We start from the raw sequence: 71,815 nt of genomic DNA, 5'->3' as shown, positions 1-71,815 counted from the left end.
TCCCCGTTCTATTCCTCTGCCATCTTAGGACCGCCCTGGAGATAATTTTTTATTTCTTCTGTTTAGCTTCCACATTGTTGTGGTTGTTCAGTCACTAAGTTGTGTCCAGCTCTTTGCAACCCCATGGACTGCAGCATGCCAGGCTTCCCTGTGTTCACTGTCTCTCAGAGTGCATTCATGCTCATGTCCATTGAGTCGGTCATGCCATCCAACCATCTCATCCTCTGTCGCCCCCTTCTCCTCCTGCCCTCAATCTTTCCCAGCATCAGGGTCTTTTCTAATGAATTGGCTGTTTGCATTGGGTAGTCAAAGTATTGGAGCTTCAGGTTCAGCATCAGTCCTTCTGGGAATATTCAGGGTTGGTTTCCTTTAGGATTGACTGATTTGATCTCCTTGCTGTCCAAGGGACTCTCAAGAGTCTTCTCCAGCACCACAACTCAAATGCATCAATTCTTCCGTGCTCAGCCTTATTTATGGTCCAACTCTCACATGCATACATGGCTACTGGGAAAACCATAGCGTTGACAATATGGACCTTTGTTTGAAAAATGATGTCTCTGCTTTTTTATGTGCTGCTGTCCAGGTTTGTCATAGCTTTTCTTCCAAAGAGCAAGTGGGTTTTTGTTTGTGTGTGTGTGTGTGTGTGTGTGTGTGTGTGTGTGTTTTGGTTACCATGAGGGTTATTTACAACACCATGAGGGTTAATTAAAGCATCTAGATAACACGGTACATATTATGCTGATAGCAATTTATCTTTATTCACCCACAAAGGCTCCATCCTTTTACTCCTATCTATTATGTATTGAATGTCAAATTTGCCTCTCTTTATGTTGTATATCTGTTATTTTATAGGAGCTAGATTTGTTAATGCTCTTTTTAAACTTTATACTATATAGTTCAGATATCATTCTAATATGCAATGATAATTTTCCAATTCTGTCTATATTTTACCAATTCTGTAAATTCTGTCTATATTTTACCAATTTTCCAATTCTGTCTATATTTTACTGTCTATATTAGAGTGTTGTGTGTTTTCATATGTTTTCGTGTCATTAACTAGCATCTTTCTATTTCAGCTCCAAGAATTTTCAGTATTTCTTGCATGGCAGATTGAAAAGTGAACTCCTTTAGTTATTGCTTCAGTTCAGTTCAGTTCAGTCACTCAGTCATGACTCTTTGTGACTCCATGAACTGAAGCACGCCAGGCTTCCCTGTCCATCACCAATTCCCAGAGCCTGCTCAAACTCATGTCCATTAGGTCGGTGATGGCATCCAACCATCTTGTTCTCTGTTGTCCCCTTACCTTCAATCTTTCCCATCAGGGTCTTTTCCAATGAGTCAGGTCTTTGCATCAGGTGGCCAAAATATTGGAGCTTCCTCTTCAGCATCAGTCCTTCCAATGAATATTCAGGGTTGATTTCCTTTAAGATTGACTGGTGTAATCTCTTTGCAGTCCAAGGGCTCTCAAGTGTCTTCTCCAACACCACAGTTCAAAAGTATCAATTCTTCAGCCTTCAGCCTTCTTTATGTTCCAACTCACATCCATACATGACTACTGGAAAAACCATAGCTTTGACTATATGGACCTTTGTTGGCAATGAGATGTCTCTGCTTTTTAACATGCTGTCTAGGTTGGTCATAGCTTTTATTCCAAGAAGCAAGTGTCTTTTAATCTCATGGCTGCAGTCACCATCTGCAGTGATTTTGGAGCCCAAGAAAATAAAGTCTGTTACTCTTTCCATTGATTCCCCATGTATTTGTCATGAAGTGATGGGACCAGCTGCCAGGAAAGCCTTTATTTTTCCATATATTGAGATAAATTTTCCAGATAAAGTATTCTTGGCTGAAAATGCTCATTTTCAGCATCCTGAATATGTCATTCCACTCTACCCTGGTCTGTAGAATTTCTGCTGAGAAATCCACTGATAGTCTAGTGGAGGTTCCTTTGTAGGTTACATTTTTTTTTTTTTTTCTGGCTACTGGTATGCAGGGGTAAGGCAGGTTTGACAGCTCCTTTGGGTCCACAGCCCTCTCTGAAGTCCTACTTATTTTTCAATGCACAGGTGTGCATTCAATTACACCCCAGGATCCTTTGGTGTAATATGAAGAGGTATTTTTGTTTGATATGGATGTTTAATATATTTTTTTCTTTTGCTATTGTTAAAAAAAAGGCAGACAGAAAGTGGAAATCATTTATGCCACTTGATGCTGACGTTAGTCCTTTGGAATGCCAATTTCTTTGGCCAGGCATTCGTTGGTTGTTAGCCCAGGGTAGGGGTTATTTCACAGGAAATAATGTTGCAGAGTGCACTTTGATTACGTTTCAGAACAGTCTTTCTTCATCAGGGTCATCTCGGTGGTGAGGCTGAGTTAGACAAAAGGGTAAAAGTATTATAAAGACTTCTCTTGATCTGTATTCAAATTCGGGGTGCAAGCCCATGCCTTCTGTTTATGCTATGCAGAAACATTCGAACTCTAATGGAATCTATTTTTACTTTATGGATACCCCTAATGTCATGCTGAATTGCACAGAGAGTCTGTATATGTATATTACAAAGGGTATCTAACAATGAACTAGATAATCATACCAACTACTAACAGACCATAGTGAAACATGGGAAGAAAAAACAGAAGCAAAAAGAAAGCCATCAGAAAGGAAGATGTAACAAGTTTAAATTTTTAATAAAATATAATATATGGGGCAGTCCTAAGATGGCAGGGGAATAGGATGGGGAGACCACTTTCTCCCCCACAAATTCACCAAAAGAACATTTCAACGCTGAGTAAAGTCCACAAAACAACTTCTGGAGGCTGGCAGAAGACATCAGGCACCGAGAAAAGCAGCCATTGTCTTTGAAAGGAGGTAGGAAAAAATATAAAAGATAAAAAGAAAGACAAAAGAGGTAGGGATGGAGATCCATCACAGGAAGGGAATCTTAAAAAAGAGATAAGTTTCCAAATACCAGGAAACTCTCTCACTGGTGAATCTGTGGCGAGCCTTGGAACCTCAGAGGGCAACGTAACTGGGAGGAAAAATAAATAAATAATTAAAACCCACAGATTTACCACAATGGTAAATCCCAGCGGAGAAGCAGTGCAGACGCCTGCATCTGCCACTAAAAAGCAAGGGCCAGACAGGGAGGCGCAGGCTGCATTTCTTAGAGTAAGGACCGGGCCTGAATGCCCCGAGGAAAATCTGAGGGAACTAACTTGAGATAGCAAACCAGACTGTAGGATAGCTATCCCAGGAAAACCCCTAACCTAAGACACCACCAGATCCGCTCACAGAACAAAGGACTGAGCAGAGCTAGCTGGTTGCGGACCAGCCCATCCCCCGCCTGAGACAGGCAGGTGAGGGAAGCCAGGGCTGGAAGAGGGCAATCACGGCCCCAGAGAGGCATCAACTACCAAACTTCTAGCTGACTTCATTGCTAACCAAGGCTTCTTGGGATTCTGGATGGTTGACATCCAACTGAGAAGGTGTGCCAGTTATACACCCAGAAAACTGAGTGGCGGGATGAGGAGGCGATAAGTCAGAGCTATCATGCTCGCCAAACACCTGGTCACCTGAGCTGCTCGGACCTGGGAAGGGTACAAAATGCAGGCCCAACCGTGTCTGCTCCTTTGTGGAATACCCCAGTACCTGAACCTGAGCGGTTTAGACCTGGAAAGTGCATACAACCCAGGGCCCGCCTCAGACAGTTCCGGGCAGAGCAACCTAAAGCCTAAGCAGTGTTGACAGGGAAAGCACACACGCTGTGAGCGGGGGCGAACCCAGTGTGGCCGAGACACTGCGAGCACTCCCCACAGAGGCCAGTAATATTTGTTTGCAGCCTTCCTCCATCCCCACAGCCAACTGAACAAGGGAGCCTAAAAAAGTGTCCACCACCGCCCCCTTGTGTCAGGGTGGAAAATAGACACCGAAGAAACCAGCAAACAGAAGAAGCGAAAACAGAGGGAACCGCCTTGAAAGTGACAGCTGCAATATTTTAAAACCCTGTAGTTAGTACCGACTACATAGGAAGGGGCCTATAGATCCTGAAAAGTATAAGCTGGATCAAGGAACTATCTGAAAGTGAAGTATAGATGGAGAAGTCTTGAGGCTACTGTAAGAATAAGACTAAAAACCAGAACCAGGAGGCATAAGTCCAAATCCTGAGAACACCAGAGAACTCCTGACTCCAGGGAACGTTAATTGATAGGAACTCGTCAAAAGACTCCATACCTGCACTGAAACGAAGCACCACCCAAAGGCCAACAAGTTCCAGAGCAAGGCATACCACGTAAATTCTCCAGCAACACAGGAACATAGCCCTGAGATTCAATATACAGGCTTCCCAAAGTCACTCCAAATCCATTGACATCTCAGAACTCACTACTGGACACTTTATTGCACTCCAGAGAGAAGAAATCCAGATCCACCCACCAGAACACAGACACAAGCTTCCCTAACCAGGAAACCTTGACAAGCCACCGTTCCAACCCCACCTACAGCAAAAAAACTCCACAATAAAGAGAAATCCACAACTGCCAGAATACAGAAAGGCCACCCCAAACACAGCAATATAAACAAGATGAAAAGGCAGAGAAATACCCTGCAGATAAAGGAATAGGATAAATGCCCAACAAACCAAACAAAAGAGGAAGAGATAGGAAATCTACCTGATAAAGAATTCCGAATAATGAGAGTGACAATGATCCAAAATCTTGAAAACAAAATGGAGTTACAGATAAATAGCCTGGAGACAAGGATTGAGAAGATGCAAGAAAGGTTTAACAAGGACCTAGAAGAAATTTAAAAAGGGTCAATATATAATGACTAATGCAATAATTGAGATCAAAAACACTCTGGAGGGAACCAACCATAGAATAATGGAGAGAGCAGATAGGATTAGTGAGGTAGAAGATAGAATGGTAGAAATAAATGAAACAGAGAGTAAAAATGAATTAAAAGAAATGAGGACAATCTCAGAGACTTCTGGGACAATGTTAATTGCCCCAACGTTTGAATCATAGGAGTCCCAGAAGAAGACAAAAAGAAACACCATGAGAAAATACTTGAGGAGATAATAGTTGAAAGCTTCCCTAGAATGAGGAAGGAAATAGTCACCCAAGTCCAAGAAACCCAGAGAGTCCTAAAAGGATAAACCCAAGGTGAAACACCCCAAGACACATATTAATCAAATTAAAAAACCTCAAACACAAAGAACAAATATTAAAAGCAGCAAGGGAAAAACAACAAATATCACACAAGGGGATTCCCATATGGATAACAGCTGATCTTTCAATAGAAACTCTTCAGGCCAGGAGGGAATGGCAGGACATACTTAAAGTGATGAAAGAAAATAACCTACAACCCAGACTGCTGTACCCAGCAAGGATCTCATTCACATATGAAGGAGAAATCAAAAGCTTTACAGACAAGCAAAAGCTGAGAGAATTCAGCACCACCAAACCAGCTCTCCAACAAATGCTAGAGGATCTTCTCTAGACAGGAAACACAGAAAGGGTGTATAAACTCGAACCCAAAACAATAAAGTAAATGGCAATGGGATCACACTTATCAATAATTACCTTAAACGTAAATGAGTTGAATGCCTCAACCAAAAGACAAAGACTGGCTGAATGGATACAAAAACAAGACCCCTATATATGTTGTCTACAAGAGACCCACCTACAAGCAAGGGACACATACAGGCTGAAAGTGGAGGGCTGGAAAAAGATATTCCATGATAATAGAGATCAAAAGAAAGCAAGGAGTAGCAATACTCATATCAGATAAAATAGACTTTAAAACAAAGGCTGTGAAAAGAGACAAAGGACACTCCATAATAATTAAAGGATCAATCCAAGAAGAAGATATAACAATTATAAATATATATGCACCCAACATAGGAGCACCGCAATATGTAAGACAAACTCTAACAAATATGAAAGGGGAAATTAACAATAACACAATAACAGTGGGAGACTTTAATACCCCACTCACACCTATGGATAGATCAACTAAACAGAAAATTAACAAGGAAACACAAACTTTAAATGATACAATAGACCAGTTAGACCGAATTGATATCTATAGGACATTTCACCCCAAAACAATGAATTTCACCTTTTTCTCAAGCACACAGGGAACGTTCTCCAGTTTAGATCACATCCTGAGCCATAAATCTAGCCTTGGTAAATTCAAAAATAATTGAAATCATTCCAAGCATCTTTTCTGACCACAATGCAATAAGATTAGATGTCAATTACAGGAGAAAAACTATTAAAAATGCCAACATGTGGAGGCTGAACAACACGCTGTTGAATAAGCAACAAATCACAGGAGAAATCAAAAAAGAAACCAAAATATGCATAGAAATGAATGAAAATGAAAATACAACAACACAAAACCTGTGGGACACTGTACAAGCAGTGCTAAGGGGAAGGCTCAGCAATAAGGGCATACCTCAAGAAATAAGACAAAAGTCAAATAAATAACCTAACTCAACACCTAAAGCAACTAGAAAAGGAAGAAATGAAGAACCCCAGGGTTAGTAGGAGGAAAGAAATTTTAAAAATTAGGGCAGAAATAAATGCAAAAGAAACAAAAGAGACCATAGCAAAAATCAACAAAACCAAAAGCTAGTTCTTTATGAGGATAAATAAAATTGACAAACCACTAGCCAGACTCATCAAGAAACAAAGGGAGAAAAATCAAATCAATAAAATTAGAAATGAAAATGGAGAGATCACAACAGACAACACAGAAATACAAAGGATTATGACACTACTGTCAGCAACTATATGCCAAAAAAAGGACAACTTGGAAGAAATAGACAAATTCTTAGAAAAGTAAAACTTTCCAAAACTGAACCAGAAAGAAATAGAAAATCTTAACAGACCCATCACAAGCACGGAAATTGAAACTGTAATCAGAAATCTTCCAGCAAACAAAAGCCCAGGTCCAGACAGCTCCACAGCTGAATTCTACCAAAAATTTAGAGAAGAGCTAACGCCTATCATATGCAAACTTTTCCAGAAAATTTCAGAGGAAGGTAAACTTCCATACTTATTCTATGAGACCACCATCACCCTAATACAAAAACCTGACAAAGATGCCACAAAAAAAGGAAACTACAGGCCAATATCACTGATGAACATAGATGCAAAAATCGTTAACAAAATTCTCACAATCAGAATCCAACAACACATTAAAAAGATCATACATCATGACCAAGTGGGCTTTATCCCAGGGATGCAAAGATTCTTCAATATCCAGAAATCAATCAATGTAATACACCAATTTAACAAATTGAAAAATAAAAGCCATACGATTATCTCAATAGGTGCAGAGAAAGCCTTTGACAAAATTCAACATCCACTTATGATAAAAAAAAACCCTCCAGAATTCAGGAGTAGAAGGAACATACCACAACATAATAAAAGCTATACATGACAAACCCACAGCAAACATTATCCTCAATGGTGAAAAATTGAAAGCATTTCCCCTAAAGTCAGGAACAAGACAAGGGTGCCCACTCTCACCACTACTATTCAACATAGTTTTGGAAGTTTTGGTCAAAGCAATCAGAGCAGAAAAAGAAATAAAAGGAATCCAGATTGGAGAAGAAGAGGTAAAACTCTCACTGTTTTCTGATGACATGATCCTTTACATAGAAAACCCTAAAGACCACGAGAAAAATACTAGGGCTAATCAATGAATATAGCAAAGTTGCAGGATATAAAATCAACACACAGAACTCCCTTGCATTCCTATACACTAATAATGAGAAAATAGAAATAAAAATTAAGGAAACAATTCCATTCACCATTGCAACGAAAATAAAATACTTAGGAATGCTGGTTCTGCTAAGTCACGTCAGTCGTGTCCGACTCTGTGCGACCCCATAGAAGGTGGCCCACCAGGCTCCCCTCCCTGGGATTCTCCAGGCAAGCATACTGAAGTGGGTTGCCCTTTCCTTCTCCAGTGCATGAAAGTGATAAGTGAAAGTGAGGTTGCTCAGTCGTGTCCGACTCTTCGCGACCCCATAGACTGTACCCTACCAGGCTCCTCCATCCATGGGATTTGCCAGGCAAGAGTACTGGAGTGGGTTGCCATTGCCTTCTCCAAAATCCTTAGGAATATATCTACCTAAAGAAACAAAAGACCTATATATAGAAAACTATAAAACACTGGTGAAACAAAACAAAAAGGACACTGATAGATGGAGAAATATACCATGTTTATGGATCGGAAGAATCAATATAGTGAAAATGAGTATACTTCCCAAAGCAATCTATAGATTCAATGCAATCCCTATCAAGCTACCAACAATATTTTTCACAGAGCTAGAATAAATAATTTCACAATTTGTATGGAAATACAAAAAACCTTGAATAGCCAAAGCAATCTTGAGAAAGAAGAATGGAACTGGAGGAATCAACCTGCCTGACTTCAGGCTCTACTACAAAGCCACAGTCATCAGACAGCATGGTAGTGGCACAAAGACAGAAATATAGATCAATGGAACAAAATAAAAAGCCCAGAGATAAATCCACACACCTATGGACACCTTATCTTTGACAAAGGAGGCAAGAATATACAATGGAGAAAAGACAATCTCTTTAACAAGTGGTGCTGGGAAAACTAGTCAACCACTTGTAAAAGAATGAAACTAGAACACTTTCTAACACCATACACAAAAATAAACTCAAAATGGACTCAAGATCTAAATGTAAGGCCAGAAACCATAAAACTCCTAGAGGAGAACATAGGCAAAACACTCTCTGACATAAATCACAGCAGGATCCTCTATGACCCACCTCCCAGAATATTGGAAATAGAAGCAAAAATAAACAAATGGAACCTAATTAAAATTGAAAGCTTCTGCATAACAAAGGAAACTATAAGCAAGGTGAAAAGATAGCCTTCAGGATGGGAGAAAATAGTAGCAACTGACAAAGCAACTGACAAAGAATTAATCTCAAAAATATACAATTAACTCCTTCAGCTCAATTCCAGAAAAATAAAAGACCCAGTCAAAAAATGGGCCAAAGAACTAAATAGACATTTTTCCAAAGAAGACATACAGATGGCTAACAAACACATGAGAAGGTGCTCAATATCACTCATTATCAGAGAAATTCAAATCAAAACCACCATGAGGTACCATTTCACACCAGTCAGAATGGCTGCTATCCAAAGGTCTACAAGCAATAAATGCTGGAGAGGGTGTGGAGAAAAGGGAACCCTCTGACACTGTTGGTGGGAATGCAAACTAGTACAGCCACTATGGAGAACAGTGTGGAGATACCTTAAAAAACTGGAAATAGAACTGCCACATGACCCAGCAATCCCATTGCTGGGCATACACACCGAGGAAACCAGAATTGAAAGAGAAACATGTACCCCAGTGTTCATCACAGCACTGTTTATAATAGCCAGGACATGGAAGCAACCTAGACGTCCATCAGCAGATGAATGGATAAGAAAGCGGTGGTAGCTATACACAATGGAGTATTACTCAGCCATTAAAAAGAATACATTTGAATCAATTCTAATTAGGTGGATGAAACTGGAGCCTATTATACAGTGTGATGTAAGCCAGAAAGAAATAAAACAATACCGTATACTAACGAATATATATGGAATTTAGAAAGATGGTAATGATAACCTTGTACGTGAGATAGCAAAAGAGACACAGATGTATAGAACAGTATTTTGGACTCTGTGGGAGAGGAAGAGGGTGGGATGATTTGGGAGAATGGCATTGAAACATGTATATTATCATATATGAAACAAATCACAAGTCCAAGTTCAATGCATCATCCAGGATGCTCGGGACTGGTGCACTGGGATGACCCAAAGGGAGGGGATTGGGAGGGAAGTGGGAGGGGTATTCAGGATGGGGAACATATGTACACCCGTTGTGGATTCACATCAATATATGGCAAAACCAATACAATATTGTAAAGTAATTAGCCTCCCATTAAAATAAATAAATTTATTTAAGAAAATTATCTCCAAACAAAGGAAAATGGAAACAAACATTTGAATCCTAGGGGCTGTTGCAAAATCAATTCTGAAAGGGAAGTTTTGGCAATAAATGAAAATATTAAGAAATTAAAAGATCTCAAATAAACAACCTAACTTTACACCTCAAGGAATGAGAAAAAGACAAATTAAGCTCAAAGTTAGCAGAAGGAATGAAGTAATAAATATCAGAGCAGAAGTAAAGAAAATAAAGACAAGAACAATAATACAAAAGGTCAGTGAAACAAAGGCCTGGTTTTTCAAGTATTTTTAAAAATTGATAAATCTTTAGCTATAGGAAAAAAAAATAAATTAAATAAATGAAAGAGAAGACATCGCAACTTTATACTCTAGAAATATTTACGATCATAAGAGGATGTGAACAATTATATACCACAAAATTAGATAACCTATAAGAAGTGAATAAGACCCTAGAAACACAACAACCTAAAAACCTCAATCAGGAAGAAATATAAAATTTAGATAGATCAAGAACAAGTAAAGAAATTGAAACAGTAATTTTAAAAAGCCCAACACAGAAAACTCCAAAAGTGGATGGCTTCACTGGTGAATTCCACCAAACATTTAAAGTATTAATGCCAATTCTTCTTAAACACTTCTGAACAATTAAAGAGAAGAGAATACCTCCAAACTCATTGTACAAGGCCAGCATTACTCTGATGCCAAAGACAGATAAGGATAGTACAAGGAAAAACTATGGACCAATATCCCTGATGAATACAGATGCAAAGAATAATAGTAAGCCAAATTCAAGAGCACATTAAAAGGATTATACATAATGACAAATTGGATTCATCCCTAGAATGCAAAGATGGGACTCAGCAATCCCACTTTTTGACATACACACTGAGGAAACCAGAATCAAAAGAGACACATGTACCCTAATGTTCATCTCAGCTCTGTTTACAATAGTCAGGACATGGAAGCAACCTAGATGTCCATCAGCAGATGAATGGATAAGAAGGCAGTGGTACATATATACAATGGAGTATTGCTGCTAAGTCGCGTCAGTCATGTCCGACTCTGCGACCCTATAGATGGCAGCCCACCAGACTTCTCCGTCCCTGGGATTCTCCAAGCAAGAACACTGGAATGGGTTGCCATTTCCTTCTCCAATGCATGAAAGTGAAAAGTGAAAGTGAAGTCGCTCCGTTGTGTCCAACTCTTAGCGACCCCATGGACTGTAGCCTACCAAGCTCCTCCATCCATGGGATTCTCCAGGTGCGAGTACTGGAGTGGGGTGCCATTGCCTTCTCCAACAATGTAATATTACTCAGCCATTAAAAAGAATTCCAGTTCTAATGAGGTGGATGAAACTGGAGCCTATTATACAGAGTGATGTAAGCCAGAAAGAAAAACAATACAGTATAAAAATGTATATACATGGAACTGAGAAGGATGGTAACGATAACCCTGTATGCGAGACAGCAAAAGAGACACAGATGTACAGAACAGTCTTTTGGACTCTGTGGGAGAGGGAAAGGGTGGGATGATTTGGGAGAATGGCATTGAAACATGTATACTATCATATGTGAAACAAATCACCAGTCCAGGTTCGATGCATGATACAGGATGCTCGGGGCTGGTGAACTGGGATGGCCCAGAGGGATGGAATGGGGAGGGAGGTGGGAGTGGGTTTCAGGATGGGGAACACATAGACACCCGTGGTGGGTTCATGTCAATGTATGGGAAAACCAATACAATATTGTAAACTAATTAGCCTCCAATTAAAATAAATAAATTTATATTTAAAAAAAGAAAATATAACATATGGCTTATTGAAATTGGACTTATATTTTTACACTTTTTAAAATATTGATGGGCTTCCTGACAGCTCAGTTTGTAAAGAATCTGCCTGCAATGCAGGAGACTCCAGTTCAATTCCTGGGTTAGGAAGATCCGCTGGAGAAGGGATAGGCAACCCACTCCAGCATTCTTGGGCTTCCCTTGTGGCTCAGCTGGTAAAGAACCCACCTGCAGTGTGGGAGACCTGGATTTGACCCCTGGGTTGGGAAGACCCCCTGGAGAAGGGAAAGACTACCTACTCCAGGAATCTGGCCTGGAGAATTCCAAGGACTGTATAGTCCATGGGTCGCAAGGAGTCAGACATGACTGAGGGAGTTTCACTTTCACTTTAAAATGTTGATAACCATGTACAGTTCTCCGTGCCTAGAATACCAACTTTAAGACTTGGCATCCATGATTCCCACTAGTGAGAAAGCTAAACTTTTTTTTTTCTTCAAGACAGATTCATTTTTATTTAGATTCTTATCATGTAAATGAACTTTTAATTTATACAATTTAAAGTATTTAGTTCTATATATATTGCCATCTTTATTATATTTCAGTTGCATTATACACAAAATGTTTAACTTAATACTTTTCCTGTTTACAAGAAATTAAATAAAACAGATATTAGTAAACAGCAGTAATGGAAACCAAACAATATAGTGTGAAGTGTCAAATGAATTTGCTATTTTTTTCTCAGCATTTTCCAGCCCTAATTGTTGGCCCTAAATTTGTTTCCTTTCATCTGGTAATAATCTTTGCAAGTGCAAATGTAATTAACATACATGTATTTGTTTCTTTCAATATATGTAACACTTGCTTTTATTATTCAACATCCTGAATATGTTTCCATACCAGACCATATTTCGTGCATGCGTGCTCAGTCACTTATAGTTTCTGACTCTTTGAGATACCATGGACTCTAGACTCTGTCAATGGAATTGCCCAGGCAAGAATACTGAAGAGGGGTGCCATTTCCTACTCCTGGTGATCTTCCCAATCCAGGATCAAGCTTGTGTCTTCTGTGTCTCCTGCACTGGCAGGTGGATTCTTTACCACTGTGCCACCTGGGAAGCCAAAGTCCATATATATATATATCTTTTTTTTATTTATTATTTTTTTTATTTTATTTTTTAACTTTACAATATTGTATTGGTTTTACCATATATCAACATGACTCCACCACAGGTATACACGTGTTCCCCATTCTGAACCCTCCTCCCTCCTCCCTCCCCGTATCATCCTTCTGGGTCGTCCCAGTGCACCAGCCCCAAGCATCAAGTATTGTGCATCGAACCTGGACTGGTGATTTGTTTCATATATGATATTATACATGTTTCAATGCTATTCTCCCAAATCATCCCACCCTCTCCCTCTCCTACAGAGTCCAAAAGACTGTTCTATACATCAGTGACTCTTTTGCTGTCTCGTATACAGGGTTATTGTTACCATCTTTCTAATTCCATATATATGCGTTAGTATACTGTATTGGTGTTTTTCTTTCTGGCTTACTTCACTCTGTATAATAGGCTCCAGTTTCACCCACCTCATTAGAACTGATCCAAATGCATTCTTTTTAATGGCTGAGAAATACTCCATTGTGTATATGTACCACAGCTTTCTTATCCATTCATCTGCTGATGGACATCTAGGTTGCTTCCAAGTCCTGGCTATTATAAACAGTGCTGTGATGAACATTGGGGTACACATGTCTCTTTCAATCCTGGTTTCCTCAGTGTGTATGCCCAGCAGTGGGATTGCTGGATCATAAGGCAGTTCTATTTCCAGGTTTTTAAGGAATCTCCACACTGTTCTCCATAGTGGCTGTACTAGTTTGCATTCCCACCAACAGTGTAAGAGGGTTCCCTTTTCTCCACATCCTATCCAGCATTTATTGCTTGTAGATTTTTGGATTGCAGCCATTCTGACTGGCGTGAAATGGTTCCTCATAGTGGTTTTGATTTGCATTCTCTGATAATGAGTGATGTTGAGCATCTTTTCATCTGTTTGTTAGCCATATGTATGTCTTCTTTGGAGAAATGTCTATTTAGTTCTTTGGCCCATTTTTTGATTTGGGTCGTTTATTTTTCTGGAATTGAGCTGTAGGAGTTGCTTGTATATTTTTGAAATTAGTTGTTGGTCAGTTGCTTCATTTGCTATTGTTTTCTCCCATTCTGAAGGCTGTCTTTTCACCTTGCTTATAGTTTCCTTTGTTGTGCAGAAGCTTTTAAGTTTAATTAGGTCCCATTTGTTTATTTTTGCTTTTATTTCCAATATTCTGGGAGGTGGGTCAAAGAGGATCCTGCTGTGATGTATGTCGGAGAGTGTTTTGCCTACGTTCTCCTCTAGGAGTTTTATAGTTTCTGGTCTTACGTTTAGATCTTTAATCCATATTGAGTTTATTTTTGTATATGGTGTTAGAAAGCATTCTAGTTTCATTCTTTTACAAGTGGTTGACCAGTTTTCCCAGCACCACTTGTTAAAGAGATTGTCTTTTCTCCATTGTATATTCTTGCCTCCTTTGTCAAAGATAAGGTGTCCATAGGTGCGTGGGTTTATCTCTGGGCTTTCTATTTTGTTCCATTAATCTATATTTCTGTCTTTGTGCCAGTACCATACTGTCTTGATGACTGTGGGTTTGTAGTAGAGCCTAAAGTCAGGCAGGTTGATTCCTCCAGTTCCATTCATCTTTCTCAAGATAGCTTTGGCTATTTGAGGTTTTTTGTATTTCCATACAAATTGTGAAATTATTTGTTCTAGCTCTGTGAAGAATACCGTTGGTAGCTTATAGGGATTGCATTGAATCTATAGATTGCTTTGGGAAGTATACTCATTTTCACTATATTGATTCTTCTGATCCATGAACATGGTATATTTCTCCATCTATTAATGTCCTCTTTGATTTCTTTCACCAGTGTTTTATAGTTTTCTATATATAGGTCTTTTGTTTCTTTAGGTAGATATATCCCTAAGTATTTTATTCTTTTCATTGCAATGGTGAATGGAATTGTTTCCTTAATTTCACTTTCTATTTTCTCATTATTAGTGTATAGGAATGCAAGGGAGTTCTGTGTGTTGATTTTATATTCTGCAACTTTACTATATTCATTGATTAGTTCTAGTAATTTTCTGGTGGAGTCTTTAGTGTTTTCTATGTAAAGGATCATGTCATCTGCAAACAGTGAGAGTTTTATTTCTTCTTTTCCAATTTGGATTCCTTTTATTTCTTTCTCTGCTATAATTGCTGTGTCCAAAACTTTCAAAACCGTGTTGAATAGTATTCGTGAGAGTGGGCACCCTTGTCTTGTTCCTGAGTTTAGGGGAAATGCTTTCAATTTTTCACCACGGAGGATAATGTTTGCTGTGGGTTTGTCATATATAGCTTTTATTATGTTGAGGTATGTTCCTTCTATTCCTGCTTTCTGAAGAGTTTTTACCATAAATGGATGTTGAATTTTGTCAAAGGCTTTCTCTGCATCTATTGAGATAATCATATGGTTTTTATTTTTCAATTTGTTACTGTGGTGTATTACATTGATTGATTTGCGGATATTGAAGAATCCTTGCATCCCTGGGATAAAGCCCACTTGGTCATGGTGTATGATCTTTTTAATGTGTTGTTGGATTCTGATTGCTAGAATTTTGTTAAGGATTTTTGCATCTATGTTCATCAATGATACTGGCCTGTAGTTTTCTTTTTTTGTGGCATCATTTTCAGGTTTTGGTATTAGGGTGATGGTGGCCTCATACAATGAGTTTGGAAGTTTACCTTCCTCTGCAGTTTTCTGGAAGAGTTTGAGTAGGATAGGTGTTAGCTCTTCTCTAAATTTTTGGTAGAATTCAGCTGTGAAGCCATCTGGACCTGGGGTTTTATTTGCTGGAAGATTTCTGATTACAGTTTCAATTTCCGTGCCTGTGATGGGTCGTTAAGATTTTCTATTTCTTCCTGGTCCAGTTTTGAAAAGTTTTACTTTTCTAAAAATTTGTCCATTTCTTCCACGTTGTCCATTTTATTGGCATATAATTGTTGATAGTAGTCTCTTATGTTCCTTTGTATTTCTGTGTTGTCTGTTGTGATCTCTCCATTTTCATTTCTAATTTTATTGATTTGATTTTTCTCCCTTTGTTTCTTGATGAGTCTGGCTAATGGTTTGTCAATGTTATTTATCCTCATAAAGAACCAGCTTTTGGCTTTGTTGATTTTTGTTATGGTCTCTTTTGTTTCTTTTGCATTTATTTCTGCCCTAATTTTTAAGATTTCTTTCCTTCTACTAACCCTGGAATTCTTCATTTCTTCCTTTTCTAGTTGCTTTAGGTGTAGAGTTAGGTTATTCATTTGACTTTTTTCTTGTATCTTGAGGTATGCCTGTATTGCTATGAACTTTCCCCTTAGGACTGCTTTTACAGTGTCCCACAGGTTTTGGGTTGTTGTATTTTCATTTTCATTCATTCTATGCAAATTTTGATTTCTGTTTTGATTTCCCTGTGATTTGTTGGTTTTTCAGCAGCATGTTGTTCAGCCTCCATATGTTGGCATTTTAAATAGTTTTTCTCCTGTAATTGACATCTAATCTTACTGCATTGTGGTCAGAAGAGATAGTTGGAATTATTTCAATTTTTTTGAATTTACCAAGGCTAGATTTATGGCCCAGGATGTGATCTAACCTGGAGAACATTCTGTGTGCGCTTCAGAAAAATGTGAAATGCATTGTTTTGGGTTCAAATGTCCTATAGATATCAATTTGGTCTAACTGGTCTATTGTATCATTTAAAGTTTGTGTTTCCTTGTTAATTTTCTGTTTAGTTGATCTATCCATAGGTGTGAGTGGGGTATTAAAGTCTCCCACTGTTATTGTGTTATTGTTAATTTTCCCTTTCATACTTGTTAGCATTTGTCTTACATATTGCGGTGCTCCTATGTTGGGTGCATATATATTTATAATTGTTATATCTTCTTCTTGGATTGATCCTTTGATTATTATGTAGTTACCTTCTTTGTCTCTTTTCACAGCCTTTGTTTTAAAGTCTATTTTATCTGATATGAGTATTGCTACTCCTGCTCTGTTTTGGTCTCTATTTGCATGGAAAATCTTTTTCCAGCCCTTCACTTTCAGTCTGTATGTGCCCCCTGTTTGAGGTAGGTCTCTTGTAGACAACATGTATAGGGGTCTTCTTTTTGTAGCCATTCAGCCAATCTTTGTCTTTTGGTTGGGGCATTCAACCCATTTACATTTAAGGTAATTATTGATAAGTATGATCCCATTGCCATTTACTTTATTGTTTTGGGTTCGAGTTTATACACCCTTTTTGTGTTTCCTGTCTAGAGAATATCCTTTAGTAGTTGTTGGAGAGCTGGTTTGGTGGTGCTGAATTCTCTCAGCTTTTGCTTGTCTGTAAAGCTTTTGATTTCTCCTTCATATTTGAATGAGATCCTTGCTGAGTACAGCAATCTGGGTTGTAGGTTATTTTCTTTCATCACTTTAAGTATGTCCTGCCATTCCCTCCTGGCTTGAAGAGTTTCTATTAAAAGATCAGCTGTTATCCTTATGGGAATCCCCTTGTGTGATATTTGTTGTTTTTCCTTTGCTGCTTTTAATATTTGTTCTTTGTGTTTGAGGTTTGTTAATGTGATTAATATGTGTCTTGGGGTGTTTCACCTTGGGTTTATCCTGTTTGGGACTCTCTGGGTTTCTTGGACTAGGGTGTGATTATTTCCTTCCACATTTTAGCGAAGTTTTCAACTATTATCTCCTCAAGTATTTTCTCATGGTCTTTCTTTTTGTCTTCTTCTGGGACTCCTATGATTCGAATGTTGTAGCGTTTAATATTTTCCTGGAGGTCTCTGAGATTGTCCTCATTTCTTTTAATTCGTTTTTCTTTTTTCCTCTCTGACTCATTTATTTCTACCATTCTATCTTCTAATTCACCAATCCTATTTTCTGCCTCTGTTATTCTACGATTTCCTGCCTCCAGAGTGTTTTTGTTCTCATTTACTGCATTATTCATTATATATTGACTCTTTTTTATTTCTTCTAGTTCCTTGTTAAATCTTTCTTGCATCTTCTCAATCCTTGTCTCCAGGCTATTTATCTGTGATTCCATTTTGATTTCAAGATTTTGGATCATTTTCACTATCATTTTTCTGAATTCTATATCAGGTAGATTCCCTATCTTTTCCTCTTTTGTTTGGTTGGTGGGCATTTATCCTGTTCCTTTACCTGCTAGGTATTCCTCTGTCTCTTCATCTTGTTAATATTGCTGAGTTTGGGGTGTCCTTTCTGTATTCTGGCAGTTTGTGGAGTTCTCTTTATTATGGAGTTTTCTCACTGTGTGTGGGTTTATACATGTGGCTTGTCAAGGTTTCCTGGTTAGGGAAGCTTGTGTCGGTGTTCTGGTGGGTGGCGCTGGATTTCTTCTCTCTGGAGTACAATGAAGTGTCCAGTAATGAGTTATGAGATGTCTATGGTTTTGTAGTAACTTTGGGCAGCCTGTATATTGGAGCTCAGGGCTGTGTTCCTGTGTTGCTGGAGAATTTGCATGTTATGTCTTGCTCTGGAACTTGTTGGCCCTTGTGTGATGCTTGGTTTCAGTGTAGGTATGGAGGCGTTTGATGAGCTCCTGTCAATTATGTTCCCTGGAGTCAGGAGTTCCCTGGAGTCAGAGTTTGGACTTAAATCTCCTGCTTCCGTTTTTCAGTCTTATTTTTACAGTAGTCTCAAAACTTCTCCTTCTATACAGCACCATTGATAAAACATCTAGGTTAAAGATGAAAAGTTTCTCCACAGTGAGGGATACCCAGAGAGGTTCACAGAGTTATATGGAGAAGAGAAGAGGGTGTTAGAGGTGACTCGAATGAGATGAGGTGGAATCAATAGAGGAGAGAGCAGGCTAGCCAGTAGTCACGTCCTTATGTGCACTCCACAAGTGGACCGCTCAGAGATGTTCATGGAGTTATACAGAGAAGAGAAGAGGGAGGAAGGAGACAGAGGTGGCCAGGAGGATAGAAGGGGGGAATGAAAAGGAGAGAGACAGATCCAGCCAGTAATCAGTTCCCTAAGTGTTCTCCACCGTCTGGAACACACAGAAATTCACAGAGTTGGGTAGAGCAGAGAGGGGTTAGGGAGGAGACACAGGCGACCTGGTGGAAGAAAAGGAGAGTCCAAAGCGGGAGAGAGCAGTCAAGCCAGTAATCTCACTCCCAAGTAAAAATGGGTACTGAAGATTGGGTTCTTAATGGTACAAAATTAATAACAAATACCAAAAAGCAAAAATTAAAAATCTAGAGTAGAGTTCGGAATTTCAAAAATACAATGTTAAAGAATAGTAGAAGAAAAAGAAAGAGAAAAAAAGAAAAACAAAGTCACAAAAATTATTTAAATATATATATATATAGGTACAAAATTGATAACAAATACCAAAAAGCAAAAATTAAAAATCTAGAGTAGAGTTTGGAATTTCAAAAATACAATGTTAAAGAAATGAAGAAGAAAAAGAAAGAGAAAAAAAGAAAACAGAGTCACAAAAATTATAAAAAAAATATATAGGTACAAAATTGATAACAAATACCAAAAAGCAAAAATTAAAAATCTAGAGTAGAGTTTGGAATTTAAAAATACTATGTTAAAGAAACGAAGAAGAAAAAGAAAGAGAAAAAAAGTCACAAAAATTATAAAATGTATATATATGAAGTTTGCTTTTAAAAGGGTGTTTTTTTGTGAAGTAATAGTAGGTTATAAAAGTGAAAATTAAAGGAGTCATAAAGGACTTAAATTTTTTAAAAAATTAAAAGAAAAAAGAAAGAAAGAATGATCGTAAAAATAGTAAAAACGTATCTAGGACTTTCTCTGGTGGTGTTGTGGGTATTGTGGGGTCAGTTCATTTTCGGCTAGTTCCTTGGTCCGGCTTATATTTCTCAAGATCTATAGGCCCCTTCCTATGTAGTCGGTACTAATGACAGGGTTTTAATCTATTGCACCTGTCGCTTCCAAGGCAGTTCCCTCTGTTTTAGCTTCTTCTGTTTGCTGGTCTCTTCAGTGTCTGATTTCTGCCCTGATACAAAGGAGCGGGGAGGGGGGGGGGGGTGGAAACATTTTTTTTTGGCTCACTTGTTCAGTGTCACTGTGGGGAGGGAGGGAAGCTGCAAACAAATAACACTGGTGTGTGCGCGCAGTGCCTCAGCCGCACTGGGCCTGCCCCAGCTCACTGAGCATGTACCCTCCCTGCCCACACTGCTCAGGCTCTAGGTTGCTCCGCCAGGAACCATCCAAGGCTGGCCCTGTGCTGCATGCACCTCCCAGGTCTAAGCCGATCAGGTTCAGACACTTGGGTAGTCCTCAGAGGTGGAGACTCGGTTGGGCCTGCATTTTGTGCCCTTCCCAGGTCCAAGCAGCTCAGGTGATGAGGTGTTTGGTGAGCGTGGTCACTGCGACTTATCACCTCCCTGCCGCTCGGTTTTCTGGGAGTACAACCGGCGCACCTTCTCAGGCAGATGTTGACCGTCCAGAACCCCAAGAAGTCTTAGTTAGCAAAGAAGCCTGCTTACTGTTTTGTAGATAATGTCTTTCTCGGGCTGCGATTACCCACTTCCGGCTCTGGCTACCTGTCACCGGAGGGGGATGGTCTGTAGCCGGCTATCTCTGCTCAGCCCTTTGTTCTGTGCGCGGGCCAAGTGGTGTCTTAGGTTAGGGCTGGCTTTTTGCGTGGTAGTTATCCCACAGTCTGGTTTGCTAGCCCTAGTTAGCTCACTCAGATAGCGCTTGGGGCATTCAGGCCAGATCCCTACTCTAAGCGATGCAGCCCACGCCTCCCTGCCCAGGCCCCGCTTGCTAGTGGCAGGTGCAGGTGTCTGCGCTGCTTCTCCGCTGGGGGAGTTACTGTTGGGTTCGTAATCTGTGGGTTTTAATTGTTTATTTATTTTTCTTCCCTGTTATGTTGTCCTCTGTGCTTCCAAGGCTCGGCACAGACTCGGCAGTGAGAGTGTTTCCTGGTGTTTGGAAACTTCTCTCTTTTTAAAGTCCCTTCCCAGGAAGGAGCTCTGTCCTCTCTCTTTTGTCTCTTTTTTTTTTCTTTTATATTTTTTCCTACCTCCTTTCGAAGACAATGGGCTGCTTTTCTGGGTGCCTGATGTCCTCTGCAGGCATTCAGAAGTTGTTATGTGGAATTTACTTGGCGTTTAAATGTTCTTTTGATGAATTTGTGGGTGAGAAAGTGGTCTCCCCATCCTATTACTCTGCCATCTTAGCTCCGCCAGAAAGCTAAACTTCATTGTTCATCCACGTGTTCAATATCAAAGCTTCCCTCAATTTTATGACCAAACGTATCACTGAAAACAGCCCTGTAACAATCTGTCCTTGCAATCACAATTATAATTTAAACTATCATAGGCCCAGGAAAAGGTGATGACAGATATATATTACACCTTCATAAGCCCAGGAAAAGAAATGATATTTGGATTCTGAAAGAAATAGGCACAGAATTTGATGGGAAATCACCACTTGAAATGCTGATCAAATCCATATTGGGAGAGTCACCTGGATTCCAGAGACTGCTGACCTACTGGACAGCTCCTAGAAGCAAAGGACTCATCAAGGCCCAAGATAGCTCACCCATTTCTTGAGTCTTTCCTATTTAAACCTTTTATTGACTATATTTAAGACTTGGAAAAAATAAAGTGACACAGGTAGAAGCAGAATTTCAAGTATTAGCAGGGCTGCCACCAGGTACTTTTGCAACTGTGGTAATTCTTTTCCTAGCGTGACTTTGATTCAGGGCTCCCAATAGAGCTGGACCATAAAGAAGCTGGGGTGCCAAAGAATTGATGCCTTCGAACTGTGGTGCTGGAGAAGACTTCTGAGAGTTCCTTGGACAGCAAGGAGTCCAAACCAGTCAATCTTAAGGGAAATCAACCCTAAATACTCATTTGAAGGACTGATACTGAAGCTGAAACTCCAGTATTTTGATAATCTGATGCAAACCACTGACTTATTGGAAAATTCTCTGATGCTGGGAGAGATTGAGGGCAGAAGGAGAAGAAAGCTTCAGAAGATGAGATGACTGGATGGCATCACCAGCACAATGGACATGAACTTGGGCAAACTTTGGGAGATAGTGAGCGACAGAGAAGCCTGGCATGCTGCAGTCCATGGGGTCACAAAGAGTCGGACACAACTGGTCAACTGAACAAGAACAGTTTTCACATACAGAAATACTGTGCTCTCTATTATGTTCCATTACTCTGGATTTATCATTATAGATGACCATATTATTTATAATTTCAAATACAAAAAGCCTTAAGTTGCTTGTATGCATTGCACGTGTCTCTGGCATCTCCTGGAACACACTGATTCCATCCACAAATCAGATTGTTTATTGTGGGATAATGACAAGACAAAAACATTTCTGTAGATGGATTTGTATTGGGTGTCTAGCCATGGGTGATACCAAACTGCATAGATTCTGGGTCTGGTGTTACCTGTCATACCAATAAAAACTATGGTACATCTTTGTCACCTGACAAACCCAGGAGGCAAGAACCATATAATCCCTTTTTTTTGAAAAGGAGAAATGGACAATCTGTAGCTGGGTTCTCCTTTTTTGACTTATACTAGAAATAGGAGTTAAGAACACATGTGCTAAGAAAAAGCTTGAGCTGATTAACAAGATGGTGGAAGGCGAAGACAATTACCTGTGGGATGTATAATGTAAGTTGCACATCATTGATTTTTTTTTTTCATACGAAGAGAAAATAAAACAGAAGCCTGAAGTGTCACTGAGATTCCCTACCATCTGAGCTACCAGGGAAGCCCCTTGTATTTTTTAAAAGGTATTGAAAAATCTGCTTAGATAGTGGATGCCAGCAGTAAATGATTTCAATTGAGAATAGACTTCAGACAATTAGAAAAATAGCATGATGTGTACTTTTGTTCCAGAGACCTGAGAAACTTAGGTTATGTGTATAAGAGGAATACAGGAAACATAACTGGAATCAGTGGGAGATGGAACTAATTACACCAGGTACTAAATGTAATCCGTTAGATTAAAATAATTCTAGGGGTATGTCTCTGTGTGTGTAAGTTCCAGAATTAGCCTGTGCTTTACCTAAAGGAAACATTCAGTTCAGCTCAGTGGCTCAGTGGCGTCTGACTCTTTGTGACCCCATGGAAAGGAAACATCACCGGTTTAAATAAAAACAATGTCGTTTGGAACCAGTAGGTCGCGCTCCAAACTTAGTTTCCAGCTGGGGCTTGTTTAAATGATGCTTTACAGTGCAGCAAGTCCTGTGGGTGGGAGGCCTCTGAGCGGGTTGTAATAAATGAAAATTTGAGGCCCCTGTATTAAGATAAGAGAGATGTTTCTGCATTGGAGTATGTTGAAGAGCTGCATGATGGAACATTTTGTCATTGTTCACTCTGCCAGCATTTTTTGGTCATTTGTAAGATTATTGAGCTTTGTTTACCAACTAAAATGTGTGTGTTTATATATTTAATGTATTAGGCGCAATAAGATTGGAGATAAGTATACAGCCACGAAACTGTCACCACCATCAAGTACATCAGCATCCATCACCTCCCAAAGTTTCCTCCCCCACACTGTTTTTTTAGGCTAAGAACACTTCATAAAATCTACTTTTCAGTAAGTTTGAAGTATTCAGTACATAGTATTGTTAGCTTAAACACTGTTGTGTAATAGATGTCCAGAACTTACATTAGTGAATCTTTATACCTCTTAACCATCATGTTACCTCCTCATTTCTCACTACCGCTACCCTGGCATCTACCATTCAAGTCTGTTTCTTATGAGTTTGACTATTTTAGATTCCACTTACACTAAGATCATGCAGCATTTGTCTTCCTGTGTTTGGCTTATTTTCCCCTAACATCATGCCCTACAGATCCATCCAACTTGTTGCAAAAGGCAGGATTCTCTTGTTTTTTAAGACTTGATCATCTATTTTATGTATGACCACTTTCTTTTATCCACTTATTGATGAGGATTTAGGTAGTTTCTATCTTGGCTATGGTGAATAATGCTGCAATGAACATATCTCTTCAGATACTGACTTCTTTTAAATACCCAAAAGTGATATTGATACATATTTTTTCTATGATTTTAATAAACTGTTTCTTCCTAAAGCTCTCAGTAATTTACATTTCCACAAACAGTATACAAAGTTTCCTTGTCCCCCATCATCATTATCTTTTGTAGTTTTGGTAATAGCTATTTTAACATATGTGAGTTGTTTTTCTGTGTGTGTATTCCTGTTGAGTAGTGATGTTTGGTATCTTTTCATATATCAGTTATCCACTTGTATTTCTCCTTTGAGAAATACCTATTCAGATTTTTTGCCCATTTTTAAACATGGTTAAATGTTTTATTTCTTTTTTCTGTTGAATTGTATGAGTTTGTTACATATTTTGAATATTAACTCCTTGTAAGATATATTGTTTGCTGATCTATTCTCCAGTTTCATAGATTGCCTTTTCCTTTTTGAGTGTTTCTTTTGCTATGCAGAATAGTTCTAGTTTAATATAGTCGCACTTTACATTTTCTTTCTTTGCCCCAGAGTTAATAAAAATAATAAAATATATAATAACTAGTAATAATTTTAAATATTAATAAATATTAATCCACGTGGTGGATATCCCCATCATGTCCACAAACTGAGATCTCTGTGGCAAAATGATTATTGAATATGACACCATTTGATAAAAAACTTGATCTCAAGATTTTCCTCAAGAAAGTTGCTTTTAGATGTATACTGGTAATTGAATACAATGGCAGTCCAAATACAACTTGGTATATATAATTGTGGTCTTTCTAGTATCTCTTTGATAACTAACTCTTTACTTCTATAGTGTCATTTCATTAAAGATATTTCAATATGGGCTTTTGATCACATATTCTCTGGTAGTAATGCCAGGTTAGGGGATCTGTTCAAATGGGGCATCCTTTTAATTCACCTTGAATAAATATTTGGCATATAAAGTTTTATTTCTTCTGATAGATACCTGGTTTCTTTGTTCTACTATATAAAACACAAGTAATCCAAAAAGCTCCAGTACACCATCAAACTTGAATTAAGGACATCTGGAAGGTTACTACACAATTGCTCATCTCACACACTAATAATCGCAGCACACCAGGCCTCCCTGTCCATCACCAACTCCCAGAGTTCACTCAGACTCACGTCCATCGAGTCGGTGATGCCATCCAGCCATCTCATCCTCTGTCATCCCCTTCTCCTCCTGCCCCCAATCCATCCCAGCATCAGAGTCTTTTCCAATGAGTCAACTCTTTGCATGAGGTGGCCAAATTATTGGAGTTTCAGCTTTAGCATCATTCCTTCCAAAGAAATCCCAGGGCTGATCTCCTTCAGAATGGACTGGGTGGATCTCCTTGCAGTCCAAGGGACTCTCGAGAGTCTTCTCCAACACCACAGTTCTAAAGTATCAATTCTTCGGCGCTCAGCTTTCTTCACAGTCCAACTCTCACATCCACACATGACCACTGGAAAAATCATAGCCTTGACTAGATGGACCTTTGTTGGCAAAGTAATGTCTCTACTTTTCAATATGCTATCTAGGTTGGTCATAACTTTCCTTCCAAGAAGTAAGCGTCTTTTAATTTCATGGCTGCAGTCACAATCTGCAGTGATTTTGGAGCCCCCCAAAATAAAATCTGACACTGTTTCCACTGTTTCCCCATCTATCTTCCATGAAGTAATGGGACCAGATACCCTGATCTTCGTTTTCTGAATGTCGAGCTTTAAGCCAACCTTTTCACTCTCCTCTTTCACTTTCATCAAGAGGCTTTTTAGTTCCTCTTCACTTTCTGCCATAACGGTGGTGTCATCTGCATATCTGAGGTTATTGAGATTTCTCCCAACAATCTTGATTCCAGCTTGTGCTTCTTCCAGCCCAGCGTTTCTCATGATGTACTCTGCATATAAGTTGAATAAGCAGGGTGACAGTATACGGCCTTGACGCACTCCTTTTCCTATTTGGCACCAGTCTGTTTTTCCATGTCCAGTTCTAACTGTTGCTTCCTGACCTGCATACTGGTTTCTCAAGAGGCAGGTCAGGTGGTGTGGTATTCCCAACTCTTTCAGAATTTTCCACAGTTTATTGTGATCCACACGGTTAAAGGCTTTTGCATAGTCAATAGAGCAGAAATAGATGTTTTTCTGGAACTCTCTTGCTTTTTCGATGATCCAGCAGATGTAGGCAATTTGATCTCTGGTTCCTCTGCCTTTTCTAAAACCAGCTTGAACATCTGGAAGTTCACAGTTCACATATTGCTGAAGTCTGGCTTGGAGAATTTTGAGCATTACTTTACTAGCATGTGAGATGAGTGCAATTGTGCGGTAGTTTGAGCATTCTTTGGCAGTACCTTTCTTTGGGATTGGAATGAAAACTGACCTTTTCCAGTCCTGTGGCCACTGCTGAGTTTTACAAATTTGCTGGTTATTGAGTGCATCACTTTCACAGCATCATCTTTCAGGATTTGGAATAGCTCAACTGGAATTCCATCACCTCCACTAGCTTTGTTCATAGTGATGCTTTCTAAGGCCCTCTTGACTTCACATTCCAGGATGTCTGGCTCTAGGTGAATGATCACACCATTGTGATTATCTTGGTTGTGAAGATCTTTTTTATATAGTTCTTCTGTGTATTCCTGCCACCTCTTCTTAATATCTTCTGCTTCTGTTAGGTCCATACCATTTCTGTCCTTTATTGAGCCTATCTTCACATGAAATGTTCCCTTGGTATCTCTAATTTTCTTGAAGAGATCTCTAATCTTTCCCATTCTGTTGTTTTCCTCTATTTCTTTGCATTGATTGCTGAGGAAGGCTTTCTTATCTCTTCTTGCTATTCTTTGAAACTCTGCATTCAGATGTTTATATCTTTCCTTTTCTCCTTTGCTTTTTACTTCGTTTCACAGCTATTTGTAAGGCCTCCTCAGGCAGCCATTTTACTTTTTTGCATTTCTTTTCCATGGGGATGTTCTTGATCCCTGTCTCCTGTACAATGTCATGAATCTCATTCCATAGTTCATCAGGCACTCTATCAGATCTAGTCCCTTAAATATATTACTCACTTCTACTGTATAGTCATAAAGGATTTGATTTAGGTCATACCCGAATGGTCTAGTGGTTTTCCCTGCTTTCTTCAATTTCAGTCTGAAATTGGCAATAAGGAATTCATGATCTGAGCCACAGTCAGCTCCTGGTCTTGTTTTGGTTGACTGTACAGAGCTTCTCCATCTTTGGCTGCAAAGAATATAATCACTCTGATTTCGGTGTTGACCATCTGGTGATGTCCATGTATAGAGTCTTCTCTTGTGTTGTTGGAAGAGGGTGTTTGCTATGACCAGTGAATTTTCTTGGCAAAACTCTATTAGTCTTTGCCCTGCTTTATTCCATATTCCAAGGCCAAATTTGCCTGTTACTCCAGGTGTTTCTTGACTTCCTACTTTTGCATTCCAGTCCCCTATAATGAAAAGGACATGTTTTTTGGGCATTAGTTCTAAAAGGTCTTGTAGGTCTTCATAGAACCGTTCAACTTCAGCTTCTTCAGCATTACTGGTTGGGGCATAGACTTGGATTACTGTAATATTGAATGGTTTGCCTTGGAAACGAACAGAGATCATTCTGTCATTTTTGAGATTGCATCCAAGTACTGCATTTTGGACTCTCTTGTTGACCATGATGGCTACTCCATTTCTTCTAAGGGATCCCTACCTGCAGTAGTAGATATAATGGTCAAATCAATTAAATTCACCCATTCCAGTCCATTTTAGTTCACTGATTCCTAGAATGTCAACGTTCACTCCTGCCATCTCCTGTTTGACCACTTCCAATTTGCCTTGATTCATGGACCTGACATTCCAGGTTCCTATGCAATATTGCTCTTTACAGCATCGGACCTTGCTTCTATCACCAGTCACATCCAGAACTGGGTATTGTTTTTGCTTTGGCTCTATCCCTTCATTCTTTCTGGAGTTATTTCTCCTTCTGATCTCCAGTAGCATATTGGGCACCTACTGACCTGGGGAGTTCCTCTTTCAGTATCCTATCATTTTGCTTTTCATACTGTTCATGGGGTTCTCAAGGCAAGGATACTGAAGAGGTTTGCCATTCCCTTCTCCAGTGGACCACATTGTGTCAGACCTCTCCACCATGACCTGCCCATTTTGGGTGGCCCCATGGGCATGGCTTAGTTTCATTGAGTTAGACAAGGTTGTGGTCCTAGTGTGATTAGATTGACTAGTTTTCTGTGATTATGGTTTCAGAGTGCAGGCGGCTGCAACGGCGCACAGACTGTGGCCGAGAGGAGCTAACCCACATCCGAGATCAGAGGCAGAAGCTGGGAGGACTCCATGCCCGAGGGTCAGTGGCCAAGAGGAGTTACCCCACGTCAAGAGTGCCAGGCTGCAACGGCGCAGTAACGTCCAAGACAAGCTACCCCACATCTGAGGTCAGGGGCAGCAGCCAAGAGGAGCTACTCCATGTCCTAGGTCAGGGGCGGCAGCTGAGAGCTCCAGGCTGCGACAGCACAGGAGCAGCCGAGAGGAGCTACCCCACGTCCAAGGTTAGGGGCAGTGGAAGGGAGGAGCTACCCCCTGCTTGAGGCCAGGGACGGAGGCCGGGAAGAACTACCCCATGTCCAAGGAGCAGTGGCTGCGTGGGCGCAGGAGGGCCTAGAGGAGCTATTCCACGTCAAGGTCAGGAGGGGCGGTGGTGAGGAGATACCTCTCATCCAAGGTAAGGAGCAGCGTCTGCACTTTGCTGGAGCAGCCGTGAAGAGATACCCCATGCCCAAGGTAAAAGAAACCCAAGTAAGGCAGTAGGTGTTGCAAGAGGGCATCAGAGGGCAGATACACTGAAACCAAAGAGGCCCACAGCTCTGGCTTTACTTGGCACCTAGGCTACTAAACTAGGGTCCTGGCTACTATAGGGTGGCGCTGATGTGATTGGAGATCCATGTTCACATTTGCTCATGACTGACGGTGTAGGAGGGAGAGACCTCTGTGTTCAAGAACGGTTAAAATCCTGCATTTTCTGAAATACTTGCCTCTTTCCTCTGCTTTAATCGGACTGTGTCTGCAGAGCCCGAAGACTCTCCTTACTTATTCTCTGTGCTGGAGAGCTGCAAACCAGACTCCTGTGGCCCCTGGTGCAGGTTTATCTGAAGCTTCTTCCTAGGCTTTGGGGTCTCAGCATTTGCAGATTTCAGCAATACAGTTCCCCTTGTCAAGAAATAGGCATGGCTTACATATTGGGATGAGTAGTGATCACCCACAGAGCACCTTCCCAGACCAGAATAACCTCCCATGCATCCCATGGCCATGTTGGACTATGCTGTTCCAGAGTGAGGTGACTGGATGAGAAGTGGGCATCTGAAATAGGAAGATGCATTTCCACATAGTTTGGGATTGATGTCTGCAAGAGAGCGATAGTTTCTGATCTCTCTGATCTTGAGACCTGGAGGCAGAGGAAGTTGGTGTGTAAAGAAGGGAAAGAGGTGAGGATGGGCAGAGAGAGGCAGAAGACAGACTGCCTCTGCCCGCCAGTCCTTCTAAAGGCAATTCAGAATTCTCTGTTCTCAGGAAAAAAAAAAAAAAATGCCTCCCTTGGGCTCAACTAGATTCAGTTGTTTGTCTTCAGTTCAGTTCAGTTCAGTCGCTCAGTTGTTTCCGACTCTTTGTGACCCCATGAACGGCAGCATGCCAGGCCTCCCTGTCCATCACAACTCCCGGAGTTCACCGAAACCCATGTCCATCGAGTTGGTAATACCATCCAGCCATCTCATCCTCTGTTGTCCCCTTCTCCTCCTGCCCCCATTCTTTCCCAGCATCAGGGTCTTTTCAAATGAGTCAGCTCCTCACATCAGGTGGCCAAAGTATTGGAGTTTCAGCTTCAACACCAGTCCTTCCAATGAACATTTAGGACTGATCTCCTTTTGGATGGACTGGTTGGATCTCCTTGCAGTTCAAGGGACTCTCAAGAGTCTTCTCCAACACCACAGTTCAAAAGCATCAATTCTTCGGCGCTCAGCTTTCTTTATAGTCCAACTCTCACATCCATACATAACCACTGGAAAAAACCTTAGCTTTGACTAGATGAACCTTTGTTGGCAAAGTAATGTCTCTGCTTTTGAATATGCTATCTAGGTTGGTCATAACTTTCCTTCCATGGAGTAAGCGTCTTTTAATTTCATGGCTGCAATCACCATCTGCAGTGATTTTGGAGCCCAGAAAAATAAAGTCTGACACTGTTTCCACTGTTTCCCCATCTATTTGCCATGAAGTGATGGGACCGGATGCCATGATCTTAGTTTTCTGAATGTTAAGCTTTAAGCCAACCTTTTCACTCTCCTCTTTCACTTTCATCAAGAGGCTCTTTAGTTCTTCTTCACTTTCTGCCATAAGGGTGGTGTCATGTGCATATCTGAGGTTATTGATATTTCTCCCGGCAATCTCGATTCCAGCTTGTGCTTCCTCCAGCCCAGGTTTTCTCATGATATACTCTGCATATAAGTTAATATGCGATAAAACCAGGCTGCTCTAAACTCCCTTGATGAGAATAACCAGGCATGGCTTTGGTCTGAAGAGCTGTGTATTGAAGAGCTGTTTGCTCACTACTATTTATATTTCAAATACCATCAGGAATTGAGGATGTTTTCAGTAATAGGAGAAAGATCTTAGCCGAAAACTGAGCTGCATGCATGCTGTTGAGAGGTGTGGCTTTGTTTTCAGACACGCTGTCCCATGTACATACTGTGGCTGCAAGTGTGTTGGAAAGACGGGTGGGGCTTGGGGGTCCTATTCTGAAAGGACCAGAGAGGTCAGTCCTCCTGGTCCCTGGGAACAAAGGAAACAGTGGCTGCTTTCCTGTCTGGAAGAGGGGTATTCATCACCCCTTTCCATGAACCTGTGGTTCCTTCAGGCCTCATTCCAATTTCTGAAGTACAGATGTCGTTTAAATTTTTCTTTGCAGTGTGTTCAGTCACCCACTTGGGTCTGACTCTTTGCAACCCCATGGCCTGCAGCACACCAGGTCTCCCTGTCCCTCACCATCTCCCGAAATTTGTCCAAGTTCAAGTCCATTGCATCGGTGATGCCATCTCATCCTCTGAAGCCCTTGTCTCCTTCTGCCTTCAATCTTTCCCAGCATCAGGGACTTTTCCATAGAGTTGGCCATTTGCATCAGATGACCAAAGTACTGGAGCTTCATCATCAGTCCCTCCAATGAGTATTTAGGGTTGATTTCCCTTAAGATTGACTGGTTTGATTTCCTTGCTGTCCCAGGGACTTTCAGGAGTCTTTTCTAGCACCACAGTTTGAAGGTATCAATTCTTTGGCATTTTGCTTCTTTATGGTCCAGCTTTCACAACTGTTCATGACCACTGGGACAACCATAGACTTGACTATATGGGCCTTGTTGGCAGAGTAATGTCTCTGCTTTTCAGCACACTGTCTCTGCTTGTCATAGCTTTCCTGCTAAGAATAAATCATCTTCTGATTTCATGGCTGCAGTCATCATCTGCAGTGATCTTAGAGCCCAAGAAGAGGAAATCTGTCACTAGTTCCACCTTTTCCCCTTATTTGCCATTAAGTAATGGAGTTGGATGCCATGATGTTAGTTTTTGGGTTTTTTAAATATTTACTTTTAAGCTGGCTCTTTCACTCTCTTCCTTCACTCTCATCAAGAAGCTCTTTAGTTCCTCTTTGCTTTCTGCCAATAGAGTGGTATCATCCGCATATCTGAAGTAGCGATGTTTCTCCCACCTATCTTGAATCCAGCTAGTAACTCATCCAGCCCAGTATTTCTCACGGTGTGGTCAGTGTGTAGGTTAAACAAACAAGGGAACAGCAGTTCGCCCTGTTGTACTCCTTTCTCAATCTTGAACCAATCAGTTGTTCCACACAGGGTTCTGACTGTTGCTTCTTGACCAGTGTACAGGTTTCTCAGGAAACAGGTAAGATGGTCTGGTATGCTCATCTCTTTAAGAGCTTTTCACAGTTTGTTATGATCCACACAGTCAAAGGCTTTAGCGTAGTTGATGAAATAGAGGTAGATGTCTTCCTGGAATTCCCTTGCTTTCTGCATGATCCAGCGAAAGTTGGCAATATGATCTCTGGTTCCTCTTCCTTTTCTAAACCCTGCTTGGGCATCTGGAAGTTCTTGGTTCACACAATGCTAAAGACTGGCATGCAAAATTTTAACCATGATCTTCCTAGCATGGAAGATGAGTGCAATTGTCCAACATTAGTACATTCTTTACTACTACTCTTCTTGGGAATTGGGGTGAGAATTGACTTTTTCCAGTTCTGTGGCTATTGCTGGGTCTTCTAGAGTTGCTAATATGTTGAATGCAGCACCTTCATGGCATTATCCTTAAGGGTTTTGAATAGCTTTGCTGGAATTCTTTGCAGTAATGTGTCAATAAAATCAAGTAAATATACAGAGGCCTATGGTCAAAAACTTACAAGCCAAAAGTGTAAGTTATGGGATCTGATGGCCTTTTACATGACTGAGTTGTAGCAACAGTGCTCCTGATCTCTGAGGGAGAACAGTGAGCGCTCCTGAAGAGATATCTTAGTTCTCTGCCCAAGGATGGAACCTGAGTGGACTGGATGAAACCCCAGGAATCCTAGTCAACACACCACCAGGAACTAGAGGCTAGAAGCAAAGTGACTCTGGCTCTATCCCCCATTTGAAAGCAAGAATGTTTAATGGAGGCAAAAACCACAACGTTTATTATTAGAGACCCAGCACAATGCATGGCAGAGCACACTGAGAAGCAGGTTGTTTATTTAAGACAGAAGAAGGCAGAAATACGCCCCCAGATAAAAAGGGTATGGGCATCCTCTCTAATGAGGAGGAGGAGTGCAGCAAGTCAGAGCTAAGCAGAGACACACACCCGAGGTGGAGTGTGGGAGTCCCGAATGAGAGGAAGAGCAGTAAAGATGTGACATAAATTAACTTATATAGGACAGTCCTTCCAGATCATTATTTACCTTTGGCCAATTACCTTGTTAATTTCTTCACACCTGACTGGTCCATAGACCCTCAAAAGGTGCATGTGAAACTGTTTTATAAGATAGATGCCAGCACAGAACCTGTGGGTACAAGTCCACTTATTATGGGGTGGGGCCTCTCTCTTTTCGACCCCCAATAACTGTTCCTGCACATGTGTGGACAGGGAAGTCCTTGTTGAACTCAGAAGTGGGCTCCTTATCTCTTTACTTTAGCAGAGCTCAGCTTTGGCCACTAGCTTTGTCCTTGGAGTTCTCGGTGTGAACAAAGCTTGATTTTACTCGACTTGACAAACACCAGAGGTCCAACCCAGAGGCACCCTGTCTCCTATGTCACTACCTATGCAGGTTCCCTTCCTCTCAGTGTCTTGGATTCCATGTCTGTAAAATGAGGATTTGCCTAGATTGTCTCTAAGGCAGAGTGAAGATGAACATTCCTTGAACTTCAAGGCAGGAAGAGGTTGAGGGATGAATCTGAACATGGCTGGACAGCTTCTCTGCCTGAAACTTTAGAAGGGATTAGGACTGTGCAGATGGTACATTCTCCGAATGGGCATCCACAGTCACATTGTCATGGGAAGAAAGAAATCCTGGATGGTCGTGGGTGAGGGGAGTCTGCTGGGTATAAGCCCACTCAACCTGGCCAGAGAAGTTGGTGCTTCCCTGCCAGCAAGAGGCAGCCACGATGACCTCCAAGACCCAGGGCTACAGCTTGCCTTGATGAGAGGAGTCTGGGGTATGGGGAGAGTTCTGAACAGGGCTCTACCTGGGGGAGGCATCAATAGAAACAATTTGAAACCATGGGAGAGAATGAGCCAAAGCCTAGAGTGAATGCAAGGAGAGAATGGAGCCAGAGCTGAGGCACCTGTTCCTCTCTGTGGGACTCCAGGAGAGGAGATACGAGTTAAAGAGGCTGAAGGATGAAAAGATTGAACGCAGGAGAGGAAAGAGAAGGAGGTAGCAGTGACCAGTGGGGTCAAATGCAGTCCACGTTTGGCAGAGGTGGAGGGCTAGACACCTGTCTTGTTGAGGAGACACTGGATTTTGACAAGGGGCATCTTGGAGACCTCCGTTTAGCCCTTGCCCCTGAGTCGCAGGCTGCCCCCCTTTTTTGTGACAAATCTTCCAGATGTGAAGCCAGTTTCAAACTTTATTCTGATGGAGGAGTTACATAGGAGGCCTGCCTTGTGGATTCATCCCATGGCTCAATTGGGAAGCCCTGAGCAGCAGAGGGTCAACGTTTTATTGGGATGTTGGCAGCTCACAGCTCTGGGCACTGCCCCTTCCCTGGGGTGGGTGGGGGAGCTCAAAACTCGCAGATCACAAGGAGTTGCTTACTGCAGGGTACATCATTCCACTTGCCGTCAGGAGAGATTTCCACACAGTTCTCTGGTTGTCCCTCATCACTCTTGTTGGGCTCCCCATTGGCCCAGTTGGAATAGACCAGTATTTTCCCAGTGGGGTAGGTGAACTTCCCCTCTGTGGAGATGTCATTCATGCTCAGGTAAGCATTCTTTTTCTGGGCTCTGACCACCTGTGTCACGGCCTCATTCTCAGCTGCAGAGCGTGGGAAGGCCAGCTGTTCCTGATGCTCTGAACCCAAATATGATATTACAGCACCTGCCATCTTGAAGATCTTCACCACGACACTCCGGGCATCAGGGAAGAGCACCGCTAGGGGAAGAGGAGAATCAGGCTAGGGATGTGCAGCAGCTAGACCTTGTGCTTCAACTGGAGTCCCCAGATCCCACGAGGGTACCAGGGCACCAGATAGCACAAAAGCAAGGCACTTAGCTCTCAAGCATCCATCATGCAAGAGGTGAGGACCCTGGAACTCAGGTGCTTATGCAAGAAGCCCAAAGTCACCCAACTCTCAAATGTAGATGAGGATCAGACCTTGGAGTTGACACTAAAGCTCCCACATGCACTTTCTGTTCTTCCCCGTGCTGTTCACGAGAATCCAGCATTTTAATTACTGTGTAAATAGGAAGGACGTTGGCAGGGAAATGACACTGTAGAGTCCAGGGCAGTTCCTGAGAGTGTGGAAAACACCAAACAGGTGGCTCACTCTCACCCTTGCATGATGACTGGGCATGAGGAGTTGTCTGAGTGGTTCTGTGCTGTGTGAAGGGGTGAGGAGAAAGGGGAGGACGGGTGCATCTGATAGCAGCCAAGTGCTGACCTCTGCACTGGGGGCAGTCCAGTGTTGGCTTCCATATGCTCGCAGGTGAACCTATGGCCAGTCAGCCTCCCTGGACCACTGAGCAGGGGATGACGGCATCTGAGAGCTCTATGTGGGGGCAGGAGGGCAGGGTGGGATCAGCTTTGGAGAGAGCCCTGTCTGGGCTTCAGAAAGTCATGTGTTCAGCCCTACCCTGGCAATGACAGGCCAGGTGACAAGGGAAAGTCATTTCTCTTTTCAGAGTCTAATCTCATATTTCTAAGGAAAAGGTACACTGCAAAACAGCAGCCCCTATGTGACGTGTTAAGTATCTCTTTTTCTTCCATCCCATCCACACCCCTCTGACTTCCAGGGTCTGCATGGAAATCTTCTGGGCTCCTAACAGGGCTCACTGGACTGGTTCTGAACCCAGGCTGCACCCTAACCCACTGCCCTTTTCCTCTGAGCAGCTTCAACAAGCAATCGGAGACCAGATTTTCCACGTAGTCGGATGGCGCCGAGACAGCCCCGGACAAGGTCAGTGCAAGCTTGTGTGCCATGATTGGTTTATGTCCCATGCATCTGGGTGTGGGTGTGTGTGTGCATGCGTGAATACATCCGTGTGTCCATCTGAAGGTACATGGGCTGACTCAAGGTCCATCAGGATGGGTGTGCATATGTCTGCATGTGTGTTCATGTATGTAGGTGGTGTGGACTGAGTGATGGTGTTTACATACACACAGGTGGCCAGCACATATGCCCAAGTTCACCTTTGTTTATATAAGTCTGCATAAAGGGTTAGTTTTTAAGTTGTGCCCAACTCTTTTTGATCCCATGTACTGAAGTCCACCAGGGACTTCTGTCCATGAGATTTTCCAGGCTAGGATATTGGAGTGGTTTTCCATTTCCATTCCAGGGGATACTCCCAACCCAGAGATCAAACCCAGGTCTCCTGCAATGCAGGCAGATTCTTTACCAGCTGAGCTACCAAGGAATGGGGTAGTAAATAGATATGTAAATATGATTGTGCAAGAAGGAAGACATAAACTGCTGAGAATTCTCATCCCACTACTTCAGTACTTAGTTGGCTTGAGTTCTTAGGAGCCAACCCTATGTCTCACACAATCAGGCCCCTTTATGCTCTACTCCTTCAGAAAACTCTCCTTTTTTTGAATCAGTGAGGTTTGATAAGTGATGTGCATTCAAAGCTGTCATCAGGGAGAGGAGAGAAGGAGGAGGGGTAGTTGATGGAGTGTGTCAAAGATGCAGGGCACTCAGGTGTGTGCTCTAGGAGGCCTTAGCCTGATTAGGATCCAGGCTTAGGGAAGAACCTCTGCTTTAAACTCCACAAGAGGTGCAGGAGAGTCCAGCACTGGCCAGAGACTGGAGGCAGCCTATTCCTTCCAGACCCAGGGACATCTTTAGGGTAAGATACTTGGTGGCCACACACCAAGGATTGGTCGCCAGCAGCCTTGAACCCCACGGGCAGCATCCTACCCCCGCTCTCAGGGTCATGTCTGGATTCTCTGCTTCCCTGGGCTGTGCAGCTTCTTCTCTGGGCATTTGGACACTTGGCCCCACAGATGGAAGAAAAGTATCCTGGTTTGGGTGACCCCTTGTCTGTCATAGGAACCTGCCCAGGGTAGGCTGTGGTGAAGGTCTGCTGAACTGGTGACATGGACCGCATCCTCCTCCTTGTCCTGTGCATCTACTTGAGCTTCTGGAGCATGTGGGGTATGGCTCTGTCCCAGCCCTGTCCTAACCCCACCTCCTGCCCCAGGTCTAGGTCCAGTCCCAGTCATGGTCCCAGCAAGTCCAATTTAGACCCAGCCAAGAGAACTACGAGCCTAGCCTAGACTAAGTCTGAGGCCCATGCTCAGGGCCTGGCAAGAGTCAGGTCCAGGAACTCACCTTTCTTATACTGAGAGAAGGCATTTTGGAAGCATTGCAGCTGTCTGTCTAAGATTGTCACCCGCTGCCTGAGAGCATTGACCTCTGCAGGAGAGAGAGGCCAAGTGAAGACAGATCCAGAACAGCCTAGGGTCACTCAGAGCCCAGGCCTCAAGGGAAGAGAGTCCAGGTGGAGACTCAAGTTGGGGGTGGGGTAAGGAGGTGGAATAGAGGCCTAGGAAGCCCACCTTTGCTGACCTAGTTGGCCTCTGTGTCCACAGGATTTCCTGGGGTTCTCTTGTGAACAGTATCCCTGACAGGTCCCTTGCCTCACTGACAGTGAACCAGATGTCATTTTAATTCCAAATTCTAGGAATCTGATAGCACTTCCTTTTGCATTGCAGAGGGTGGTATGGTTGTAGGAGAGAAATACACATAGCTTGAGTATTTCCTATCCATTAAATTATTGATGTTCAAGGTTATCTGATGAACTGGAGAGGGAGGTTGGCTTGTCATAAAGATCAGATAGAAAATCTGCTCAGGTATTCCTCCAGAGAGTCACAGAGGCTAAGACCAGAGTCCACCTCACCATACACCCTGTCAGCTTTTCCTGCTTGACTCCCACCTGTAAATGGGTTACCTGAGAGGAGAGCTGAGCTGAATAAGGCCTCCTCCCTGCCCCAAACCCTAATGGGGCCTCCAAGGCTTCCTTACCTGCAAGCCCACTCTCCCCCTTTGCTCCTCTTTCTCCAGGATCACCTCTGTCCCCCTTCAGCCCAGGGGGGCCTCTGGCACCTGAAGGGCCCTGTGGACCTATAGCTCCAGCAGGCCCTGGATAAGAGAAGTAGAAATGGGTGAATGCTGAACATATATTTTAGCATTTTCGTGCTCCGCCCCCCCAACCACCCCCAACTTCCACACATGGACTTCCTTTCCCCAAGCAGCACACCCTCCCACATACAAATGTTCCTCTGTGCCTGGATCCTCTTCTTGCATCCTCTCTATACACTGACTGTCCCATAAACTAACAACCAGCCTTCCCAAATACAAACAGTCCCTGCTACTCTCAGCACCTTCTCCCTGGAGACAGACAGTTCCCAAAACCCAACACTGGCTCTCTCCCTGAAATGCCAGCTCTGACATGATGGCTGGTGGGGGTAGGCACAAGGGAATATGAGCCCAGCCCCATATCCATTGCTCACCTGCTTCCCCAGCACGTCCAGGGGCTCCAGTCTCCCCGGGGGCACCTCTCTCTCCTTTGAGGTCTGTGGGGCCTCGGAAGCCCTGCATGCCTGGGGCACCCACTCCTCCTGAGGATGGAACACATTGGAGAAACATGGCTGAGAGTGCGCTCAGCAGGTACCATTTCTTCAGCAGTGCAGCTTGTCACCTATAGCTCCAGGTGAGAGAGCGACCTGGGAGACTGCTCCTGACTGCTTGGTCTCCTCTAGCAAATTCAGTCAGTGTGGGAATGTGGAGAGGCCCAGCCAGGCCTACCAGGTGTAGATGTTCCAGGCTTTCCAGGCACTGTGCACGTACCCTGGTCCCCACCAGGGCTGCCAACGTCACCCCTCCCTTCTCCCTCCCTCACCCACCACATACCACCCTCCTACCTTTGGGCCCAGTCTCTCCTTTGGGGCCTGGTGTGCCTGGAGGTCCCATGCTCCCCTGCTTCCCTGAGGGGCCCTGTCTTCCAGCTGATCCAGGAATACCAGGAGGCCCTGGGAAAAACGACCAGCCCAGTCAGTGACACTGAATCTCCTCGGAATGGAGTGCATAAAAGATGGGGCTGTAGTAGAAGTCAGACAGGCAGCCTCCTCCTAGAGATGTTGCCCTCACTCTCCACCCTCCCCAGGAGCTGCAGTCTTCCCTGAGATAACCCAGTGCCACCTTGAGAATGACCTTCCTCTTCCTGGGGTAGAATCTGTGCATGCCTAGTGCCATGGCCTAGCGGCAGCATGCCATCTACAGACACCTTCATTCCATAAGCTGCTCACCAGGTGGTCCAGGGTCTCCCTTTGGTCTGGGTTCCCCAGCAGAGCCATTGTCCCCTTTTGGCCCTATGGGGCCAGCTGGTCCAGGCCTCCGTACTCATCCTGCAGGTCCGGGTGAACCTGTGGGCACAGACAAGATGGACATAAAGCTGATCCTGGCCCAGGAGGAACCACCTGCCTGCAGGGTCAGGGCCTTGGCGTTCTTTCAGGGTTCTGTAGGGTGTAGACACTGCCCTTCCAGGTGACTGGTCCAGTGGCTGTCAAGAAATGCATATCCACATCCCCATTTTACAAGTGAAGAAACAGGCTTGCTGAATTGGAGGCAGATCCAAACCAAGACTCACCTGGCTTTGCATACGATGCACCTGCCCCTGCCCCAAGGCCACGGTATTTATGGCAGTTCAGTCTGTCAGCTTTTACCCTGGACCATGGACTCCCTGCCCTCCCCCCTTCCCAGAACCAAAGTTTATGGCAGAAATGACACCTGACACTTACTACCAAAGAAATAGAAATCAAAAGCACAAAGAGCTGTCACCTCACACCTCTCAGAATGGCTATCATCAGACAGCAAATAGGAAGTGCTGCAGAAGTAGAGAAAAGGAAAGCTTTGTGCAGTAGGGATGCAAATGGAACAGCCACTATGGAGACAGCATGGAGGTTTCTCAGAAAGTTAAAACTAGAGCTACCCTAGAATCCATCAATTCCCCTTCTGAGCATTTAACTAAAGAAAATGAAAACACTAACCTGAAAAGATATATGACCCCCAAGTTAATTGCAGCATCATTCATGGTAGCCCAGACATGGATGCAGCCTAGAGCCCAAGTATCTATGGACGGATGAATGGATGTAGAAAATGCAGGGTGCATATACAATGGAACATTATTCAGCCATAAAAGAGAATGAAATCTTGCTATTTGCAGCAACCCTGGTGAACCTTAAAGGCACTATGTTTAGTGGAATAAGTCACAGGGAAGGGCGGTACCATACGATCTCACTTATATGTGAAATCTAAGAAAACAAATAGAAACAACATACTCACAATACAGAGAACAGATTTGTGGTTGCTAGAGGTGGGTTTGAGAAGTGGGCAGAATGGATAGAAATCTTCAAAAGGTACTAGGGTCCAGTTTAAAAACAATTAAGTCCCAGGATATAATGTACAGCGAAGTTCTATAGTTAGTAATCCTGGGTTGCATGCTTGAACATTGCTGAGCAAGCAGATCTTAAAAGTTCGCATCACACATAAATCGTTAACTATGTGTGTTGATGACTTATTGTGACAATCATTGCACAATATATGCAAATATGAATTCATTATGATGTACATCTGATTCTAATATATTATAGATCAATTTTATTTAATATAAAGAAGAGAAAAAACTATGTAACATGCTTTTAAAATTATGGAAGATAGATGATATTATTGTGTATTATTAAGTGATAAAAGTAAGTTATAAACACTATTTAATATGATTCCATTTCTTCAACATGTCCACGCATGTCTCAGGCATGTGCACATGTAACACACATTGAAAAAACCACAAGAAGAGCATAGACAAGTGTTAGTTGTTCTTTCTAAGGAGCACAATTGAGGCAATTTTAATTTCCATCTTCTTGTATTTAGTGATCATATACTAATTTGCTTTGGAAAAATGACCAAACATTTAAAAAAATCACATTACCTTAAGAAGGCTACCTAAGTCTGAAATTATAAGAGATTTGCCTTCAAAGACTAAAGGGAGAAATGCCTATTGATTCAAGAATTATACACTCAATTCTGTGAATTTGGTTATTCTTTTTTCATTGAGATGTAATTCATATAATATAAAAATTACTTTTTTTTTTTTTTTACTGTGCTGTGTAGTTTGCAGGCTCTCAGTTTCCCAATCAGGGATTGAACCTGAGGCCTGGCAGTGAGAGCATGGAATCCTAACCTCTGGATTCCAGGAATTACCTGTAATTAATCATTTAAAGTATACAATTCAGTGGCATTTAGAACATTGACATAATTGTACAACTACCACTACTCTTTAGTTCAAGACTATTTGATTAATCCCAGAGAAAAGCTCATACCCATACTCCCTCCCTGCCTCCTCCTAAGCCCTGGCTACCTCTATGCAGCTGCCTGTCTCTGTTAGCTATTCTGGATATTTTATATAAATACATACAATATATGACCCTTTGTGTCTGCCTCTTTAAACTAGGAGTGACATTCTTGAGTCTCATCCAATTTGTAGCACATTATCAGTACTTCGTTCCAATCTATGGATGAGAAATGTTCTATAGTATGAATACAATATATTTTCTTTATTCATTCACCTCAGATAAATGTTGATAGACACTTGGGTTGTTTCCATCTTTTGACTGTTGTGAGTAAGCATTCATGTGCAAAAAGACAACAAAAGAAATCTGTCAGTTACTACTAACTTGTTCATTCACGTATTTGTTCATTTCCTCATTATTTCATTTCTCTGTTCACGGAGAATCTCTCTGTGGAACATGGCTTTCTGCCTAGCACTGAGCAGGAAGTAAATGTCAGCACCAGGTCCTGGTCTGCAAGGAATTTGTCACTGAAGTTTAAACTGTGAGGCACAGGTAATGAGTGAAGAAAACAGCTTCTGAGATGTCCCTTGTCCATCCCAGCACCCTCAACCCATGGACACACACGTACTCATAGGGAACAGGACTTCAAGGCTGAAGAGGATTCAGAGCCCTGGAGAGGAGAGGTGACATTTCAGATCTGGAAACCACTCCCCCAGGGTAAGAAGGGCCAGTCTTGCCCGGGCCAAGAATGTGCAGGTGGAGGGAGACTGGAGTATTTGATGGGTGATGAGAGTGTCTGTGCTGGACATTGGGTCCTGCTCTTAGCTCCAATTCTCACTAGGCAATCAATGGGAGCCCGGAGGATAGGCCCCACATCCCAGACCCCCTGGTGCACAGTGCTCAGGCAGAGACACCTGGTCCCTGGCTGAGCCTCTCCTGGGCTCCCCCCTGGCTGGGGAGGGCAGCAGGTACCTTGGAAGCAAGTCATTCCTTAGAAGGGAGCATTCGAGGTTGCCATCCTTGTGTACAAACCATGGCAGCCATGAGAGCAGGGAGGTAGAAGAAGGGATACTTTTCAATACAGGGCCCCTCGGGGAGCTAGAGAGAGTTGGCATCTTGAATACCACCCTTCCTCTGAGATCACTTCTAGGAGGCCTGCTCTAGCCCCAGCCCATTCATGTTGGAAGCTACTTTCTTTCTAAAAGACAGACAGATATTGTCTCTTACCCTACAAATCCTAGGGATGTTATGTATTCTTTTCAGCTTTAATCTGGTTCATGTATTTCCTCTCCAATCAAAACACAAACTCCAGAAAGATGAAAAGAACTCAGTTTATCCCCCATAACCCTGGCCCAGGGCCATGGTGATTCCCTCGTCCTTGTCGCTGGTTCATCAAATTCTCACTTCTTGTCAGTAAAAACCAGATCTTCTCCTGTGGGGCAGTGTTTCCAGAAAATTCCCTTAATAATCAGTACATTTGGAAACCTCAGGCGAATTCAGCTGGTTGGGACAGCAGAAGAATAAAAGTTTATCTTGAAGACCCAACAAAGAAATGAAGCCTTGGCTCAATTCTCTGTCACTGGTGGTTGATATTATTCTCATCTACAGATGATTAAACTGAAACTTACGACAGTCATCAGTTCAAAAATATTTGACATTCTGCAGAGGCAACATTTAATACGAATGAACAACAGTTAAGTTTGGGAGTGTATGTACTCAGTCGCATCTGACTCTTTGTGGATTGTAGCCTGACAGATTCCTCTGTCCATGATATTCTCCAGGCAATAACAGAGTGAGTTGCCATTTTCTATCCAGGGGATTGTCCCAACCATGGGATCAAACCTACATCTCCTACGTCTCCCACATGAGTGTACTAAGTCACTTCAGTCGTGTGCAACCCAGTGGCCCAAAACTTGCCAAGCTCCTCTGTCCACGGGATTCTCCAAGCAAGAATACAGGAGAGGGTTGCTATGCCCTCCTCCAGGGGATCTTTCTGACCCAGGGATCAAAACTGCATCTCTTACATCTCCTTCTTTGGGAGTCAGGTTTTTTACCACTAGCACCACCTGGGAATCCCAAAAAGTTCTGGAGCAGAGGATCCAAATACCACTTGCTCACTCATTGTTTGTACATTCTTGGGGTGGTTAGGGTCAGAAGATCCTAGGGGAGAAATCAGGACAGGTGGTTATGGAGCTGGGGATTTGGGCAAGCCAGTCTTTGCCAACCAGTAAAGCCATGTTTTAGGTGCACTGAAAATCTGGGGGATTCCTCCCATCTTGGGAAGACCATCTTCAAGGTTTCCACTAAAGAAGATTCAGAGTTTTGGGGTTGGTTACAATTCCAGTGCCCACCCCTTCCCATCAGGGCAAGCCCATGGTCCCAGCTCTACCTGGATCTCCCTTCTCCCCCCGGGGGCCTTCTCTCCCATCTTGTCCATCACGACCAGGCAAGCTACCCTCCAGGGGGCTACACATAACCAGGGTACAGGTGTTGGCCAGTGTTTTCTGGGAATAGATCATTATTTCTGCTCCCAGGGATCTCCAGGGCTGTGTAAGCAGGAGCAGCATGGAAAGAGGGAGGAGAAGCATGTCCTAGGCAGAGGAAAAGAGGGGGGGGGGTGCTCTTGGTCCAAGGACAAGGATTAGGGCTGGCCCAGCTCCTGGAGGTCAGGAGAAGCCCTTCCCCCATCTCCTCTCTCATCCTCTGGGGCCAAGAGTAGCAGGGCTTCAAAAGCAGTTCAGGGAAAGTTAGGATAAGGTCTGGCCAGAGAGGACATGAGTGGACCAGCTGGGCCTCTGACCTGGTCTGCCAGCAGCATGAATCTACTGTCAGATGGTCTGTGTCATCCCTTTTGGGGCTTGTCATCCCTGTCAGGGGCACTTTGGCCAGGATGTAGAATGCCTCACTGAGGCCATTATCACACCAGGAGGGACTCACTGAGGGCCGTTGTGTGCGACCCTTCCCTCTCTGGGTCTCTTTATCCCTTTTTATACCAGTGAGTCGGTTGCTTTACCTCTTACAATGCTGGCTTGTTTCCTAGTTGCTGTCACTTGCTGCTCTGGACAGACTAGTACTGGAGTCTGCAGTGCTATCTGAAAAAAAAAAAAGAAAGCCAGAGGGATAATGCTTGGTAAGCTCTGTCCTGAGCACAGAAAGGTGCATGACTGCTTATTTTTCAGGATTTGTCATACCAGGGCTCCACCAGGAAAGTTCCTGGTACACCTAGAGTCCTGCCCAGACCTCCTAAGAGGACTTGGGACAGGGGCCTCTTGGTAGAGAGGACGTGTGAGATGGGTGCCATCAGGGGGAAGCTGGCTTCAGAGGAGGAAAGCCGATGTCCAGTAGAGTTTCTGGTTACCATCAGAAAGGGACTCAGGAGCTAAGTGAGATCAGGGTGCAGGACGTGGGTCACTCCCAGTGTTGGGCTTCTTTCCTCTCTCAGAGAGAAACTGTAATGTTTAGAGCATGGAAAAGAATCATGGGAGTTGCAGAGACCTGGAAGAAAGCCCGAGGGACCGTGCAAAGGACCGAGGATTGCCACGCAGGCTGATGTAGTGGGAGGGAAGGGGTTTCCTAAGCAGAGAAGTGCCTCCTTCCAAGAGGATGATGAATTGCATTTACCCTGGGGACTTCCAGACAATGGCATCAGACATCTGGTTGTATGTCACATTCAACTCTCCCCCTCTCCCTGTCCTGGAAAGACATCTCCCACCAAACAAAGGGAGAAGAGTAAAGAGCACCCCTTATTGCCTCATTTGCTCCCACCACCAGCACTGAACCTCCTAGAGTGGAAGATCTACACACACCCTGCCTTCTTCAACCACCCACATAGGCAAGGAGATATTCACTGGATATTGGAAAACAAATTAAGAGGCAAGGACAGAGATACTCACAATTGCTTCCTGTAAGGGTCCAGAATATCCAAGCATGTTAGAGTTCCTGGGTAAGCATTGGCTCTTTATATCTGCCCTATAACTTGACCCTCAGCCCCAGTTTCCTGAGACTTCTCTTCAGGAAGTAGGGTAATTTCCTTATTATTGACTCACTCAATTTCACCCCCACCTGAGCTCAGGTGTCCACCTGGGTTCTGGACACCTGCCACTAATGTTGACAGGACTAAACACACATTAGAGTTCAAAGAGCACCCTCAGCCCAGGATCTCATGGGTACCCCACTTCAGCCTTGTAAGTAAAATGGCAGCATCGGTGTCTGTATTTCATGATGTCCAGGGGTCCAAGGTCCAGAGAAGAACAGTAAGTTGTACAGCGATCTACAACTCTTGCAAAAGCAGCCTTCCTCTGCAGAGTCCAAGAGCTAGCACCCTGCGGCCACTTCTCTTCCACCTTCATCTCAACATTACTGCTCGGACACTAGGAAAGAGCTGGGAGCTGCTTGGCCAATCTGAGCAGAAGTGGGGCAGGTGAAGGGCTGCTGAGGCAACAGCCTGTGGGAGACAGCATCTCGGGGAGCTGCCATCTGGCAGGGGTCACTCTTTTGCTTTCTGCTGTCAATCTAGGACAACTCTCCACTTGCCTCAGGATGGCTTTCTACGCTCTCTGTTCATCCCCTGCCCAACCCTTATTCACTCACTGCTGCTGCTGCTGCTGCTAAGTCACTTTAGTCGTGTCCGACTCTGTGTGACCCCATAGATGCACATGACTATCCAATTCTCTTAATTATAGGGTTTAACGGCAACTGCCTACATGCTTGCTGCCCCAGACACTGGTTTCCCTGGTAACTGATGAACAAACTGACGTCAGCTCTCTGTTAGACTGGTAGGCTCCTCCCTCAAGTGGTGAAGAGTGCCTCCACGTCCTTCCTGCTCTCTGCTGAACATGGTATGCTGTTGCACTAGGACCCTTCTTTTCTGGACACGTAAGATTTCCTATCTAATAAGCCATGGACATCTTTGTCCCTGTCTCCCAACTCTTGCTTTGGTCTCAAGGCTGGGCATCAACACGCGTGCACAGCTGCAGGGTGAAGCCCAACAATTGGTGAGTCAGCCAGAAAGCTACAGAAAATCCCGTGAGTGCAGAGATGTTGGAGAATGAGGACAGGAAGGGAAAGTTGTGGGGATAATCCCAGGGTTCATTTCCCTAGCATGTGGGTTCCTGTGAGAGATATCTTTCTCTTCCATTAAACTGATGACATCCTATTAACCTCAGTTTCTTTACAGTTTAAAAGTAGCAGCCTAGGCTTGTGCTTCACCTGACTGCCTGGGGAGGGCTTGTGATACTGGCAAAACACAAGAGCCTTTCTGGTTTTATTGTTTTCTACAAAATACAAACATACCCCTGACCCACCACCCCTAAATAATTACAGGCTTTAGAGACACTAACTGGGACAGCTTGTGAATTGGCCATGGTTGGTTACCATGAAGGGTTTGGTTAGGACCGGTGGCAATGGCGAAATAAAAAGAGTACCCTCTGGGCTTCTGGTCCCAGGTGTGGGAGGGGGCAGAGCAGTGATATAGTGTCAAGGAACAAAGCTCTATGCAGCCTACATGCTTTACAACAAACAGGTGGAAGCTGCTACAGTGGGCCTACTCAAGTTGCTGAGCAATGCAAAAAAACACCGCTTTAGTGGCCATGAAGTTCAGGAATGGGCTGGTAAAAATGCCATACCCAGACTTTTCCACCTGTCCTACAGCCCTACTGCTGCCAGGCTAATAGAAGGACGAGTGGACTGAGTAAGCAACAACAGATGCAGGAAACCCACTGTCTCAACCTGTGAACCAAGAGGCTAGCTTAAGTCACAGAGCTTTTCATTAAATATTCCAAGAGCAGTCAGCACAGGGCGTACCTACATCGTGTTAACCCAGAGCAAACTCTTCAACATCATCGGAGTTCAACTGTTGATCACCCAAATATCATTGACAGCTAACGATCAGGAGAATAACTCACTTTTGTCCTTGCCACAGGATCTACGCCCAGGGGAACATTCTGTAAGTGGCTCTGGGACTGAAACTGGTATGGATGTCCCAGGTGTTTCGGGTTTGCAGCCCTGTAAGGATTAGGAATAAGGGACTTAAAGATTTCATCTGTGCCCACATAAAATAACTAAGAAATTAATCTAGGGCCTCCACTAGAGAAAGGCACCATTATATTAACCTTGTGTTCTGTTATACCCCTCCAGTGTTTTTTGACACTGGCTGGAGTGGACTGAGTTTGCACAGAGTAATGGTACTCTAGCCAGGACAAAAAACGTAGTCATGGGCGTTATTATGTCAGAATGCTGTGACTGCTTGTATTTTGCTTACTGGTCATGATCTTCCCTGCACTGAGTCTGTTAGACATCTTACATTTCATGTCTAGTCTGAGTGGTAAGGAATCTATTTGCAGACATGGCAATAGTGACCTCACTCCATAATGAATCTGATGGTGGGTCTAACAGTGATATGCTGTTGTTATCCTCAGGAATTCCATGAAAAATTGACCTGATAAATGCCTGTCTCCAAAGACTTCCTACTCTTTGGACTCTCAGTACTCGCAGCTGTGGTTGTCTGTATTGCATTTGTGGTATCTGACTGCGGTGCACCTTTGTATACCTGAGGCCGGGAATACTGTGGAAGAGGGGTGGACCTAGATAGTAAGGGTCATAGGTCATACAGGTTATGTAGGGATGGAGTGTATGGTCAGCCCATTTGAGATGCTGTTCCCTTGCTTTTACTACATCTCCCTGCTCGACCAGTCCCTGCTCCACTCACAGGACTGCTCAATCCTATTTCATACATTGCTTAATTAATAACCACCTACATGCTGGCTGCTGCTCTTCCTGCAGGTTTCCCTGGTAACAGATAAGCCCAGCTGACATCAACTCCCCCTGTAAAGGGTAGGGGGACACATTGACACTTCTCCCCAGTGCCAAAAATTGCTGCCATTTCCTAGCTGCTATAAACATTGGCACATCACTCTAGGATAATGTGTTTCAAACATGTAAGATGCCCTGTCCAATAACCATTGATGTCTTTGTTGCGGTCTCTCCCCCTTGCTTCAGTCTTAGGGCAGGGCATCTACAAGGCATGAAGGCCTGTGAGGTCCAGCCCAACAGCAGTGGGCAGGTTGCTTTTGTTTTGGTCTCTGGGAACTGTCAGGGGAGGTCTCCCAGACCTGCTTCACCAGAGCATTTATAGACCCATTCTGCTCTGTTCTGGGTGCTGAGCTCTTTGCTTCTGAAACCATAACACAGGCAGGAAAAAGGAAACATGGACATCAGAAGAAGTAAGATTCCAGCTGTTTCCCTCCTAACCTGTCAGGCAGAGGGCAATGTCTCTGAGGTCAAATCTTGGGGGTTTGATTTATACCTTTCATCTGATCATTGTATACTAGGTACAAATTCAGAGCAACTGTCCACACCTGGCTAGGAGTGGCTTGTCCATTGGTTGGCTAGAATGGAGGGCTCTTCATATACTATTGCCTTTATTGTCCTTTCATTTCCTTGAAGTTGATGTCTTAGTAGCTCCCATTTGTTGATTCTTAGCTCAAATAGTAATCCTCCTTCCCTTCACTACCCAGAGTACTCAAGTCCTCAGGTATACAGGCATTCCTTAAAACATTTCTCCCTCTGCTAAGAGCTGGGATCCAAATGAAAAATCACTTTCTGTGGCTCAGATGCCTTTCTTGGTTTTAGGCATGGATTGAAATCCATGCCTTCAGTTCATGTGCCCACTTATATGACTATAAGTTCAACTCTTATGGACAGATGTTCAGACATAAGCAGCCACCAAGTCCAGATGAAAAGCACCTGAGTTTGAATCAACACTCTTCCTGCAGGCTGTATCAGAGAAGTACTTTTCTGATGAGACTGAATTTCCTTTCTCTCCATGCAGAACAGAAGGGTGTTGCAAGCCAGTTGAAGCAGGATCATAGGATTTTGGGTACAAATGACTCTTTCATTGTATCCAAAGAGACTAACTGCTAAGTCTGCTAAGTTGCTTCAGGCATGTCTGACTTGCAAGCCAGTTGAAGCAGGATCAAAGTTTTTGGATACAAATGACTCTTTCATTTGTATCCAAAGAGACTAACTGCTAAGTCTGCTAAGTCACTTCAGTCATGCCCGATTCTGTGTGACCCCATAGATGGCAGCCCACCAGGCTCTCTGGTCTCTGGGATTCTCCAGGCCAGAAAACTGGAGTGGGTTGCCATTTCCTTCTCCAAAGCATGAAAGAGAAAAGTGAAAGTGAAGTTGCTCCGTCATGTCCGACTCTTAGTGACCTCATGGACTGCAGCCTACCAGGCTCCTCCATCCGTGGGATTTTCTGGGCAAGAGTACTGGAGTGGGTTGCCATTGCCTTCTCCAAAAGAGACTAAGATATACCCCAAATCACTATCTTCCTACCTTTTGGAGAACAGTTCTCATCTAGGTATAATTGTGTCTCAATCCCCACCAAGGATAAAGTCAAACACCTGAGATGATTAGGTTATCCCAAGGGGTAGGAGAGGGTGGATTTGGGGAAGGTGGATTTGGGGCCCTAGGGCCCTCAAGCACAAGATCCTAGTTACTTCTGTTTCATAATCACTTACTTCAGAACTTACAGGAGAGGTGGTTCAGCATAGGTGTATCTTGGAGATAAGGAATAAAGGAATAAATCACATGCCCACCCAGCCCAACCCCTAATTATTTTATGGACTTTCCTTCTTAACCATCCATTCAAATGAGCCTGTACCCCTCAACCACTTAAGGCCACATGTATTCCCAAGGGATGATAAATAACTACTAGGATTTGAGTAAATGCTGTCTTGTACATCCCAAAGGGAATCAGGAGAATCATGTCTTCTTGAGAGTTTAAGAATGGGTTGGTATAAAGGTACAAAGAACCCCCAACAACTGGTGGCCCAGTGGTTAGGATTCCTGGGTTTCACAGCTGTGGCCTGGGTTCAGTTCCTGGTCAGGGAGCTGAGAGCCCATAAGCAACATGGTAAAGCCAAAAAAGAAAAACAAGTTTTCTCCCCAGTGTACCCTCAGTTTGAAGTCCCTGTGACCCATAGCTTATTGGTTTCTTTCTTTTGTTTTTGGCCATGGAGCAAGGTATGGGGGATCCTAGTTCCTGACCAACAATGGAATCCATATTTCCTGCATTGCAAGCAGGAAGTCTTAACCACTGTACCACCAGGGAAGCTCCCCCAAAGAATATTGGGTACTATCTGTTTGTTCAGTTGTTTCTCAGTTGTGTCTGACTCTTTGTGACCTCTTGGACTCCAGCACGCCAGACCACCCTGTCCATCACCAACTCCCAGAGTCTACTCAAACTCATGCCTGTTGAGTTCGTGGTGCCATCCAACTATCTCATCTCTGTCGTCCCCTTCTCCTCCCATCTTCAATCTTTCCCAACATCAGGGTCTTTTCTTTTTTTTTTTTTTATGTTTCAGCTGATTTTTTTTTATTTAAAAAAATTTTTTAATATAAATTTATTTTAATTGGAGGTCAATTACTTTACAATATTGTATTGGTTTTGCCATACATCAACATGAATCCGCCACAGGTATACATGTGTTCCCCATCCTGAACACCCCTCCCTCCTCCTTCCCCATACCATCTCTCTGGGTCATCTCAGTGCACCAGCCTCAAGCATCCAATATCATGCATCAAACCTGGACTGGTGATTCATTTCACATATGATATTATACATGTTTCAATGCTATTCTCCCAAATCATCCCCCCCTCTCCCTCTCCCACAGAGTCGAAAAGACTGTTCTATACATCAGTGTCTCTTTTGCTGTCTCGCATACAGGGTTATCGTTACCATCTTTCTAAATTCCATGTATATCCGTTAGTATACTGTATTGGTGATTTTCTTTCTGGCTTTCTTCACTCTATATAATAGGCTCCAGTTTCATCCACCTCATTAGAACTGATTCAAATAAATTATTTTTAATGCCTGAGTAATACTCCATTGTGTATATGTACCACTGCTTTCTTATCCATTCATCTGCTGATGGACATCTAGGTTGCTTTCATGTCCTGGTTATTATAAACAGTGCTGCAATGAACCCTGGGGTACATGTATCTCAATTCTGGTTTCCTCGGTGTGTATGCCCAGCAGTGGGATTGCTGGGTCATAAGGCAGTTATATTTCCAGTATTTTAAGGAATCTCCGCACTGTTCTCCATAGTGGTTGTACTAGTTTGAATTACCACCAACAGTGTAAGAGGGTTCCCTTTTCTTCACACCCTCTCCAGCATTTATTGCTTGTAGACTTTTGGATAGCAGCCATTCTAACTGGCATGAAATGGTACCTCATTGTAGTTTTGATTTGCATTTCTTTGATAATGAGTGTTGTTGAGCATCTTTGAATGTGTTTGTTAGCCATTTGTATGTCTTCTTTGGAGAAATGTCTATTTAGTTCTTTGGCCCATTTTTTGATTGGGTCGTTTATTTTTCTAGAATTGAGCTGTAGAAGTTGCTTGTATATTTTTGAGATTAGTTGTTTGTCAGTTGCTTCATTTACTATTATTTTCTCCCATTATGAAGGCTGTCTTTTTTCACTTTGCTTATAGTTTCCTTTGTGGTGAAGAAGCTTTTAAGTTTAATTACATCCCATTTGTTTATTTTTGCTTTTATTTCCAATATTTTGGGAGGTGGGTCAAAGAGGATCCTGCTGTGATTTATGTCAGAGAGTGTTTTCCCTATGTTCTCCTCTAGGAGTTTTATAGTTTCTGGTGTTACATTTAGATCTTTAATCCATTTTGAGTTTATTTCTGTACATGGTGTTAGAAAGTGTTCTACTTTCATTCTTTTACAAGTGGTTGACCAGTTTTCCCTGCACCACTTGTTATAGAGATTGTTTTTAATCCATTGTATATTCTTGCCTCCTTTGTCAAAGATAAGGTGTCCATAGGTGCGTGGATTTATCTCTGGGCTTTCTATTTTGTTCCATTGATCTATATTTCTGTCTTTGTGCCAGTACCATACTGTCTTGATGACTGTGGCTTTGTAGTAGAGCCTGAAGTCAGGCATTTTGATTCCTCCAGTTCCATTCTTCTTTCTCAAGATTGCTTTGGCTATTCGAGGTTTTTTGTATCTCCATACAAATTGTGAAATTATTTGTTCTAGCTCTGTGAAAAATACCATTGGTAGCTTGATAGGGATTGCATTGGATATATAGATTGCTTTGGGTAGTATACTCATTTTCACTATATTTATTCTTCCAATCCATGAACATGGTATATTTCTCCATCTATCAGTGTCCTCTTTGATTCCTTTCACCAGTGTTTTACAGTTTGCTATTTATAGGTCTTTAGTTTCTTTAGGTAGATATATTCCTAAGTATTTTATTCTTTTTGTTGCAATGGTGAATGGAATTTTTTCCTTAATTTATTTTCTCATTATTAGTGTATAGGAATGCAAGGGATTTCTGTGTGTTGATTTTATATCCTGCAACTTTACTATAATCATTGATTAGCTCTAGTAATTTTCTGGTGGAGTCTTTAGGGTTTTCTATGTAGAGGATCATGTCATCTGCAAAGAGTGAGAGTTTTACTTCTTCTTTTCTAATTTGTATTCCTTTTATTTCTTTTTCTGCTCTGATTGCTGTGGCCAAAACTTCCAAAACTATGCTGAATAGTAGTGGTGAAAGTGGGCACACTTATCTTGTTCCTGACTTTAGAGGAAATGTTTTTAATTTTTCACCATTTAGGATAATGTTTGCTGTGGGTTTATCATATATAGCTTTTATTATGTTGAAGTATGTTCCTTATATTCCTGCTTTCTGGAGAGTATTTATCATAAATGGATGTTGAATTTTGTCAAAGGCTTTCTCTGCATCTATTGAGATAATCGTATGGTTTTTATTTTTCAATTTGTTAATGTGGTGCATTACATTGATTTGTGGATATTGAAGAATCCTTGCATCCCTGGGATAAAGCCAATTGGTCATGGTGTATGATCTTTTTAGGGTCTTTTCTAATGATTCAGTTCTTCACCTTAGATGGCCTAAGTTTGGAGTTTCACCTTCACCATCAGTCCTTCTGATGAATAATCAAGACGAGTTTTCTTTAGGATGGACTGGTTGGATCCCCTTGCAGTCCAAGGGACTCTCAAGACTCTTCTCCAACACCGCAGTTCAAAAGCATCAATTCTTCAGTGCTCATCTTTCTTTATAATCCAACTCTCACAACCATACATGACTACTGGAAAAACCATAGCTTTGACTAGATTGACCTTTGTTGGCAAAGCAATGTCTCTTCTTTTTAATATGCTGTCTAGGTTGGTCATAACTTTTCTTCCAAGCAGCAAGCATCTTTTAATTTCATGGCTGCAGTTACCATCTGCAGTGATTTTTGAGCCCATAAATATAAAGTCAGCCACTGTTTCCACTGTTTCCCCATCCATTTGCCATGAAGTGATGGGGCCATATCTTAGTTTTCTGAATGTTGAGTTTTAAGCCAACTTTTTCACTTTCTTCTTTCACTTTCATCAAGAGGCTCTTTAGTTCTTTGCTTTTTGGCCATAAGTGTGGTTTCATCTGCATATCTCAGGTTATTGATATTTCTCCTGGCAGTCTTGATCCAGCTTGTGCTTCATCCAGTCCAGCATTTCTCATGATGTACTCTGCATGTAAGTTAAATAAGCAGGGTGACAATATACAGCCTTGACAAAATCCTTTCCCAATCTGGAACCAGTCTGTTGTTCTATGTCCTGTTCTAAGTGTTGTTTCTTGACCTACATACAGATTTCTCAGGAGGCAGGTCAAGTGGTCTGGGATTCCCATCTCTTTAAGAATTGGGTACTACAACATTTGTTAAAAACCTGATCTTTAATATGTTGCTTTACTTTATTTGCTGGTAGCCTGAATATGGCTCCCTCTAGATTAACTATTTTCTTTCTAGCTGTCTCTTTGATCACTAGATACATTATTTGTTTTCCTCTTTTACATGAAGCATTCCATTCAAAATTATTCTTCTAGTCCGTAAGCTGTCCTGTGTCAAAGCCATCTGAAACAGTAGTGCAAAAAAGGAATCCTGGTCTGAAACTCGAAATATGGGTATTATTTTATCCACAGTCCACATAGTATATACTGTTCATTATTCTCTAGTGTTGACTATAGTCATCAAGGACAACATCCTATAATCAAATTGACCCTGTTGCTTACATTCTCTACAATGTCCTCATGTGACTTCATTTTCTACTTTGAGATGAATATACAATACGGGTCCCTTCCCCATGAGTGAATGCACCAAACCAAGTTTTCCTCCATTGGTAGAAGATAGAGACATATTTATTTTTATTTAACCCTTCACATTGTATGATATAACATGCAAAAATTGTTTAGCAAAATATTTGATATAAAATATTGATTCAAAATTGCTAGCCCAGATTATCTCTTCACCTTGATTCTGAGAGATAATGAAAGAGAAATTCAAGCATACTTGGATTCTAGTTTCTGGAATGCAAAAATTTCTTTTTTTGTTTTCTACATTGAAATATACTTGACATATAGCATTGTGTATATTTCAAATGTACAACATATTAGTTTGATATATTTATATATTGTAATATGATTGCCATTGTAGTGATAATTAGCACCTCTGTCATAAAACAGTTATAATTTCTTTTTAGTGGATGGAATATTAGGTTCTAGTCTCTTAGTTTCATTGCAATAGGATATTGTCTCTATTCACTAGGTATTTGATCTCTAGGACATATTTACTACCTGTTGCAAGTTTATACACTTAAAAAACATATTCTAACCCTTCTCCTTGTCATCCCCTAGTAACCATTAACTCTATTTTTGAGTTTGTTCTTGTCTAGATTCCATGTATAAGTGATATCTTAGAGTATTTGTCTTTCTTGGTCTGACTTATTTCAGGTAGCCTAATGTCCTCAAGATCCATCCATGTTATTGCAAATGGCAGTATATATTTCTTTCTCATGGCTGAATAATATTCCATTGTGCATATGGTATACCTCATCTTTTTATCAATTCATTTGTTGATGGGCTCCTATTTGTTTCTATATCTGAGCTATTAAGAAAAATGCGGTAAAACACATGAGATTGCATATATCTCTTTGAAAATCTGTTTTTATTTCCTTTTGGTGTATACCCAGAAATGGGATCGCTAGATCATAGGGTGGATCTTTTTATTTATTTATTTATTTTTGAGGATCTTTCATTTTGATTTCCATAGTAGGTGAACCGACTTGCATTCCCACAAATAGTGTACATGACAAGTTCACTTTTCTTTTCATCCTTGCCAAAACTTATCATACCTTGTCTTCTTGGCGATAGCCATTCTTAAAGGTGTGAGGTGATAGCTTATTGTGGTTTTGATCTATATTTCTCTGGTTAAGTGTCTTGAACATCTTTTCATATATCTATATCCTTTTCTGTCTTTTCTTTGGGAAAATGTCTGTTTTTTTTCCCTTTGCCTATTTTAAAATCAGATTATTAATGACTTGTATGAGCTCTTCATATGTATTGTAACTGCTATTCATGGTTTGCAAATTTTCTCCCAATGTGTAGGCTGTCTTTTCATTTAATTGTTTCCTTCGCTGTGCAGAGACTTTTAAATTTGATATAGTCACCTCGGTTTTTTTTTTTTTTTTTTTGCCTTTGTTGTTTGTGCTTTGAAGTCATATCTAAAATATCATGACCAAGATTTGATGTTGAGGAACTGCTACCCTATGTTTTCTTCCAGAAGTTTTATGGTATCAGGTCTAGTGTCTATGATTGATGTCAGTTAATGTGTTATGTGTGTGTTATAAGATAGTGGTCCAATTTCATTGTCCTGCTTGTGCTGATCCAGTTTTCTCAACACCACTAATTGAAGAGACCACCGTTTTCGCACTGGGTGTTCTTGGCTTCCTTGTCAAATATTTTGACCATAATCGGACAATTTCTTTCTAGGCTCTCTTTTCTGCTCTATTGGTCTGTGTCTATTTTTAGTCTAGAACTATACTGTTTTTATTTCTATGGCTTTGGGGAGTGTATTTTGTAATGAGGAGGTGTGATACCTCCAACTTTGTTCTTCTTTATCAGGATTGCTTTGGCTACTCAAGGTCCTTTATGGTTCCATACAAATTTTGGGACTTTTCTCTATATCTGTGAAGAATTCCATTAGAATTTTGATAGGGATAGAATTGAATCTATAGATGGTGACCGATCAGATCAGTCACTCAGTCGTGTCCGACTCTTTGTGACTTCATGAATCGCAGCACTCCAGGCCTCCCTGTCCATCACCAACTCCCGAAGTTCACACAGACTCACGTCCATTGAGTCAGTGATGCCATCCAGCCATCTCATCCTCTGTCGTCCCCTTCTCCTCTTGCCCCCAATCCCTCCCAGCATCAGAGTCTTTTCCAATGAATTAACTCTTTGCATGAGGTGGCCAAAGTACTGGAGTTTCAGCTTTAGCATCATTCCTTCCAAAGAAATCCCAGGGCTGATCTCCTTCAGAATGGACTGGTTGGATCTCCTTGCAGTCCAAGGGACTCTCAAGAGTCTTCTCCAACACCACAGTTCAAAAGCATCAATTCTTTGGCACTCAGCTTTCTTCACAGTCCAACTCTCACATCCATACATGACCACAGGAAAAACTATCGCCTTGACTAGACGAAGCTTTGTTGGCACAGCAACGTCTCTGCTTTTGAATATGCTATCTAGGTTGGTCATAACTTTCCTTCCAAGGGGTAAGCATCTTTTAATTTCATGGCTGCAGTCACCATCTGTAGTGATTTTGGAGCCCAGAAAAATATAGTCTGACACTGTTTCCACTGTTTCCCCATCTATTTCCCATGAAGTGATGGGACCGGATGCCATGATCTTCGTTTTCTGCATGTTGAGCTTTAAGCCAACTTTTTCACTCTCCACTTTCACTTTCATCAAGAGGCTTTTTAGTTCCTCTTCACTTACTGCCATAAGGGTGGTGTCATCTGCATATCTGAGGTTTTTGTGATTTCTCCCAGCAGTCTTGATTCCAGCTTGTGTTTCTTCCAGTCCAGCGTTTCTCATGATGTACTCTGCATAGAAGTTAAATAAACAGGGTGACAATATGCAGCCTTGACGAACTCCTTTTCCTATTTGGAACCAGTCTGTTGTTCCATGTCCAGTTCTAACTGTTGCTTCCTGACCTGCGTACAAATTTCTCAAGAGGCAGATCAGGTGGTCTGGTATTCCCATCTCTTTCAGAATTTTCCACAGTTTATTGTGATCCACACAGTCAAAGGCTTTGGCATGGTCAATAAAGCAGAAATATAACTTTAAATTTATTATCTATCTCTAAATCTATGACCGTTTTAACAATATTAATTCTTTCAATCCATGAACATCATAATCTTTCCTTTTGTTTGTGCTTTTGATTTCTTTCAACAAAGTTGTATACTTTTCATTGTACAGATATTTCACTTAAGTGGTTGAATTTTTTTCTAGGCATTTTGTTGTTTTAAACTATTAAAATGGGTTAATTTCTTTTATTTTTTCAGATATTTCATTATTTTAGAAATGCTTATTTCAGTATCTTGATGGTGTTGGGAAGAGGGGTGGGGCTTGGGGGTCCTATTCAGAAAAGGCCAGAGAGGGCAGTGCCTCTGATCCCTGGGATCAAAGGAAAGACTGGCTGGTTCCCTGTCTGGAGGAGGGGTATTCATCACCCTCTCCCATGAGCCTGTGGTTCATTCAGACCTCATTCCAATTTCTGAAGTGCAGATGTCGTTTTACATTTTTCTCTGCAGTACATTGTCAGTGTAATCAACTAAGTATACAGATGCATTGATCTAAAAATTACAAGCCAAAAGTGTAAGTTCTGGGGTCAGATGACCTTTTTCATGAGTGAGTTGCAGCACCAGTGCTCCTGATCTCAGAGGGAGAGCAGTGAGTGCTCCTAAAGGGATATCTTAGTTCCCTGCCCAGGGATGGAACCTGGGTACCCTGGATGAAACCCCAGGAATCCTAGCCAACACACCACCAGGGACTAAAGGCTAGAAGCAAAGTGACTCCGGCTCCTTCCCCCATTTGAAAGCAAAAATGTTTCAAGGAGGAAAAAACTGTAAATTAGATTAAAAGTTTATTATTAGAGATATAGCACAATATATGGCAGAGCACACAGAGAAACAGGTTGTTTATTTAAGACAGAAGAAGGCAGAAATATGCCCCCAGAGAAAAAGGGTATGGTCATCCTCTCTAATAAGGGGCAGTGCAGTAGTCAGAGCTAAGTGGAGACACACACCCATGGTGGAGTGCGGGAGTCCTGAATGAGAGGGAGAGCAGTAAAGATGTGACATAAATTAACTTATATAGGATGGTCCTTCAGTGTCTTTGCTTACCTTTGGATAATTATCCTGTTAATTTCTTCACAACTGACTGGTCCATGGACCCTCCCCCAGGTGCATGTGAAACTGTTTTCTAAGATACATCCCTTCTCAGGGGCTTATGGGTGCATGTCCACACTTATTATGGGGTGGGGCCCCTCTCTTTTTGATCCCCAAGAAGCCTTCCTGAGCATGTGTAGACACGGAAGTCTTTGTTGAACTCAGGAGTGGGCACCTTATCTCTTTGCTTTAGCAGAGCTCAGCTTTGGCCACTAGCTTTGTCCTTGGATGTCTAGGTGAGAATAAAGCTTGAATTTTACTCGACTTGACAAACACCAGGTGTCAGTCCCAGAGGCACCCTGTCTCCTGGCTTACTAAGTGCAGTTTCCCTTCCGCTCTGTGTCTTGGTTTCCATGTCTGTAAAATGAGAAGGGTTTGACTAGATTATCCCGGAGGCAGAGTGAAGATGAACATCCCTTGTACTTCAAGGCAGGAAGAGGTTGGGGAATGAGTCAAACATGGTTGGACACCCACTCTGCCTGAAACGTCAGAAGGGATTAGGATTGTGCATGGTACATTCTCTGATGAGCCATCCACAGTCACATTGTCATGGGAAGAAAGAGATCCTGGGCTGTCAAGGTCAAGGGTGAGGGTAGACTACTGGGTTTAAGTCCACTCAATCTGGCCAGAGAAGCTGGAGCTTCCCTCCACTGTGACCTCCAAGGTTGCCTTGGTGAGAGCAGTCTGGGGTTTGGAGGGAGGTCCAAACCGGGCTCTACCTGGGGGAGGCATCAATAGAAGGAATTTGAAACCATGGGAGAGAATGAGCCCAAGCCTAGAGTGAGTGCAAGGAGAGAAGGGAGCCAGAGCTGAGGATCCTGCTCCCCCTCTGTGGAGTGTCCAGGAAGGAGGAGAGACAAGTGAAAGAGACTGAAGGATAAGAAGATTGAAGGCAGGAGAGGAAGGGGAAGGAGGAGGCAGTGACCATTGGGGTCATATGTGGCCGATGGTTGGTGGAGATGGATGGCTAGACATCTATCTTGGTGAGGCAGGGGCACTGAATTTTTCAACAGGGGAGACTTGGAGACCTCCTTTTAGCCCTTGCCCCAGGAAAAGCAGGCTGCGCCGCCCCCCCCACCCCCCCTTTTTTTTCTGTGACAAGACTTCCAAGTGTGAAGACAGTTTAGAACTTTATTCTGAGGAAGGAGTTCCATAGGAGGCCTGCCTTCTGGCCTCATCCTGTGGCTCAGTGAGGAAGCTGTGAGCACCAGAGGGTCACCTTTTTATAGGGATGTTGGCAGCTCACAACCCTGGCATTCTGAGCCCCCTTCCTCCCCGGGGGGCTCAGAACTCACAGATCACGAGGCGCTCCTCCCTGCATTCTATGTCATTCCAATTGCCATCGGAATAGATCTCAAGACAGTTCTCTGGGCCTTCGTCTTTTGCCCTATTGTTGGGCTCCCCGGGGGCCCAGTTGGAATAGTCCAGTGACCCCCCCGTTGGGTAGGTGAACTTGCCCTCTTTGGAGATGTCATTCATGCTCAGGTAAGCATGCTTGTTCTTGGCTCTGACCAGCTGTGTCACGGCCTCGTTCTCGGCTGAAGAGCGTGGGGAGGCCAGCTGTCCCTTAGCCTCTCTGCAGAGCTGCTCTGCATCCGAATATGACTTTACAGCACCTGCCGTCTTGAAGATCTTCTCCCCGACAGCCTGGCCATCAGGGAAGAGCACCGCTAGGGGAAGAGGAGAGTCAGGCTGGGGATGTGCAGCAGCTAGACCTTGTGCTTCAACTGGAGTCCCAGGCTCCCACGAGGGTACCAGGGCACCAGATAGAACAAAAGCAAGGCACTTAGCTCCCAAGCATCCATCATGCAAGAGGTGAGGACCCTGGAAATCAGGTGCTTATGCAAAGGACCAAAGTCACCCAACTCTCAAATGTAGATGAGGATCAGACCTTGTTGGAGGTGATACTAAAGCTCCCACATGCACTTTCTGTTCTTCCCCGTGCTGTTCACGAGAATCCAGCATTTTAATTACTGTGTAAATAGGAAGGACGTTGGCAGGGAAATGACACTGTAGAGTCCAGGGCAGTTCCTGAGAGTGTGGAAAACACCAAACAGGTGGCTCACTCTCACCCTTGCATGATGACTGGGCATGAGGAGTTGTCTGAGCCATTCTGTGCTGTGTGAAGGGGTGAGGAGAAAGGGGAGGACAGAGGTGCATCTGAGAGCAGCCAAGTGCTGACCTCTGCACTGGGGGCAGTCCAGTGTTGGCTTCCATATGCTCGCAGGTGAACCTATGGCCAGTCAGCCTCCCTGGATCACTGAGCAGGGGATGATGGCATCTAAGAGCTCTATGCGGGGGCGGGAGGGCAGAGTGGGATCAGCTTTGGAGAGAGCCCTGTCTGGGCTTCAGAAAGTCATGTGTTCAGCCCTACCCTGGCAATGACAGGCCAGGTGACAAGGGAAAGTCACTTCTCTTTTCAGAGTCTAATCTCATATTTCTAAGGAAAAGGTACACTGCAAAACAGCATCCCCGATGTGACGTGTTAAGTATCTCTTTTTCTTCCATCCCATCCACCCCTCTGACTTCCAGGGTCTGCATGGATATCTTCAGGGCTCCTAAGAGGGCTCACTGGGCTGGTTCTGAATCCAGGCTGCACCCTGATCCACTGCCCTGTTCCTCTGAGTAGCTTCAACAAGCAATCGGAGACCAGATTTTCCACGTATTCAGGATGGCGCCCAGACAGCCCCAGACAAGGTCAGTGCAAGCTTGTGTGCCATGATTGGTTTATGTCCCATGCATCTGGGTGGGTATGTGTGTGCATGCATGAATACATCCATGTGTCCATCTGAAGGTACATGGGCTGACTCAAGGTCCATCTGGATGGGTGTGCATATGTGTGCATGTGCGCTCATGTATGTAGATGGTGTGGACTGAGTGATGGTGTTTAGGTACACACAGGTGGCCAGCACATATGCCCAAGTTCACCTTTGTTTATATCAGTCTGCATGAAGGGTTAGTTTTTTAGTCATACTCAACTCTTTTTGACCCCATGGACTGAAGCCCACCAGGGACTTCTGACCATGAGATTTTCCAGGCTAGGATATTGGAGTGGTTTGCCATTTCCATTCCAGGAGATCTTCCTGACCCAGAGATCAAACCCAGGTCTCTTGCAATGCAGGCAGATTCTTTACCAGCTGAGCTACCAGGGAATGAGGTAGTAAATAGATATGTAAATATGATTGTGCAAGAAGGAAGACATAAACTGCTGAGAATTCTCATCCCACTACTTCAGTACTTAGTTGGCTTGAGTTCTTAGGAGCCAACCCTATGTCTCACCCAATCAGGCCCCTTAATGCTCTGCTTCTTCAGAAAACTCTTCCTTTTCTTGGATCAGTCAGGTTTGATAAGTGATGTGCATTCAATGCTGTCATCAGGGAGAGGAGAGAAGGAGGAGGGGTAGTTGATGGAGTGTCCCAAAGACGCAGGGCACTCAGGTCTGTGCTCTAGGAGGCCTCAGCCTGATTAGGATCCAGGCTTAGGGAAGATCCTCTGCTTTAAACTCCACAAGAGGTGCAGGAGAGTCCAGCACTGGCCAGAGACTGGAGGCAGCCTATTCCTTCCAGACCCAGGGACATCTTTAGGGTAAGATACTTGGGGGCCACACACCAAGGATAGGTCCCCAGCAGCCTTGAACCCCATGGGCAGCATCCCACCCCCACTCTCAGGATCATGCTGGATTCTCTGCTGCTATGGACTGTGCAGCTTCTTCTCTGGGCATTTGCATACCTGGCCCCACAGAGGGAAGAAATGCATCCTGGGTTGGGTGTCCCTTTATATGTCCTAGGAACCTGCCCAGGGTGGGCTGTAGTAAAGGTCTGCTGACTGGTGACATGGACCATGTCCTCCTCCTTGTCCCGTGTGTCTGCTTGAGCTTCTGGAGCACGTGGGGAACAGCTCTGTCCCAAACTTGTCCTTAGCCCCACTCCTGCCCCAGATCTAGGTCCAGTCCCAGTCATGGTCCCAGGAAGTCCAATTTAGACCCAAGCCCAGTGAACTCCAAGCCAAGCCCAGACTCAGTCTGAGGCCTGCCTTCAGTGGCAGCTCAGGGTCGGGTTCAGGAGCTCACCTTTCCTGTACTGAGTGACTATGTTCTGGAGGCGTTGAACTTCTCCCTCTAAGTTTCTCATCCGCTGCCTTAGAGTATCAACCTCTGCAGGAGAGAGAGGCCAAGTGAAGACAGATCCAGCGCTGCCTGGGGTCACTCAGAGCCCAGAGCTCAGGAAAGGGTGACGCATCTTGGGGGTGGGATAAGGACGTGGGATGCATGAGAGGAGATGCTGAACTGAAGAGGGCCTGCTGGCCCCTCCACACCCACTAGAGCCCCCAGACCTTTCTTACCTAGGACTGAAGTCTCCCCCTTTGCTCCTTTTTCTCCAGGATCACCTCTGTCTCCCTTCAGTCCTGGGGGACCCATGGCACCTGAAGGTCCCTGTGGACCGATGGCTCCACCAGGCCCTGGGATCAGAAAAGAATTGTTGTGTGAGTTCTGGGCACACTTTCCTGCAATTTTCACCTCCCCCAGTACATGGACTGTCATATCCTCAGCAGTATGCCCTCCCTCTTTACAAATGGCCCTCAGTGCCTGGATCCTCTGCGTGCATCCTCTCTGTACACTGACTGTCCCTTAACCCAACAACCAGCCTTCCCTGAACACAAATAGTCCCTGCTGCTCACATCACCCTCTCCCTGGAGACAGACAGTTCCCAGAGCCCAAAGCTGGCTCTCTCCCTGGAATGCCAGCTCTGACCTGGAGGGTGGTGGTGGTAGGCACAGGGGAACATGAGCCCATCCCCATGTCCATTGCTCAACTGCCGCCCCAGCACTTCCAGGGACTCCGGGCTCACCAGGGGTACCTCTCTCTCCTTTGAGACCTGCGGGGCCTGGGGAGCCGGGCATGCCTGGGGCACCCACTCCTCCTGAGGAAGGAACACATTGGAGAAACATGGCTGAGAGTGCGCTCGGCAGATACCATTTCCTCAGCAGTTCAGGTTGACACCCACAGCTCCAGGTGAGAGAGCGACCTGGGAGACTGCTCCTGACCACCTGGTCTCCTCCAGGAACAGTATTGGGGAAATCCAGTCAGTGTAGGACTGTGGGGGGAGAGGCCCAGGCCAGGCCTACCAGGCGCGGAGGTTCCAGGCTTCTTCAGGCTCTGTGCACATACCTTGGTCCCCACCACGGCTGCCAACATCACCCCTCCCTTCTCCCTCCTTCACCGGCCACATACCACCCTCCTACCTTCGGGCCCAGGTTCTCCTTTGGGGCCTGGTGTGCCTGGAGGTCCCATGCTCCCCTGCCTCCCTGAGGGGCCCTCTCTTCCAGCTGGTCCAGGCATACCTGGAGGCCCTGGGAAAAAGGACCAGCCTAGTCAGTGACACTGAATCTCCTTGGAAGTGGAGTGCATAAAAGATGAGGCTAAAAGATCTTTAGCCTCCTCCTAAAGATATTGTCCCCTGAGAAGCTCCAGTCTTCCCTGAAATAACCCCATGGAGATTGAAGGCAGGAGCAGAACGTGATGACAGAGAAGGGGATGGTTTGATGGCATCACCACCTCAAGGGACATGAGTTTGAGCAAACTCCAGGAAATAATGTAGAACAGGGAATCCTGGCATGTTGCAGTCCATGGGGTTACAAAGAGTCAGACGGGGACTGAGTGACTGAAATACAAGAAGTGTACTTAAATGCCTTATCTCCTGGCCATTTACATTCATTTATTCCACAAGTACTCACTGAGATTCTACTACATACCAGGTGCTGTCATGGGATTCTTTGTGGGAAAAACAAACAAACAAACAAAAAAACAGATAAAATCCCTTCCTCATGGAGCTTAAACAACTATGTAGAAATACTTAACCAAAAGGAAACTGTTTAACATGATAATCAGATCAGAATAAGTGCTACAGAGGTAAATTGAAGCCTAGAGAATTGGTGGGGGTGTCTTCCAAATAGGATGGCCAGAGAGGGAGTCTATGAGTGAAGCTGTGATGGGGGTGAGGAGTGAGCCATAGGGATGTGTATGGACTGAGCAAGGACAGGGCCCTGGGGAGGCAGGGGGATGTGCGTGCTCAGGGACCAAGAAGGAGCCAGTGTGGTCAGAGTCCAGGGAGTGTGGGAGGAGGGGAAGGAAATGAGCTCAGAGAGATCAGCAGAGCTGGGTGGTGGGAATGCTATGGGGTGTGAGGTTTTACTCCCAGGGGAGAATTGTCCCCCTGGACAGACTCTCTCACTGAATCCTTCTGGGCAGGAATCTCAGAGGCACTGAGGAAAGAAGGAATTGTCCCTGGAAATACAGCCCCCCAAGCAGGGCCCAGGTGTTATTGGCCCTGCACGACACGTCTGGGGCATCACCAAGTGACCCAGCCCCACCCTCTATCTCTGCTCAGGGGTCTGTCCTCTCAGGCCCATCTTGTCCTTTCCATCAGGTTCTTGGGAACATGTGTGTCAGAATCTGTGGGGCAGGTTGTCCCCAGTGCAGACTCTGGCCCCACCCAGCCCTACTGGTCAGGATCTGAGGATGCTCGGATCTCCAGGAAATTCTCAGACCTGTCACCGTTGAAGGATGACAGTGCCTGGATCTGGGGAGCCAGTGTGGAGCCTGGTCTTGGCCCGACTGTGCACTGTTCTCTCTCCAAGCACCAACCCAAAGCCAGGCTTGGAACGCACAAAAAGGGAGGTCTGGGGTACATCATGCAGCTGAGAGCCACTGTAGGAAAAGTCTCTACCCCACCCCCTGCCCTGTGATTCAATTCAGGACACTCTGGGAGCTAGAGAATGCTAGTACCTTGAATACCACCCCACTATTGAGTTCACTTCTAGGCAGCCTTATTAAGGCCCAGTTCATTCATGTTGGAAGCTACTTTCTGTCTGTAAAGGACAGACAGATACTTACAAAGACTGGGGTGTGTAGGAACCAGCAACAAAGATCCTGCAAATGTTGCTCATTTCCTTCTTCCCCAACCAAAATACAAACTAGAGAAAGTTCAAAGATCTCAGTTGATCCCCCCCACAGCCCTGGTTCAGTGCCACGGTGGTGCCCTTATCCTTGTTGCTGGTTCATTGAATTCTCTCTTCTTGCCAGTAACACCCAGATCTTCTCCTGTGGGGCAGTGTTTCTCAGACACTTCCCTTAATAAGCAGTATCTTGGGAAACCTCAGGAGAATCCACCTGATTGCTGATTACAGCAAGAGGATGCAACATTATCCTAAAGCCTCACCAAAAAATAATAATAATAATAATAAATGTGGTGGTGGGGGAAGGCTTGGCTCAACTATTTGTCACTGTATGGTCATATTATTTCCATCCAAAGATGAGCAAATTGAGACTCAGAAACACTGAGTGACTTTTCCCTAGGGGACTGTTGTTGAAACAGAGCTAGTAGACAAGCACAGATGTGTCTGAAAAAGAAACTCATGTCCTTTTCGCCTTCCAGGTTGGGTTTCACTTAGCATCTTTGTGTCACAGTTGTCTTCCCTGTCAAATGTGATTAATGCATCACTTGTTAGAGTTTTGGTGGGATTAAATAAACTACTCAAGGGAACTCCTAAGCACAGGGCTGGACTGTGAAATATAAGCTTCCTTTCTTTCCCTCTGTAATATATTTAGGGAAAATCCTTTTATTCAGGCTTGCTTATGGGGCTACAGTGTCTCAGCCTTTCCCACCCATCATGGAGTAGAGCTTAATTAAATATTAAAAATCTTTAACATCCTGCAGAGGCACTATTCCAAATGGACTGTAGTTAAGTTCTAGAGCAGACGACTCCAAATACCAGTCATTTACTCTTTGTGCATTTGGGGCTGGTGGGAGTCAGAAGATTCAAGGGGAGGAATAAGGACAGCTGATGATGAAGCTGGAGGCTCAGGGAAGCCAGTCTTAGTGAACCAGTAAAGCCGTGTTTTAGGTGGGCTCAAAATCTGGGTGAAACCCACCCATTGAGGAAGAAGATTATCTATAAGGCTTCACCCGCAGAGGACTCAGTTTCTGGCTTGGTTACAAGTGCCCACCCCTTCCCACCAAGACAGGCCCATGGTCCCAGATCTACCTGGATCCCCCTTCTCTCCCTGGGGGCCTTCTTTCCCATCTCGTCCATCATGACCACGAAGGCTATCTGCTGGTGGAGCACACACAACCAGGGTGCAGGGATCGGTGAGGGTTTTCTCAGAATAGACATCCATTTCTTCGCCCAGGAAACTCTGGGACTGTGTGAGCAGGAGCAATATGGAGAGAGGGAGGGGAAGCATGTCCTAGGCAGAGGAATACAAAGAGGGGCTGCTCTTGGTCCAAAGATGAGGATTAGGGCTGGCCCAGCTCCTTGAGATCAGGAGAAGCCCTTCCCTCATCTCCTCTCCCATCCTCTGGAGACAAGAGCAGCAGGGCTCCGAAAGCAGTTTACGGAAAGTTAGGATAAGGTCTGGCCAGGGAGGACATGAGTGGACCAGCTGGGCCTCTGACCTGGTCTGCCAGCAGCAAGAACCTACTCTCAGATGCTCTGTGTCATCCCTTTTTGGGCTTGTCATCCTTGCCAGGGGCACTGTGACCAGGATGTAGAATTCCTCACTGAGGCCACTGTCACACCAGGGGGGACTCACTGAGGGCCCTCGGGTGGGACCTGTCCCCTCTCTGGACCTGCTTATCCTTTTCTGTATCAGTAAGGTGGTTGACTTAGCTGTGACAAGGCAGACTTGTTTCCTCTCACTTGCTGTTCTGGATAGACTAGTATTGGAGGTCTGCAGTGCTGTCTGAAGAAAAGCCAGCGTCCTAAACTGGGTGAGGTCTGTCCTGAGGACAGGATGGGTGCATGACTGTGTGTTTACCAGGGTTTGTCATCCCTGAGCTCCACGAGAAAAGTCCCTGGCATACCTAGAGTCTGTCCAGACTTCCAAGAGGAGTTGGGCCAGCGGCCTTATGGAGGAAGGGACATGTGAGACGCACAGTTAGCGGAAGGCTGGCTTCAGGGGCTGAAAGAGCAGATGTCCAATAGAGCTTCCAATTACCATCAGAAAGGGACTGAGGAGCTAAGTGAGATCAGGGGTGGGTACAGGACATGGCTCAGTCCCACTGTTGGGCTTCTTTCTTCTCTGAGGCAGAAACTGTAAAGCTTTGACCATGGAAAGGGCTCATGGGCATTGGAAAGACTTGAAAGAAAGCCTGAGTGACCTGTGCAAAAAAAGACAGAGGGCCACTGGCTGGCTGAGGTAGTGGGAGGAAAGGGGCTTTCTGAACAGAGAAGTGCCTCCTTCCAAGAGAATGATGAATTGCATTTACCATGGGGACAATGGCATCAGAGATCTGGTTGGATGTCACATCCAACTCTCCCCTTCTCCCAGCCCAGGAAACACATCTCCCACCAGACAAAAGGAACACAGTGCAGAGCATCCATTACTACCTTGTACCCCACCTCCAACACTCACCCTCCTGGACTGGAACAGCTGTACAGACCCTGCCTTCCTCAGCACCAGTAGGATAAAGCGCCCATTCAGGCAGGAAGATACTCACAGGACACAGGAAAGCAAGTTGAGAGGCTAGGACAGAGACACTCACAGTTGCGTCCTCTAGGGTTTCAGAACCTCCACACAAATTGAAGTTCCTCAGCCAATATTGAGTATTTATACCTGTGCTGTAACCTGAGGTTCCAGTGCCAGTTTCCAGAGAAAAGATTGACAAATTTTGGCTTGTTGACTCAGTCAATTCGCCCCCACCTGGATTCTGGACATTTGCCGCTGATGTTCATGACTCAAAACACACATTAGAGTTCAAAGAGCACCTTCAGCCCAGGATCTCATGGGTTCCTCACTGCAGCCCTGAGAGTTTAGTGGCAGCACCAGTGTCTGTGTTTCACGGATGTCCAGGAATCCAAGGTCCAGAGAAGACCAGCAAGTTGCACAATCATCTAGAGTTCTTGCAAAAGCAGCCTGCCTCTGCAGAGTCCAAGAAACAGCACCTGCTGTGCCCATTTCTCTTCCTTCTCATCTCAACATGAGTGCTCAGACACTAGCAAAGAGCTGGGAGCTGCCTGGCAGGTCTGAGCAGGAGTGGGGCAGGTAGAGGGGCTGCTGAGGCAACAGCCTGTGGGGGGCAGTGTCTGGGGGAGCTGCCACCCAACAGGGGTCACTCTTTTGCTTTCTCCTGTATTTAGGGCAGCCCTCCACGTGCCTTTTATAGAATTGTTGTTGTTCAGTGATTAAGTTGTGTCTGACTCTTTGTGACCCCGTGGACTTCAGCATGCCAGGCTTCCCTCAGTTCAGTTCAGTTGCTCAAGTCGTGTCCAACTCTTGGACCCCATGGACTGCAGCGAGCCAGGCTTCCTTGTCCATCACCAATTCCCGGAGCTTACTCAACTCATTTCCATCGAATGGGGGATGCATTCAACCATCTCATCCTCTGTTGTCCCATTTTCCTCCTGCCTTCAATCTTTTCCAGAATCAGGATCTTTTCAAATGAGTTAGTTTTTTGCATCAGGTGGCCAAAGTATTGGAGCCATCCTCCCTTAACTTGATTGCCCTAATCTCTCCACTGTTTTAGCCAGTGTTTCTCCATGATGTGGCCCTAGTGGCCAGTTCAGATCCCCAAGCTGCTGATACATTGTTGTAACCATCGCAGGGCAACTCTCATTCCTGGTGACTGTGGGCTAGTTGTTGGCATCTCTGCTTGCCTGTAGTTCCCTGTGACTTATTTCTTCCATCAACCCTTCCCTTAGAGAGAACTGGCCTCTCTTGGAATGTGAAGTCACACAAAGGAAACACCACATCTGTGCTATAATGGGGTCCAAGGGCATGGACTGGACCCCATTATAGGGGGTCCCCAAAAGGCAAGTGGAGGGCTGCCCTAGATACAGCAGAAAGCAAAAGAGTGACCCCTGTTGGGTGGCAGCTCCCCCAAACACTGCCCCCCACAGGCTGTTGCCTCAGCAGCCCCTCTACCTGCCCCACTCCTGCTCATAGAGTGGGGAAGGGTTCTATGGTCTCTTCCCAGGTCTGCACATCAGCAACCCCAGGTCTCCAGCCTCCCTTTTGGCCACCTCATTGGATGTACTGACCTGCTTCTGGGCTTTGATCCTCCTTGTATGTTATGGAATCTATGATGTCAGCTTTCCTCAAAGGTACGGAAAGGTCTTCTCTTTTCTATATTGCAATTTTTTGAAGCAAGATCCTGTAGCTCAGGATCTGGACCCCTAAAGCTTGAGCTCTTCTCTATTCTATAAATAACACCCAGCCCCCTCTATTCCAGGATGTTCACACACCACTGAGAGATCTAATCAGCATGGAAGTTGAACTGAACCCTTGCTCTCCTCGCCCCACAAAGACTAATTGTCAGGTCTTATCCTGGTGACTAGACAAACTCTCCTTATATATGGTGACTTTCATTTCAGGAGTCCTATACTTCATCTCGGGAGAAGGCAATGGCACCCCACTCCAGTACTCTTGCCTGGAAAATCCCATGGATGGAGGAGCCTGGTGGGCTGCTGTCTATGGGGTCGCACAGAGTTGGACACGACTGAAGCGACTTAGCAGCAGCAGCATACTTCATCTCTTCCTGCAAGTTGGCTCTATTAACTCCTGCCTCCTAGACTGTCAAATACATCCTTCATGCCTTGGACCCCATTATAGCACAGAATGTGGTATTTCCTTTGTGTTACTTCACATTCCAAGAGAGGCCAGTTCTATTTATGATCAAACCCAGACACTTCTGTTTCAGTAATACCTTTTACTTGTCTCAATTCCACCGACACAGGTGAGAAGAATCAGATTTTAAATGGTCATCACAATGGCTTTCACACAGAGGATCACTGGGCCACTCTCTCTTCCCAGACAGAATCCTTAATGACTGCACAGTTTCTCTAGGGGCTAATCACTGGTGCCATACTGCAGTCCCAGCTACATCCACAGTCCCTGGTGGACTTCATTCGCTGCACTTGCCTCAGAGCTAAGCTGTGTAGCCCCTGGTATTTTTCCAGATGCTTGTGTACATTACTGTTGAAGCTCCCAGATCAGTGGGCCCATGCAGGGTCAGGCCACTCAAGGTGGCTTCCTCTTGTTCTCTGTTCATCCCCCTGCTAGACCAGTCCCTGCTTCACTAACATGACCATCCAAACCTCTTAATTACAGGGCTTAATAGTAACTGCCTGCATGCTTGCTGCCCAGCTGCTGGTTTTCCTGGTACTGATGAGCCAACCTGATGTCAATACCCCTATAAATGGTAGGCTCCTCCCTCAAAGAGTGGAGATTGCCACAGTGTGCCTCCTGCTGCCTGCTGAACATGGCATGTTGTTGCTCCAGGGCCCTTCCTCTTTGGGTGTTTGTCCGATAAGTGGTGGCCATCTCTCCTGCTGTCTCTCAGCTCTTTCTTCGGTCTCAGGCTGGGCATCTACAAGTGTGCAGGCCTGTGTGTTGCAGCCCAACAATTGGTGAGTCAGCCAGAAGGCTGCTGAAAGCCCCGTGAGGGCCAAAATGTTGATGAATACAGATGGGGAAGGAAAAATTATGGGGTTAATCCTGGGGTGGCTGTCCACTAGCATGTGGGTTCCTGTGGAATCTGACTACTGTAAGAGATATTTCTCTCTTCCATTATACTGATGACATCCTGCTAACCTCAGTCTCTTTCCAGTTTAAAAGTAGCAGCCTGGTGCTTTTGGTTCACCTGACTGCATGGGGAGGGCTTGTGATACAGGCAAAACACAAGAGTCTTTCTGACTTTATTGCTTTTTACAAAGTACAAACATACCCCTGACCCACCACCTCTAAAAAATTACAGACACAGGCTTTAGGGACATAAAATTAGGGGCAGGATTGGGAATTGGATGGGGCCAGTCACCCTGAACCATTCGTTTGGAACCTGTGGAAATGCTGAAATAATAAGAATAACCTTGGGCTACACACACACACACACACAAAACACCCCCTCTTTAGCAGCCATGATGTTCAGAAATGGACTGATAAAAATGCCATACCCTGGAGATTCCACCTGCCCTACAGCCCTACCACTGCCAGGCTAGTTGAAGGATGAGCGGACTACTCAAAGAACAACTTATATAGGAAACCCACTGTCTCAACCTGTGAACCAGTAGGCTAACTTCAGTCCCACAAACTTGTAACTAAATATTCCAGGAGCAATCACTCCAGGACCTACATCGGGTTAACCAAAGTCAGCACCATTTGAGTTCAATGATTAACCACCCAAGGTCATTGCCAGCGAATGGTCAGGAGAATAACTCACTTTTTCCTTGCCACAGGATCTACCCCAGAGGGAAGATATTGTTAGTGGCCCTGGGACTGGTAGGGAAGTCCCCCATGTTTTACGTTTGCAGCCCCGTGGGGGTTAGTATTAGTGAAAGAAGGGAACTTACAGATTTCATCTGGCCCCATCTAAGATAATTACGCCAGGCCTCCTTATGGAGAAAGGCACCATTATATTAACACTGTGGTCTGTCACACCCTCTCCAGTATTTGATACTGGCTATGGGGACTGAGGTTGCGTAATGATACTGCAGCCCAGACAAAAACCGTAGACAGGGGTGGCATTATGTCAGAATGGTGCTGCTGCTTGGACTTTCTTAATG

General features: G+C 43.9%; 2 protein-coding genes across 5 annotated transcripts; both read right to left on the bottom strand.

The window, feature by feature from the left end:
- Positions 1-34,083: 34,083 nt before the first annotated feature.
- Positions 34,084-43,545, bottom strand: LOC113885352 (conglutinin-like). The gene is given in 7 exon segments (XM_027530635.1): positions 34,084-34,540; positions 36,939-37,022; positions 37,632-37,748; positions 38,120-38,227; positions 38,531-38,638; positions 38,915-39,031; positions 43,344-43,545. Coding segments are annotated over 7 exon segments (1,101 nt in total). The 5' UTR covers positions 43,543-43,545; the 3' UTR covers positions 34,084-34,172.
- Positions 43,546-59,369: 15,824 nt separating this feature from the next.
- Positions 59,370-67,894, bottom strand: LOC113885353 (collectin-43). Of its 4 annotated transcripts, XM_027530638.1 has the most exons (8): positions 67,756-67,854; positions 67,120-67,217; positions 66,302-66,503; positions 63,500-63,607; positions 63,106-63,177; positions 62,600-62,716; positions 62,328-62,411; positions 59,370-59,928 (listed from the first exon to the last, which is right to left on the bottom strand). In XM_027530638.1, the coding sequence occupies exons 3-8, from the start codon at positions 66,498-66,500 to the stop codon at positions 59,543-59,545; spliced, it is 966 nt and encodes a 321-aa protein (XP_027386439.1). In that variant the 5' UTR covers positions 66,501-66,503; positions 67,120-67,217; positions 67,756-67,854; the 3' UTR covers positions 59,370-59,542. The 4 variants fall into 4 exon arrangements, with proteins under 4 accessions (XP_027386439.1, XP_027386441.1, XP_027386438.1 ...); XM_027530640.1 differs by lacking the exon at positions 67,120-67,217 and having other exon boundaries at positions 67,801-67,894; XM_027530637.1 differs by lacking the exon at positions 67,120-67,217 and having other exon boundaries at positions 67,756-67,861.
- Positions 67,895-71,815: the final 3,921 nt, after the last annotated feature.

This window comes from Bos indicus x Bos taurus, chromosome 28 (assembly GCF_003369695.1).
Source record: "Bos indicus x Bos taurus breed Angus x Brahman F1 hybrid chromosome 28, Bos_hybrid_MaternalHap_v2.0, whole genome shotgun sequence".
Taxonomy (NCBI): Eukaryota; Metazoa; Chordata; class Mammalia; order Artiodactyla; family Bovidae; genus Bos; species Bos indicus x Bos taurus.
Note: the sequence above shows the minus strand (reverse complement) of the source record. Positions and strands in the feature narration are given on the sequence as shown.

Excerpts from the sequence above, each read along its gene's own strand:
- LOC113885353 (XM_027530640.1), bottom strand. The coding sequence starts at position 66,500 with ATGCTTCCCCTCCCTCTCTCCATATTGCTCCTGCTCACACAGTCCCAG. Across the intron at positions 62,717-63,105 it reads AGGAGAGAGAGGTACCCCTG|GGCCTGGTGGAGCCATCGGT; the intron begins GTGAGCCCGGAG and ends TTCTGATCCCAG. Across the intron at positions 62,412-62,599 it reads GGGGGAGACTTCAGTCCTAG|AGGTTGATACTCTAAGGCAG; the intron begins GTAAGAAAGGTC and ends TCTCTCCTGCAG.